We start from the raw sequence: 72089 nt of genomic DNA, 5'->3' as shown, positions 1-72089 counted from the left end.
ATGGAATTACATATCACATTTGTGTAGGCTAATCATGTATAGCATTTAGCTTTTTAGAATGAATATGAGGCATACTTTTTAGTGATAGATTCTCAGATCAGTTAAATCCTAACATGACAGATGTAGCCGCTAAGGATCACGTATGACCAGGGGCGGAAATCTCTCTCAAAAGGTAGGGGGGACACAGGGGGGATCCAGCCTTCGCCAATAGGGGGGGGGGGCAGAAATTTGTTTCAGCCATATTTTCCCCGATCGGCTCGAAGATGATTTTTGTTTGTTTTTTTGAAGGGGTAGTCCCCATTAGTCACTTCTTAGCTTTATTCTTATAAATTAATATATAATATCATAATCCTTATTTGTATGATGCGAGCGCGAAGCGCGAGCTAATTTTTTTGGAAAGTTTATGTATTTTTTCCTAAAATTTGAACTGATTCTGGTCTTGTTTTTTTATCCTGAAAAAGATGTGTATGCAAATTAATAATTACTACGAACGCAAAGCGCGAGCAAAAATGTACTGATGGAAAAGATACATGTTAAAGTAGCATTTAACAATCAAATAATGCGAGCGCGAAGCGCGAGCTGAATTTTCTTTCACATTTCACCTAAAGAATGGAAATTCTAAGCACTTTTTGTAACTCAAGCAGAATAGGTATATAAGTAAACAAATAATGCGAGCGCGAAGCGCGAGCGGAAAATTTCAAGATTTAGTCCTATAATATTTACTGAACGAGACACTCTATTCATGTTTTGTAAATCCTGAAAAGGATGAGTATTAATAATGTGAGCGCAAAGCGCGAGCAGAAATTTTTTAAATATGTTTTGAACTGGTACCTGTTGAAAAGGTACCTGTTAAGGACTGCTTGCACTTAGCCATGAAGGCGTTACATATTTCAACAATAAAAAAAATTCATTATTCGTTTTAGCGAGATACACATCCTGCGTATTCATAAGAATTGAAATTTTTAATCAGTTTTTGTAATCGTGAACAGGATAGCTATATAATTTAACGATTGATGCGAGCGCGAAGCGCGAGCAGCAAAAAATCGAGATTTATAGACCTAAAAATGGCCCACTCTGTTCATGTTTTGTAAATCATCAAAAGGATGAGTAATATGGGGTCTTCCTACATTAATAATGCGAGCACAAAGCGCGAGCAGAAAATTTTTGATATTGTGATCTGAAACTGGGTAATGATTTAAATCAGAGAACAAGTTGAGTATCTGAATAAACATGCGTGAGCGTGATGTTGTTTGAAGGTTTGAATGGTGGCATGTACAATCGCTGATGTGGTTAATTACGGTACACCATGTGGAGTGTTATAGAAACAGTGGAAAGAGGAAGAAAAGGAATTGGATAGGCGAGAAAGTGGAGATTTGAGAGTAGAGTATTCCTTTCTTGAAAGTAGTCCTGAAAAGCAACCGCGTAGCCAGGATTTCATTTTGGAGGGGGCGGTAAATGCACGCGAAGCGTGGCAACACTTACAGAGCGCGCGAAGCGCGCTCCCTAGGGGGTGGGTGCAGGGAGGGGAAGTTTCCCCCTCCCGCGCGAAGCGCGAAGCTTTCGATGTTTCATAAATTAAAATAAAAAGGAGCCGCCTCCCTTGTCTCTAGTACCTATATCAGCTCCAATTCATTTGAATATATTGTGATTTTGAACCTTGTTTTCAAAAGTGATTGTAAAACGAACAAAATAGGGATAAAATGTAGGAAATTAAAAATAATATTAACCCTGCGCGAAGCGCGGAAGCTAAAGCGTTTTATATTTTTTTTTTGCAAAGAAAATGGTCCCGAGAAAAGGTTATTTTCTAAGTTATATTGAATACTTCCCTTGGAAAGATCAGATTTGATTACAAACAATTTAGCGACAGTGCATATCTTAACTCGCAAAACAGAGGAGAAGGATATATGCCGGGAGGAAGATATTCCTCCCCGCGCAGAGCAATGAAACTCTGAAATTTCAAAGGGCGGACGTTTCATCAAATGCAGATATCTCTAATACCCCCATCAGCTCTAATTCAATTAATTTTCTAAGATTATTGAACTTCATTACAAGGAAAATAGTGCGCAAAAAGTTGAAACTTCTGTGATTATTGAAATTATATAAAACAGGATGATGTATAATTTCTTTCACTTATCCCGATGCGCTTCACTTTGAATGATAAAGAAACGTAAGTGTCATTCAAAATTTCAAACTGAGGGCGCAAAACGGGACAGGAGATGAATGTGCAGGGAAATGACATGAAGTTGAATAGAATTGGATAAAAAATATTGTACTTTTTTTTATTTAATACGACACGAATTTTATACCTTCCTCTTTTTAAATTAGGATCCTGTTTGCCCCCAAATTATGCATGGTTGTGTAGTAATGAGCTGAAAAAGCGGGAGAAGTTGCCTCTATGGAGGTGACGGCAGAAATTGAGAAAAAGATTTTACCCGCCCGGAGCCGACCCGACCAGAAGTTGCGCGATCAATTTAAAAAAAGATAAATTCATATACTTCGGCATAACATTACTCTAATTCCATGCCCTAATGTATACATTTGAACTTTAACTGGCAAGAAACACATATAGCTGAGGTGAAAAAACAGGGTTAGAGAAAGGGTGAGGGAAACAAAGGAGAACTGCAACATTGTCATTAACCGCGCGCAGCGCGGAAGCAAAATTCATATATATAAATTTAGAGCAAGAGTCACGGAGTTTCTTTTTTGAGAAAAAAATAAAGAATAAAAAGAAAAACCCACAAAGCTATACCTTTCTTCCCTTTCCTCCCTTCGCTTTTCCTTTTCTCCTCTCTTTTTTCCCTTCTTTTTTTTTCTTTTTGGGGACGTTTTGGGGGGCGACCGCCCCCACCGCCCCCCCTGGCTACGCGCCTGCTGAAAAGGACTGTAAACCAGAAGAGTTTGATGAGTTGAAGAAACAGCTTGAGTAGTAGGATGGATGAGGAGTTGCTGGCTTGAGTCGGCGAGTGGAGATGATGAGTAGAAGCAGTTGAGAGACTCGACGTTTCGGGCAGGTTGACTGTCCGTCTTCAGGAGTGAAGACGGACAGTCAACCTGCCCGAAACGTCGAGTTTTTATGGAATACACGAAAATAATAGGTACCTGATAAATCAAAATTTGCGAGCGCGCAGCGCAAGCAGCAAATGTTAACATTCAGACCATAAAACTGACATTTTTACAGAGCACTTTTTAAAAACCAATTTGTAAATAACACAAAATAATGAAAGTTCGAGTTCCGAGGTGAAATATGTTTTGTATATTGACTTCCAAACTTGATATTCGAACTCCATATTGAACAAGATATGTAAATCACCCTAGCTCCGCCTATGGGGACAAGGGGCGGGAAAATTTGACAAGCAAAAAAAATGGTTATCATCGTCTAAGTAAGTTCATCTCGTCCCAAAATACATGTGTTATTTCGATTTATAATGATGTATTTCTTACCATCATAAAAGACCAAAAATAGTAGGGGGGACATTTGATATTGTGTCCCTCCTACTATTTTGAGTAGGGGGGACACGTCCCCCCTGTCCCCCCTGGGATTTCCGCCCATGCGTATGACACATAATGTCACTCAAACCCTTTCATGGCATCGAGCATTAATAAAAGCAAAGTCAAATGTCTGGATGTCATGTAAGCCCAAACTACCGAATATTCAATGTTATACATTTATGGCTTGCACATTTTGCCTGATATCTAAGGTCGGTTGAGCTGCATTATTCACTGTGTGGGTCTTTTGTTCACATTTCTGGCATGAACTTGGCATGAATATTTATATGCATCTGTTCCTACTTGGCGCAAAGCCAACCTAGTCTACAACTGTAGACCCACATCTGCAGTGTGTGTATCACAGCTGATTCAAGGAGTCTGCACAGCAGACTAGGTCTACTGGAGGTCTACTAGGTCTACTGGAGGTCTACTGGAGGCTGGTTTGCTTCGCAAACCAGCTGCAGATCCCACTTCACGAGCCATTCAGAGTCTGCATAGCAGACTAAAGCCAACCGGGAGTAAAAGAGGGAGCAAAATGGGAATGGCGCGTAGCTAGCCTATGTGTCGAGGTCATAAAGCTACATGTATAATACACTGCATAAGAGTGTGCATCTTTGCGGGAGTGCGTGTTAGGGCTGTGGGTGTGTGCGTGTGTGTGCGGGGAGGGAGAGCGACATTTAATCTGAACGGCAAATTACTGATTAGAAGTATATAATTATGCTTTATGACCTTGTATATTCTCATCCCGGGATTCTCATGTTCGTGTTCAAGTTAAGGTTTTGATTTCTAACGACACAGACAAGACACTACCGCAGTATCGTTTAATTACACAGCTGAGGTCTACCATCACTTTTAATAACAATGCAAATTACGGAAAGCTGTTCATACTTTTCAGGATCAAGCTGAATATTAAACAAAGCTCCCAGACAATTTTAACACATAACTTCCATGGACATACAATGGAATTTCCACGGGGGAATTTCCTCCTGCATGTATATGAATTTACACAAGCTCTAAACTCTCACCACTTCCCACTTTCTATTTTGTTGGAATCATTTCGAGACCCTTGTTGGGAGTTGAAAGTAGTGGTGACACGACATTTGCTTCTGCGACCATTGCTCCGGGGAGCGTTTCATCAACATTTCTGTCCGACAAGTTGTCAGACCTGACAACTTTCCTTGATTTTGATTGGCTGAGAAGCATTGTTACTTTGGTAACTGTCGGATAAAACAGGACTTGTGGGATAAAACGTCCGACAAGTCCTTTCATGAAACGCTCCCCCGGTCTTAATATCTCAGAAGGCATAGGATATTAGAGCTAGGATTGTAATGGTTGGTTAATGTAACGATTAGGATTAATCTAGTTTTGGAGATTAGATTTTATGTTTCGCAGATGTTCAGATTGAATTCCATCGGAGCAATTGTCGCCGGAGCAAATGTCATGGAAACAAAGTAGCACATGGCCCTGGACTTAGATTACATTGGGCCACTACAAAAGGGGCCTATAGTCGCGATCGCCTGAACCTGTACTAGGCGCACATGCATATGTTTTAATACTATCATGACTATATAGACCCAGTCGTTGAGGCAAATGTATTCAATGTGACTAAATAATGTAGACTTTGCCCTGTCAATTTATTTCTTTTCATCGGAAGTTATACTTGGGTGCATACTATGAGGCGCCGAATGTACCAATATTATATAGAACAATTATTTGTTATATAATCATTATTTATTAAATAATAACTATTATTTATATATAATTTACATTTTATTTGTAAATAACTACTATTATATAAAATATCATTTCTAATTATTTATATATAATTCCAAGTAATACTTCATTATTTGTAAATAATAATAGTTCGACATTCCATTATTTATAAATAATGATTATTTGTTTTTCATTATTTATAAATAATGATTATTTGTTTTTCATTATTTATAAATAATGATTATTTGTTTTTCATTATTTACAAATAATGATTATTTGTTTTTCATTATTTATAAATAATGATTATTTGTTTTTCATTATTTATAAATAATGATTATTTGTTTTTCATTATTTACAAATAATGATTATTAGTTTTTCATTATTTATAAATAATGATTATTTGTTTTTCATTATTTATAAATAATTTGTTGAGTTTTCCATTATTTATAAATAATGAAAACGTCTATTTCATTATTTATAAATAATTTTTTCGAGTGCACCATTATTCTCATTATTTATAAATAATCATTATTTAATGTTCGAGTTTTCCATTATTTATAAATAAAGATTATTTGTTAAATAATGAAATATCTACTTCATTATTTATAAATAATAATTTTGTTTCAATATCCCATTATTTATAAATAATCATTATTTATAAACAATTTTTACAGTTTGCCATTATATACAAATAATCATTATTTATATACAAATAACCATTATTTATTAAATAATGCCATTATTTATTAAATAATGCCATTATTTATTAAATAATGGAAAACTCGCTATAACATGCAAATGTGGGACCGCCCATGATATGAATATTCATGATGCGATTTCCTTTTTCGTGATTTTTCTTCACGAATTTTTGTCCATTTCCTCTTCATAATGACATTTCTTGAAGCAATTTTCTAGGGATATGGTCTGATTGTAATATTCTTCATTTTCTATATAACTTCGTCTTCGTAGAAATATCAAAAAGTGTAATTTTATACGATTTTTCCTACAGTTCACAATCCCCATAGGCGCGCGTGTACGGTAGGGACAACCGGTGAATCGACGGAGTGCTCTTCATCGAAATACTACGTTGGTTGGTCCCCGGAAGTGGCGGGCGGAATTTAGCCCGAATCCTCGATGGAAGTCGATCAAGTGCATATAGCTGAGAGAGTGAAATATCAGTGTACTTGTACAGGCCCTTCTACTTTTTATAAATATTTCTTGTTGCTTTTTTTGTTAAGTTAATTTTTCCTGGTGTAGAGATAAGTTTCAGTTCTAATAATGCACTTCAAATACATTTTGGAGTGTCTGTTTGAGGCGTTTGGGGCGATTTCACCCTGGCCCCAAAATGCTCGCAACGACAATACGGGGGCATGATGACCCCTAAATTTTTAAAAACTTATTTTTCTATTGAAAATTATCACAAAATTCACCAAAAGTGTGCACGAAAGCCTTTATATTTCACTTTTAAAACTCAAAAAAGTGCCCAAATGACAAGCTTGGTCGCTTCGCTGTCGCTTTCAACTTGAGAACGTTTACGCGTCTGCTTCGATATATCCCCCCCCCCTCCTCCGAAAGAAATTCTGTATACGGCCATGCTCTAAAGAGCCTGGCACATTGATTTATGTATACTTTCATTTTCATTATTTTTTATCTCATTATCAACATGGCCTTACGCAGAATTTTTTCCAGGGGGGGCGGGGCCGGAGCATGACGCGCGTAAACTTTCTCAAAAAAATCTTGAAAGCGAGACAGCCACGGGACCAAGCCCAAATGACAAGCTTGGTCGCTTCGCTGTCTCGCTTTCAACTTGAGAACGTTTACGCGCGTCTGCCCCCACCCCCCGAAAGAAATTCTGTGAACGGCCATGCTCAAAAGAGCATATGGCACATTGATTTATTTGTACTTTTCATTATTTCATTATTTTTATCACCGTATCATCATGGCCTTACACAGAATTTTTACCGGGGGGGGGGGGGGGGGGGGGAGCAGCTATAGGACGCGCGTAAAGTTTCTCAAAAAAATCTTGAAAGCGAGACAGCGACGCGACCAAGCCCAAATGACAAGCTTGGTCGCTTCGCTGTCTCGCTTTCAACTTGAGAAAGTTTACGCGTGTCCTGCTCCCCCCACCCCCCCCCCCTTGGAAAAAATTATGCGTAAGGCCATGATGATAATGTGATAAAAATAATGAAAATGAAAAGTACAAATAAATCAATGTGCCATATGCTCTTTTGAGCATGGCCGTTCACAGAATTTCTTTCGGGGGGTGGGGGCAGACGCGCGTAAACGTTCACAAGTTGAAAGCGAGACAGCGAAGCGACCAAGCTTGTCATTTGGGCTTGGTCCCGTGGCTGTCTCGCTTTCAAGATTTTTTTGAGAAAGTTTACGCGCGTCATGCTCCGGCCCCGCCCCCCCTGGAAAAAATTCTGCGTAAGGCCATGTTGATAATGAGATAAAAAATAATGAAAATGAAAGTATACATAAATCAATGTGCCAGGCTCTTTAGAGCATGGCCGTATACAGAATTTCTTTCGGAGGAGGGGGGGGGGGGATATATCGAAGCAGACGCGTAAACGTTCTCAAGTTGAAAGCGACAGCGAAGCGACCAAGCTTGTCATTTGGGCACTTTTTTGAGTTTTAAAAGTGAAATATAAAGGCTTTCGTGCACACTTTTGGTGAATTTTGTGATAATTTTCAATAGAAAAATAAGTTTTTAAAAATTTAGGGGTCATCATGCCCCCGTATTGTCGTTGCGAGCATTTTGGGGCCAGGGTGAAATCGCCCCAAACGCCTCAAACAGACACTCCAAAATGTATTTGAAGTGCATTATTAGAACTGAAACTTATCTCTACACCAGGAAAAATTAACTTAACAAAAAAAGCAACAAGAAATATTTATAAAAAGTAGAAGGGCCTGTACAAGTACACTGATATTTCACTCTCTCAGCTCATATGCACTTGATCGACTTCCATCGAGGATTCGGGCTAAATTCCGCCCGCCACTTCCGGGGACCAACCAACGTAGTATTTCGATGAAGAGCACTCCGTCGATTCACCGGTTGTCCCTACCGTACACGCGCGCCTATGGGGATTGTGAACTGTAGGAAAAATCGTATAAAATTACACTTTTTGATATTTCTACGAAGACGAAGTTATATAGAAAATGAAGAATATTACAATCAGACCATATCCCTAGAAAATTGCTTCAAGAAATGTCATTATGAAGAGGAAATGGACAAAAATTCGTGAAGAAAAATCACGAAAAAGGAAATCGCATCATGAATATTCATATCATGGGCGGTCCCACATTTGCATGTTATAGCGAGTTTTCCATTATTTAATAAATAATGGCATTATTTAATAAATAATGGCATTATTTAATAAATAATGGTTATTTGTATATAAATAATGATTATTTGTATATAATGGCAAACTGTAAAAATTGTTTATAAATAATGATTATTTATAAATAATGGGATATTGAAACAAAATTATTATTTATAAATAATGAAGTAGATATTTCATTATTTAACAAATAATCTTTATTTATAAATAATGGAAAACTCGAACATTAAATAATGATTATTTATAAATAATGAGAATAATGGTGCACTCGAAAAAATTATTTATAAATAATGAAGTAGACGTTTTCATTATTTAACAAATAATCATTATTTATACATAATGGAAAACTCAACAAATTATTTATAAATAATGAAAAACAAATAATCATTATTTATAAATAATGAAAAACTAATAATCATTATTTGTAAATAATGAAAAACAAATAATCATTATTTATAAATAATGAAAAACAAATAATCATTATTTATAAATAATAAAAAACAAACAATCATTATTTATAAATAATGAAAAACAAATAATCATTATTTATAAATAATGGATTGTCGAACTATTATTATTTACAAATAATGAAGTATTACTTGGAATTATATATAAATAATTAGAAATGATATTTTATATAATAGTAGTTATTTACAAATAAAATGTAAATTATATATAAATAATAGTTATTATTTAATAAATAATGATTATATAACAAATAATTGTTCTATATAATATTGGTACATTCGGCGCCTCATAGCATACTGTGGTAGTTATTGTACTGTATGTCATGTATGAAATGATCGCACTTGCTTTACTCATAATGCTGTAATAGAACGGATACATGACAAAGACTGTCATTTATATTCATGTTGTAGTACGCGATAAGAAAACCATCTCCTTCAGTAGATTCTTTATGGAACGGACCTAAATTTGATAGCGTGTATCCTTAACTATCATAGGGTAGACTCCTCTCATCTGCTTATGCAAATATATAACACTCCCCCTTTTAAATATACCTTTTGGCTAAGTACTTAAGGACGTTCCACAGTTAAAATGAAGTCAATGTCATTTTCACCAAATTTTGCAGAGAATTACTCTGGTATCTATGCATTATGAAAATGCAAAAGATAATATAGGTTCATGTGCTTATTTTTTTTCTACGGTTCTTCAAAGCCGCCGTATTTGAATGATATGCAATCTTGCGCAATCAAGAGAAATATGCCTCTCTTAGACCTCACGAATTCACCAAATGGGTTTAAATCACCTTTACTCAGTAGATACCGCATCAAACTTCATCAAATTTTCAAGATATATAACAAAGTGTATACCTAAGTAAGAGAAAGTCTTTTAATTAGTAAAACTATATCTATTTGGCAGGGGGGTGAAACTCCGCTTCTGCATCCAGTCAGACATGGGGAAATTTTGGAAGGTCAAAAGTGCACACTGCTCCCATTTTTCGTGTACAAGCCTATGGACACCGCAACTTCTTGGCACACCAGCGAAACGGAGGCGTGGTAATAATTGGCCTGCGCGCACAGCGTAAAAATATGCAAATAAGCATATTGTCACAAATTAGCATAATACGCGACGTGACTGAATATGAAATGAATTCATAGAGCTGCGTCTTTGGTAAATTTATGTCATTGATCATTCCCCCGTTCACCCCCAGGTATTCAGTTGTTTATTCATCTTTTCTTGTTTACATATTTTTAATTGTCTGTCGCGATTATCACTATACGTACATCAATTAATTCACTAATTTATTTGCTAGCTATTTCCCTGGAAGACATTATGGAAGCTTACAAGGGATTCATTAGTAGGATTGAACTTAGGGATCTGCTTGCTCTATTCATCACTGCCTATTATTTTCATCACACATCATGAATAGCCACAATTATTATTATTATTATTATTATTTTTTTTTTTTGGGGGGTGGGGTAAATACTTAAAATGATCAGAGAAATCTGAGCAAGAGAGCAATCAGGTCATTTTGTCTTTATTTGGAAATTGAAATGAACAATCTGGTGCAAATCTTATGAAGATTAAACAAAATTCTGAGTTTGGGATGGGAGCAAAAGACAGCCCAGTACCCCCTCCCCCCACATGTATTCGCTCTATTCCCTCTCTATCTCTTCCACACACACATATTCCACATAATCATGCGAGCAAACAATTAGTCTCATATCATTTTTATATCTATCCCACTTTTAAATCAAACTCATTTATCTCTTATGGGCTCTTTATGGGCTATCTTGCCACACGTGGTATTTTGATACTTTGTGTTATACTCTTACCTGTACTATTATTATACCCATGGATACCCGACATACAAAATCAATCAATCAATCAATCAGTAGCACCATCATATTCCAGTCATATAGAAGTAATCTTCAGTGCCATTTAATCACAACACAGTTTGGTAGCAATAACATCATCATCACATATCTTTCGCGCATATAAATTGGTGGATTAAATAAATCACGAATATCAAGATTAGACTCTAGGTAATATTTCAAATTAAAATGTTTATTAATTAATCAATTTTTGAATACATGATAAAAATATTTGTTTCCTTTTTTTCTTACCAAAGCATCACATTACATCAGCACAATGTATATAATGAGTGCAACAGAAATACAATCATGACAATAAAGGGGATGTAATTTTTTTGGGTAAAATCTAGAAAAAAAAAATCGGGAAAAAAAATAAGTATGTATATTCACTTTCATAGTTATTAATAAGCCTTATATAGTCAATATAAGGGGGCATCAAGGATGCCATTAATAAAAAAGATATACGATATCCTCCTCCTAATCGATATACCTCTCTCTCAAAGTCAGTTACGCAAATATCAAATCATTTTTTTTCCAGCATTTTGCTGACAACAAATATCATGCTAATCTAATTGGGGGCACTTCACAAAAAAGGGGAGCACATTGCCACATTTCTCTAAAGTGTGCCTTCCCAAATCTGCACATGAGTAAATCAGTAACATAGTTGCTTATTGTCTATTGTTGTGAAGTGCTCATAGAGCTGTGTTCTATTTCCAACAATTTTTTTTAATTTGCAGAGCTAATCTACCGGTAGTTCATAATACGGGACATGGACAATACAGTGTTAAAAAAAACAAAGAGATTAAAAACGAAAAAAATAGTGCAACTTTTCACTTCCCCCCCCCAAAAAAAATGAATTCAACAGCTTAATGTCCAGCACTACATACAGGTCCTTGTTTCATAAAGACTTCAATTATGGTAAATTGGCCCAAAATGTAACTAGCAGCTAGCATGGGAACCCCAATGTTGATATGTTGCTTTGATGTTTCCATGGTAATTACCAGAATGGCAAAGTTAGAGTAGTGGTTAGTCTTAATGAAATGGGGTCCAGGAGTGAGAGTGATTTCTTAGTCCTTTATTCTGTCACATTGTTTTTTTAGTATGCACATTTTTCAATAGAAATCCATTATTTCTTATTGTCTTATGTATGTCTGTAGGCATGTATGTTACATAGCCCAGACCTCAGTAAAGACCCATTCTGAATTGTTTATATTACCAGAATGCAACCTATCCATTTCAAACTACTAATATTATTCAAAGTTCTTTCACTACTATAAGTACTACCAGTGGCGTACCGTGAGTTACGGCATTGGGGGGGGGGGGGCACCAGCAACAATTTTGAGTCACTTCGTGAGCGCGCGAAGCGCGCTCAGTTGCCAGGTATACTAACCTAATAGAGACATTTTAAAGACAATGCCATTAAACGGATATATATCTCACTAATCAAATAATGCGAGCGCGAAGCGCGAGCTGAAAATTTTGATATTGAGATCTAAAAAGGGACATTATAATCAAATTTTTGTAATCATGATACGTACCTGTCTCGCTAAACAATGCGAAGCGCGAGCTGAATTTTTTTTTATATATTGACCCCAAACAAGAAGATTTAAAGGACTATATTTTAGGAATCCATTAAGAGTATACATATCTAATCATAATCATCTATTGCGAGTGCCACGCGCTTGCTGATTTTGTTAGAATTATATCTAAACACATTAAGCACTTGTATTCATCATGAATATCATAGGCATCTCACTAATCAAACATTGCGAGCGCAAAGCGCGAGCTGAAAATTTAGATAATTCAGACCTTAAGAGGGGCATTTTAGGGCTTGTTTGTAGGAATTCACGAAGACCATACTTATTTCACTAATCAAGTGATGCGAGCGCGATGCGCGAGCAGAAAATTGTTGATATTCACATCAGAAAAAAGGGACATTTTAAGGACCGATCCGAATTCATGGAGAGCAGACATATCTCACCAATCCACTAATGCGAACGTAATCACGGACAGGAAATGATTTATATTAAGACCTTAACACGGGGCAATCATTTTAAGTAGTCATGAAAAAGAAGCATATATCACTACATAAAACAATAATAACTCGAAGTGCGAGGAAATATATTTGGTGTATATTGACTTGAAAACGGGAAGTTTTAGTAAAAACAACATAATTATATGTCTCATTAAACAGACAATGCAAGCACCAAGAACAGTGAAGATATAGGCCCTGAGAAAATTATGTTTCATAAAGTTATAAAAATGTTTATTGTGTAATGTAACATAACATAATTAGGATATAAAATTATAATGAATAAGAAGTTCCTCTTTCCCACTTCGTTTCTCTTTCTTTCTCCCTCTTTTTCTCTTTTTCCCCGGTTTTTTTTTTTTTTGTCAGCCGATTTAGTTACGCCACTGAGTACTACATGTAGATGATTAGGACATTGATAAAGGGTGGGTAGGTGTGCCCTTTGGAAAAATATTTTAATCTTGTGTGAAACCTATGGACCTAAATATTTATACTCCAATGTTATTTTTTCCCAACAGCTGTGTAGTTTAAAAGCAACATTCAATATGTATTGACACATTTATTCAAATTCAGTCAATTTTCAAAATCTGTAATTGCAATGAAGTAACTACTTGTTATGAACTTGGCCTCCATATTTCTTCTTAATCTGCAATGATGACACTCAAACAGCCTGTGAAACCTGCGTGGTAAACAAAAAGAGAAAGGAACAGAATGAGCTGCTGATATAAATTATTCTTAATCATCTAGTCCAGTTTATTTAGAAGTGTTAAACTTTTTATTAGCCCCCTAATCTTCCATGCAATATTATTTAGATAATGCACATGTAGTAATCTATGTTGCCAGATAAGATTCATAGATCACTATTATATATCATTATTTATAGAACTTTTTTTATTAAGTGTGAAAACTCATTCAAATATATATCATAAGATTACTCTCAATATTTTGTCCTTTTTCATTTCTGTCTACAGAGTAACTGAGTTTTAAAGTGACAATAAGTATTGATGATAATGGAAATACTGGTGAATCTGAATCCAAAAGAATATTAACTCATAATAGAGCTTTACTATATGGGATAACATGATTCAGAATAAAATAGGGGTTTTTTTTTTAACGAAAACAAGCATACCTTGCAAGTTTTTAGTTCAGATATCCTGTTACTCATGTAACTCATGTACCTCTTGGTGATGTGTAAATGGTAGTTGACTTTGTACTTCTGACAAGGCTGGGACTGCTAAGAACTTGATCCCATTGGATCTGCAATTCAATATACACACAATACTTTACAGTTTAGAATTTTAGAAGTGCTAAACAAAATTCCTCTTATAAAACAATATTTTCAGAATTTCCAGCTAGTCATATCCTAAGCCTATGAATATTCCCAACTAGAAAAAAAAGCTGGTCTTGACCAAAAACTAAATGGTTCAAGCATACGTAGCTTACTAGTATAGCGAGGTCTTTTGTCAATCTTCAATACACCAAGCCAGCTTTGACAGATGTAGGATAATTATTATTTGTGTGATAAATTTGGCTCTCGCTCATTCACCAGTGCGAGACAATTTTTTTTTGCACTCGTCTATAAACATGTCTAATATGAATCTCTACGGCTAAGTAAGTTCCTCTTTAAGTTTGATTTTGATTTAAAAAAAGGGTTAGCTTGCTCGCAGGTTTAAATGATCCTTTGCCTTTCACCACAAATAAAGTCAAGTGAGGACAATAAAGATAAATCAATTGGATCAGCCGCTCTCTCTGCTTAGCCTTATACTTATAAAATTCAAAATGGGGCACTGGAAATTTTCTCAACCCTTCCAAAAAAATAATTGAGCAGTTTGAACCCTGACAAAGAAATGTTGCCCCCCCAAAAAAAAAAAGAATCATTAAAACTCCGTTGTTAGGCTAATTATACGGTATTAGTCCAACGGTCCAGCCAGGAACTAGAATAAAGTTAACTTAAATCTTCGTAGAAAAAAAAAGACAAACCAGAAAGATCTAGAATTTCATTTTTAAAAATCTATATCTAGGGCCTTACTTTTAGTAAAAAAAGACTAAACCGTCGCAAATCATTCCGACCATGAGTGACCATGGCAAAATCTACCGATGATATCATTCCAAATAGATTTAGTTCATTTAGATTTAATTTAATTTCATTTTAAATGCAGATAATTATATTGATTCATATAAAGATGAAATAGCGGTGTCGAAAAATCAGTAGGCCCAGGCCCAACTTCAACTCAAGCTTGTTTGACAATTAATTCCCAACACCTAGTGACCTAGCCTACATCGGCGATTTTGTAGCCGGCTAGCACCGGCGGTATCAAAGTCCGTATTCCGCTCTGACTACCGGTATATTATTTGGCTTAGATTTGATGCAGCTTTGCCGTTACTGAACAAGTCCACATCTACCCCTGATATTTGACAATGAACTGACAATGAACTGAAGTACAGATTTAATAAGGACGGACATGAAGCATTCCAATTAACCAACTTAGTTCTACGAAAAACTGTTTTATTTTCTGAGAAAATATGTCAGTTAGATGTCAGACTTATTTGGGATCAGGAAAAAGAAATGGAAATATGGAAATTGTGGTTTACATTGTTAACTGCACATAAGGCCAAGCGCGTTGCCGAACAACACATTATAATTTCAACTGAGATCAAAGTAAGAAATTAAACTTTACTTACTTTTATTTGTATGGAATGCCATTACTTTGATGTAGATGTTCCCTCAAAGATTTTCTGCTCAACTGAATTTCACTCAGAAATCATGATTCCGGACATTAATTCTATAAATAGATAATTAATCTTGCTTTTGTATTTCAAAAAGTTGAATTTCGCAGAGTCAAAAAGAATGACACTTCGCACAGCTATCGTAGGGAATTGTGGGACGGAAAAAAATGTTTAATGCATGAGGATATGAATAAAACATTAGCGCTCTAGCCAATCATACAAGTGCATTGTGCGTATTTTGACGTCATTACTCATGAATTAAACATTGACCTTCCAAAATCAACCTTCAAATTGTCCACCGGCAGCCATGTTGGCTGTGTACAAAACCTATGGGAAATGAAAACGCGCGCAAAGAGTTCCCTCTCTAGCTCTTACGTATACGTAAGATCGTATCTCTGTGCTATTTGGAGTCAGCAGCGCCCTCATTTGGCAAGAATGGTGCAAAAACTCGGAAAAAACTAATCTTTAAAGACGTGAATCTACTCAAAAAATTTAAAAAGTGTTTTGTAAGCTGCACTTTTTTCAAAATCCATGTCATTTTCATCAAATTCGGCTAAATTATAGAGGAATGCATATCGAAGGTGTAGGGAAGTTAAAAATATGGGGCCCATGTGCTCGTTTTTTAACTATGAGTGTCCAAAGTGATGCAAGATGGCATGAAAATCGCCCAAAATGCGCCCAAAACGTGCCAAAATCTAAAAATAATGCCGTCTAAAATGCGAATGGTTCCGTAGTTTTGCCCCCAAACATTCAAAATCCATGTCATTTTCATCATATTCTCTAGATTTGTAGACGAATATATTTTAAAGACATTAAAATATTAAAAATATGGGGTCCATGTGCCCGTTTTTAAACTATCAGTGTCCAAAGTGTTGCGAGTTGGCTTAAAAAATATTGAAATCCACCTAAAATGCACCGAAAACGTGCAAGTCTAATAATACCGTCTAAAATGCGAATAGTTCCGTAGTCTTGTTCCCAAACATTCAAAATCCATGTCATTTTCATCATACTCTCTAGATTTACAGAGGAATATATTCTGATGACGTTAAGATATTAAAACAATGTGGTCCATGTGCTCGTTTTTAAGGTATTAGTGTCTAAACTGTTACGAGTTGGCTTGCAACAGCCCAAAATGCGCCGAAAACAAGTAAAAGTCTGATATAATACCGTCCAAAATGTCTGAAATACGAATGGTTCCGTAATTTTGCTCCCAAACATTCAAAATCCATGTCATTTTCATCATACTCTCTAGATTTGTAGAGGAATATATTCTGAAGACGTTAAAATAATACAAATATGGGGTCCATGTGCTCGTTTTAAAACTATCAGTGTAAAAAATGTTGCGAGTTGGCTTGAAACAGTCTATAATGCGCCTAAAACTGGCAAAAGTCTAATACCGTCCAAAATGCATGTCTAAAATACGAACATGACGAATGGTTCCTTAGTCCTGCTCCCAAACATTCAAAATCCATGTAATTTTCATCATACTCTCTAGATTTGTAGAGAAATATATTCTGAAGAAGTTAAGACACTTAAACTATGGGGTCCATGTGCTCATTTTCGAATTACCAGTGTCCAAAGTATTGCGAGTTGGCTTGAAACAGCCCTAAATGCGCTGAAAACAAGCAAAAGTCTGTTAATACAGTCTAAAATGCGAGTGGTTCCGCAGTCTTGCTCCCAAATATTGAAAATCCATGTCGTTTTCATCATACTTTGCACATAGATACTTCAGCACCTGAATATTCCAAATAGGCAAAAATTAACATGGGTCCATGTGCTTGATTTTTTGCTACAGAGCTTAAAAGTTAACCCAAAATGGATGATGTTCTTAAGAATTGCGCATCCAAAAGAATTTGGCATTTTTAGACCTCACGAGATCACAACATTGAGTTTAAAAGCCCTATTTCTCAGTCAAAATCCATGGAAATTTCATCAAATTTTGCAATATGATTAATAATTGTATCCGTGAGATGGATAATCTATTTATATTGCTGTCAATTGTTTGCTCATTTAAGTCTAACAACACTCTCAGTTCTTAGAAATTGCGAGAAAGATACTTAGCCTAAAGAATGTGAAATTTCAATAACAAACTTGAGAAGCGAAAGAAATGCTGCACTTTATTCAAAACCCATGTCATTTTCACCAAACTTTGCAAAGTTGTAGAGGAGTGTATACCTAAGAAGTGCAAACATTTAAAAATATGGGTTCATGTGCTTGTTTTCAAACTATCAGCACTCTTATTAGAGCAATTTCTTAAAACACCCGAAAGCGCGCCAAAAGCAGTATCTATGCATGTGAGGAAAATTTCCGAACCACTTTTTCATTTATTCATACTCGGGGTCATATTCATCATACTTTGCAGCACTACAGAGAAACTACTTTGAAATTGTAGAGGAATAAAAAATGGTCCATGGAATATTTCCAGTTTATTAGCTTCATAAAATAACACATCAGATCTGCAGTTAGTGCAGATAAGGAGAAAAATCAGCTCACATTACCTACAGCTGATTAAATAACAAGTTCATCCATTGTGACGTCGGCGCGCAGAGTGTAAAATATGCGCAGACTATGGTGCGCACAAACATAACTGTGGAACGTCCTTAAATTCTGTTTTTACTAAGTTTATTCCTACATTTCAGAAGACATATTTATACAGCCTCCAAAATTAATGGATTGCTGGTGAGCCGTGATGACATGACTTGAGTCCGAGAAGTGAACTGTAATATTTTGAACTGAAATGAAAGGACTTTGAACGTAAAAAAAATAGAACAGTAAAATTAATCTTAGTGATGCTAATTTCGGTATCTAAGTTTTACAACATTGAAATGATACATTAAGGTAAAACCTATCACAGAAACTCACACTACCACCATCCACCCACACACACCCTACCCATGCACCCACACCTGCATATACGTCATCCTCCTCGCTGTCGCACGCACACTCTCACACCCCCACGCACACACACGGCGTCCCCAGAACCTCGCACATATGCACACCTCTATCCAATCTTGCAATCTGTTTTGAAGAATGGAATTATCTTTCTATATTTACTTGTATATCATTGTGGAATGGATGAAATACATAAATATTAAAGAAAGTAAAAAGGGTACTCCGTGCACGAAACCCCCATCTTTGTCAGTAAGATACAGCACAAAAGTTCTGATTTTCGAAGATTTAGGATATTTTTTGGTCTTTTTTTTAAATAAAATAGAATCTTTTATATACATTGATATATTTTTGTTTCTTAGACATTCCTGTGGACGTGGTAGTGGTGGATGTAAGGCCTGTTTTTCTTCGAGGACATGATGGGGTGCTGCAATGTCGGTTTAAAGGCGAACCATTAGCTGTCTTCTGGCTAAAGGGTAAGAACAATAATGCCCTATTTGTATTGTCTATGAACTATGAGCAAATTCATTACAGAGAACATTTTGCATTGATGCCTTCTGTCATGGCTCTGTCATCTTTTACGGTTCAATTAAGGAGACAGTTGGTCTCTTCTATTCCCCTAAACTGGTATGGGGCCCGTTGCAGAAAGAGTTGCAATCAATCGCAACTCTAAAAATCATGCGCAACTTGATTTTCAACCAATCAACAGCGCGCATTGGGGGCTTGCGATTGATTTTTGACTTGCGTTTAACGCAACTCTTTCTGCAACGGATCCCTGATCATTTTTCACATCTATATATACCATGCATCATTTACTGCATGCGTGTGTGGGGATGTGCGTGATTGGGGTGTGTATGTGCGAGATTTGATGACTAACACCCTAACCTTTATTATTTTATGGGTGTATGTGTGGGTATGTGAGTGTTGGGGTGTATATGTGTGAGATTTGATGACTAACACCCTAACCTTTATTATTTTCTGGGTGTATGTGTGGATATGTGAGTGTTGGGGTGTATATGTGTGAGATTTGATGACTAACACCCTAACCTTTATTATTTTCTGGGTGTATGTGTGTGTATGTGAGTGTTGGGGTGTATATGTGTGAGATTTGATGACTAACACCCTAACCTTTATTATATTCTGGGTGTATGTGTGTGTATGTGAGTGTTGGGGTGTATATGTGTGAGATTTGATGACTAACACCCTAACCTTTAATATTTTCTGGGTGTATGTGTGTGTATGTGCGTGATTGGGGTATGTATGTGCGAGATTTGATGACTAATAATAATAATGATAATAATACCCAATTTTTATAAAGCGCTTTTTCCAGAATGGCCCAAAGCGCGTTACAGCATATTATTACCCCGGTCATTGGATTCATTTCAATCAAGCACGAAAAGTGCACAATTTCCACTCCCTGGGGAGCATTCCCGCCACATTATGGCGCTGGCAAAATCAAACATACAATATCTTTCGCATCCTACCGGGTACCCATTTAGCACCTGGGTCGAGAGTGGCAAAGTGTGGATTAACGCCTTGCCAAAGGACGCTAGACCGCGGTGGGATTCGAACACACGACCCTCTGTTTACAAGGCGAGAGTCAGAACCACTACACCACGGCTCTTCCACAACACCCTAACCTTTATTATTTTCTGGGTGTATGTGTGGGTATGTGAGTGTTGGGGTGTATATGTGTGAAATTTGATGACTAACTCCCTATCCTTTATTATTTTCTGGGTGTATGTGTGGGGATGTGAGTATTGGGGTGTATATGTGTGAGATTTGATGACTAACACCCTAACCTTTATTATTTTCTGGGTGTATGTGTGGGTATGTGCGTGTTGGGGTGTATATGTGTGAAATTTGATGACTAACTCCCTAACCTTTATTATTTTCTGGGTGTATGTGTGGGGATGTGAGTATTGGGGTGTATATGTGTGAAATTTGATGACTAACTCCCTAACCTTTATTATTTTCTGGGTGTATGTGTGTGTATGTGAGTGTTGGGGTGTATATGTGTGAGATTTGATGACTAACACCCTAACCTTTATTATTTTCTGGGTGTATGTGTGTGTATGTGCGTGATTGGGGTATGTATGTGCGAGATTTGATGACTAATAATAATAATAATAATAATAATAATAATAATACCCAATTTTTATAAAGCGCTTTTTCCAGAATGACCCAAAGCGCGTTACAGCATATTATTACCCCGGTCATTGGATTCATTTCAATCAAACACGAAAAGTGCACAATTTCCACTCCCTGGGGAGCATTCCTTGCATTCGTCGCAGCCACATTATGGCGCTGGCAAAATCAAACATACAATACCTTTCGCATCCTACCGGGTACCCATTTAGCACCTGGGTCGAGAGTGGCAAAGTGTGGATTAACGCCTTGCCAAAGGACGCTAGACCGCGGTGGGATTCGAACACACGACCCTCTGTTTACAAGGCGAGAGTCAGAACCACTACACCACGGCTCTTCCACAACACCCTAACCTTTATTATTTTCTGGGTGTATGTGTGGGTATGTGAGTGTTGGGGTGTATATGTGTGAAATTTGATGACTAACTCCCTATCCTTTATTATTTTCTGGGTGTATGTGTGGGGATGTGAGTATTGGGGTGTATATGTGTGAGATTTGATGACTAACACCCTAACCTTTATTATTTTCTGGGTGTATGTGTGGGTATGTGCGTGTTGGGGTGTATATGTGTGAAATTTGATGACTAACTCCCTAACCTTTATTATTTTCTGGGTGTATGTGTGGGGATGTGAGTATTGGGGTGTATATGTGTGAAATTTGATGACTAACTCCCTAACCTTTATTATTTTCTGGGTGTATGTGTGTGTATGTGAGTGTTGGGGTGTATATGTGTGAGATTTGATGACTAACACCCTAACCTTTATTATTTTCTGGGTGTATGTGTGTGTATGTGCGTGATTGGGGTATGTATGTGCGAGATTTGATGACTAATAATAATAATAATAATAATAATAATAATAATACCCAATTTTTATAAAGCGCTTTTTCCAGAATGACCCAAAGCGCGTTACAGCATATTATTACCCCGGTCATTGGATTCATTTCAATCAAACACGAAAAGTGCACAATTTCCACTCCCTGGGGAGCATTCCTTGCATTCGTCGCAGCCACATTATGGCGCTGGCAAAATCAAACATACAATACCTTTCGCATCCTACCGGGTACCCATTTAGCACCTGGGTCGAGAGTGGCAAAGTGTGGATTAACGCCTTGCCAAAGGACGCTAGACCGCGGTGGGATTCGAACACACGACCCTCTGTTTACAAGGCGAGAGTCAGAACCACTACACCACGGCTCTTCCACAACACCCTAACCTTTATTATTTTCTGGGTGTATGTGTGGGTATGTGAGTGTTGGGGTGTATATGTGTGAAATTTGATGACTGACACCCTAACCTTTATTATTTTCTGGGTGTATGTGTGTGTATGTGAGTGTTGGGGTGTATATGTGTGAAATGTGATGACTAACACCCTATCCTTTATTATTGTCTGGGTGTATGTGTGGGTATGTGAGTGTTGAGGTGTATATGTGTGAAATTTGATGACTGACACCCTAACCTTTATTATTTTCTGGGTGTATGTGTGTGTATGTGTATGTGAGTGTTGGGGTGTATATGTGTGAAATTTGATGACTAACACCCTATCCTTTATTATTGTCTGGGTGTATGTGCGGGTATGTGAGTGTTCGGGTGTGTATGCGCATGAATGGATGACTAACCCTAAACGTAACCCGTGATTTTGTAAAATGTAGTATGCATATAAGTATGTCTGCAGCATTGGAACATTTACATTACCATGTACATGTAATTATCATTTTCTCTCAATGTCTAGGGACAAGGAAGTCTCGCTACCTTTCACTCTAGTTACCAATGTCATCCATTTCCTAAGTTGAAAGACTTAGGGGGTGTTGCAAGAAAATATTTGCAATCAATTGCAAATATTCTATTGTAATTTTACAATGAATATATCAATTTTAGCTGTAGTAAATCAGATTACATTTCTTCATACAAGAAGCAGTTCAACAATCAATCACAAATCTACAATTAATTAAAAGAGATGTGATTGACTTAGGGACCAAAAATTGACTTACAATTGATCGCAAGTTTCTTGCAACACCCCATTAGATTATTATGATTGTATCATGTTATTTTTTATCGTATGATTGAAATGAAATTGACTTCAAATGTAACTAGGACTTGAACTTTAACAAATACGACATAAATCTGTGACTCAAAGGCTTGATGACGTGAAATTATTATTTTTTCTTCATATCACGCGTCCTGAATCCTAAAATGGACACAATAGGCAACCGTGCGCTAAACTTAAAACACATGCACTACCCATTCCTCAAACTCGCAGAAGTGGCGCTGCCCATTTATTAAACTGTCCAAGAAAAGCTACATTATTATGACCCGCGACTAAATAACGGTTTAACTCCATTTTCCGCAAACGGAAGATTGTAGATAGCCGTTCATAAATATTAATAAAAATGACTTGTACTTTTAACCCCATATAAGTCTGAAAAAATACAACACCCCTGGCTCAATAATGATATTAACACAAAATAAAAGGAAAAACAAGTTCGTTCAGTAAAGAACTTACATCAGTACCACCATTTTGTTGGATGCTTTCAAACCCCGTCTCAATAGTCTTTAATATTCTTTCCAAAGCTAAACTTTGATCTTGTCTTTCCAAATAATTGTCTCCACGCGGCACCATTGATCATTTTTTTATCTATTGCGCCAAGCCAAGACATATTTTCTCTATTGATATCGCTCTAGATGGTATAAATTACTACGAGATTATCATGGTTAATTGACGGTAAATTAGTTCTAGTTGGCCTTTTCACCCAGCTCGTTGACGGATCTCCATTTTGGTTACATGACATTTAATCCGTCGACAATTGCTGAGATGCAAAATCTGCAGGTTAAACAAGCATATAATATAACCCCAAAACTAAATAAACGCTAATCCTATAATCATTTACATCATTCTGAAACAAAAACTCTATCACAATCCTAACTCTAATCGTATGCCATCTGAGATATTAAGGCCAGAGGAAATGTCGCAGGAGCAAATGTCGTGTCACCCTCCATTATACCTCAATTTTTACTTGCGCCACCTCGAATCCCAGGACCCGATCTGGCGTCAGGAACAAATCTAGTCACTTGGTACCCACCTCCACGAGGGGTCACCGTCCCAGCGTATGCGACTGGAAAGTATGACCTAACAGAAGACTTTTCCTTGGTGGTCCATGACGTCGAGGATGATGACGCTGGACGGTACATATGCAGACTCACCGACTTCAGGGGTTACATTCTCAGGAACTACACGCAGGCAACGGTTAAAGGTAAGACCTATTCCTTGACATGCCGACGTCGTTAATTAGTACCTCATAATAACATAGACCAACCTCCCAAGCAAATTAAATATGTCTTACAATTTTACCTAAAAAGGTTCACAATAAATTTAGATAAACACAGTGGCTGGAGTTTTATCATTGTGCAAAGTATATGGCAAAGAAAAGCGTTTTATTGGCTACAAGAGCGGAATGTAATGGAATTAAAAAGACACGCATATTTTTAAGTGATTATTCCATCATTCCCCATGTTAAATCAATTAGATTCAGGCCTCCCCATCCCCCAAACCAATATACCACAGAAAACAATACCAGACACGCTAGGTATACAAGGACGTTGACTTTGATGGCTTTCGTCAGACAGAGAAATATGAATCTAAATCTAAATGTTCCATTGTATGCAATCTTGTCCCGTTTATCACAGTTCCACCCCTGGAACCCTTCCCAGCAATTGACCAATGCCCATCAGGATCACCCGGAAGCGGAGAAAACCCGTGTACATTGACAACCGAGATAGGCGACACGACTGATCTGACATGTCGTGCTCGCGGTGCGCCAAGAGACGTGATCTCGCTATCCTGGACCCTCAGAGGCAGAAATATCTCCAACCAAGAACCGCAAAGATCTGCCAACCCTGACGACGAGACAGAAGATCTGACGGTTACAATTGCCGCAATGCCAAGCGCTGCTCCGTACGTCTGTACTGCCATTCTGCCGATGACTACCCGGGGAAATGCGACTATCAGCGTCATAGTGAAATCAGCACCAATCATAACAACCACCGAATTTGTAGTAACTACAAATGCAACAGATTTGTTCACTGGAGATCCCGGTAGTAGATCTTTAGGGAAAGGTATGGTATGAATGGCCCTTCGTTTCTCTTTATGCTAAAAATTGGTATATATGCATGAAACTTTTGATGCGAAATATTAATATGACTATTGATTTTGTTGTAGGTCAGTTTAAGGAAACTGAATATGCAGCCTAATTTTTTTTATCAAGTGACACGATTATGTCATGTTCTCCATGATGTTGACTTCTATCGGAAAAATGATTAACAAACGATTGGTATTTTGTCAATTCGTCAACGAATTTTGGAAACCAATTGTCATTCTTATAAAGAAAGAAGAAATAAATATTACAAGAGGGCACAATAACCATATACATTTCCGTAGCACCGGTCTTTCTTATTCCGTTATTATGATATGTTTCTGACGTAAATAAAAATGCCTGGACGAATCCCTTGACTTAAAACGTCGGGGATAAAGGAACACGGTCATGATATCTAGTGATCATACAGTTTTATTTGTTTCAGTTGATTTCCTTCAGTTTCTAACATGCCAAGTAATCATTAAAATTATTATTTTTTAATTGCAGGTGTCATCGCTATTATCGTCATCACCTTACTCATCACCATACTCACCATCTCCAGTAAGTTAAAATAACTTGCCTAATGGGCATTCCAGATCCAAAAGTTTTTCAGAATAGTGTCACAACGAGTATATAATTCATGGAGATTCCTTTTTCTAAAGAAGTAAAAGAAAACATGATGTACGTCGACGCGCACACTTTAACATTTGATGGCGATCTGTGATGTCGCCACTTTCATGTGGGGTAAAACGGAAAGTGGATTGTTTTAAAACACATCAACTTGTGTTATATCATTTAGCACATGACAAAGCTTACTATTGTATAATAATAGCAGTTTAAATAAATGAAAACTTTAAAAGCATTAACTTTCGGATTTGCTTTGTTATTACTGTATGTGAAACTGAGACGTTTAAAACTTTAAAAATATTCATTTATCCTTTTACAATGTCGTGTCCATATCATACGAAATAATAGCATAAGTACTCATTTGTGTTTTTATCTCGAAGTAATCATCTTCTTCATTTGGAGGAGAAGAATAAAGAAGAGTTATGAACTGTTGATTGGAGATGAGAAATTCATTAAAGGTAATTTATTATATCCGTTTTACTTTCTAGCTTTTCTCATGATTTATGTCAATTATAATAAATCATGGACGTCCAGTTTACCACCATGGATATACTCTTAATATATACGGAATGAAATTATTGAATTATATATTTTACCCGGGAATTTTACTACCCAGTACCCATCATATTTCTTATTTGTGACCTACTATAGTTAATGAATCTTGCACATGTTTTAGCAGACAACCATTTCAGTGAAATAATAATTTCATGATTTTGATTGAGCATGCTGTTGCATTTTATAATTCCCATACAAATACCATGAATCCATGGTAGCATTAGTGGTGACATTAATTTTTCATAGGCGAGATTATTTTTGGTTTTTGAGTCAAAGATTAAAACGAAACGGTTTTACTAGATAAGGGACAATACGGGGGGGGGGGCACTTCCATTGACGAGTGGATACCACGCGCGACCATGGGGTCTCGAAAAGCACCCTAAACACGTATTTTCCATATTCTGAAAATGCACCCCTTAACAAGTATTGGCGTGTGAAACCCTACCCTTAACAAGTATTGGAAACACAACGATACTTTCGGCAAGTATTCCCTGAATTGAACCCCTAAACAAGTACAGCTATGTTTATGTCACGAACGTCGGTCGTCGGTTCCCTTTACCTACATCATAGGCTTAAGTACAGCCCAACCTCCCACACCTCGCGTAAATCGTAGGCCTACTCTAAACACGTAGTGTTGACTCTTGTGGCAAAAAGTACATCCTTTATAAAACATTTTAGTCTTCATTTCTTTTTTATACCCTCGCAAATTTGACCCTAAACACGTACCTTTTCTAGCGAAAAAAGATACCCTTTTTTCATTATTTTAGCGTTTTTGACACCCTTATTACGTTACGTACGTAACGTGCCCTATCTTGAAAAAGACATCCTTTTTACGTGTTTTTTGGTCGCGCATGGCATCCAATCGTCAATGTAAGTGCCCCCCCCCCGGGTTTTTTAGTCAAAGATTAAAATGAAACGGTTTTACTAGAGTAGGGACAATGAAAAAGGATCTTGCAATTTCATTTCAGGCCCTGTTTCGTATTTGGAGCTTTGGGAGCTTGTCGGAAAATGTGACCTCCTCGTCACGGAGAAGATTGTAAACAGTTTGATGGGTAAACCTGACACAGACTCGGGATTCGATGTCGTACGCTCCCAAGTTGATTTATACCATGAACTCTGCAGATGGAAAGAGACAACAACAGGAGATTACAGTATTCTCTTCAGAGCCATAGAAGAAGTTGGGCCGAACGTTGAATTAATCATACAGGGTAGATATAGTCATGATAATGTTGTAATCAATTTGATAATGTGCTCTGCGGAATTTCATTTGTTTGTAAATATGTCAAGTGTTATTTTCCTAAGCTATAGGCCTGTTCCTTTTAATTGATCAAAGACCTAAACAAAGTTCAAAATCTTGGGCTATGGGGGAGGGGGAGCTATTTAGGCAAAATGGTTAAAGGTTCAAGGTTGGTTTAATCAAAGGTCAAGTCCACCCCAGCAAAATGTTGATTTTAATAAATAGAGAAAAATCAAACTAGCACAAATCTGAAAATTTCATCAAAATCAGATGTAAAATAAGAAAGTTATGGCATTTGAAAGTTTTTCTTATTTTTTAACATATCAGTGATATGCACAACTCAGTGACATGCAAGTGAGTCAGTCGACGATGTCCATCACTCACTATTTCCTTTGTTTTTTATTGTTTGAATTATACAATATTTCATTTTTACAGATTCGACCATAGGGACCAACTTGACTGAACCATATAGTATTAAACAATGCTAATTCCACATGTATAGGGAAGAATTTATCACTGTTTCACTTGACAATGAGGAGAGAAATTGAATATAAAAATAAAAGAAAATCATATTTCATATAATAAAATACAAAAAAAAATAGTGAGTGGATGATGTCATCAGTCTCCTCATTTGCATACCGACCACGATGTGCATATAACTGTTTTGTGAAATTAAGTGAAACTTCAAAATGTCATAACTTTCTTATTTTAAATCCGATTTTGATGAAATTTTCAGTGTTATGTTTGTTGGATTTTTCTGTTTCTATTCAAATCAAGTTTGTTGGTGTGGACTTGTCCTTTAGCCTTGTAAAATATTTGGTACTAATAATCTGAATTGATCATCGTCCCTTTTCATTAGAATAAGGACCCTGGGGACGATTTCTTAAGAGGGGGTGCTGGTTTAAATTTGACAAGCACAAACGAAAGAGGCTTCGTTACAAAATGAAGATAATGTTTGTCAAGGAAACATTTCATGAGAAAAACATGAAAAAACCCCCAACAAATAAACAAGAACACAAATGAAGGTGATTTCAATTAAATTTCTGCGATTTCTGCGACCATACATACCTGATTTCCAGGGGGTACTGTCTATGGTGAATATCACAAGTACTTATAAGGATGCTAATCAGCACGCTAGCTTCCCAGGACCATGATTTTTACCCCGCTGAATGGCAATCCGGCGCACTGCACACTACCATTAACGATCTGAAATTATATTACATTTGGGTCAGACCGTATTTAGCAGCCAAAAAACTATTTTCCCCATCTTCATTGCTTAAATTTGCTTGTGTTTGTCAACTTGTATATATGCAGTGGCGTAACTACATGTGGGGGGGGGGGGGAGCACGTGATCCCTCAATGACTACAAAAAGTGCTACATGTGTTTCTGTGTAATAAAAAAAATATAAAAAATAGCACACACTTGGCCCTCACATTATAGATGACTATGGTGAGATGTGCTGCATATTTCTACAAAATAGTCCTTAATGGACAAACTACCCCAACATTAAGTTAAGTTGAATGAAAAGAGAAAAATCCAAGAAGCAAAACACTGAAAATTTCATCGAAATAGAATGTAAAGTAAGAAAGTGATTGCATTTTAAAGTTTCACTTAATTTCACAAAACAGTGATATGCACATCCTGATTAGTATGTAAATGAGCAGACTAATGACGTCATCCACTCACTATTTATTTTGTATTTTGATAAACTATGAAATATTCAAATTTTCCCCTCGTTGTCCTGTGAAACAAAGTTTTATTCCTTCCTGAACATGTAGAATTACCATTGTTTAACATTTGATGGTGCTGTCAATCTGTAAAAATTGAAATAGGCCTAGTTTATTATTTTTTAAGCAATAAAAAACAAAAGAAATAATGAGTGAGGAAAACATCATCGTCTGTCTCATTTGCATGTCACTGAGTTGTGAATATCACTGTTTTGTGAAAAACTAAGCGAAATTGTAAAATGTCTTAACCTTCTTAGTTTACATCCAATTTTGATGATTTTTTTCAGCGTTATGCTAGTTTTATTTTTCTCCATTTATTTAAATCAACCTTTTTTTCGGGCTGGCCTTGTTGGGGCCAATGTATACAAAAACTTCAGCTCGCCCTTCCCACTCGCATTGTTTAGTTTGACAGATAAATATCACAATTACAAAAGTATGCTTGTAATATCCCTTTTAGGTCTGAATATAAAAATGTTCAGCTCACGTCATTTGATCAGTGATATACATATCATTTTAGTGGCAGTCCTTTAAATGTCTCTAGTATTAGGTCGGTATACAAGGCTATTGAGCGCACTTCGCGCGCCCACTAAGTGACTACAATTTTTTGGTGGTGCCCCCAATGCCGCGAACCACGGTACGCCAATTATACAGTGCGTATCAAAAAAAAAGTTTACACTTAGAAAAAGTCCTGTAAAATTATACATTTGTAATATCCTGAAGATATTTTTTGACATTTTAACGTTGGTACAGATCCATTTAAAGGAGAATGGAACCCTTGAAACCAGCTGAATCCATATCAAAGAGAAAAATCAAAGAAACATATTGTTGAAAGTTTGAGGAAGATTGAATGAATAATAAGAAAGTTATGAGCATTTGAATATTGAGATCACTAATGCCATGTAGATCCTCCCATTGGCAATGCGACCAAGATCTGTGATGTCACACACGTACAACTCCCTCATTACTTTAGTACTTATTTCACTTATATTCTCACTTTTATAGAGTCTATCACAAGATGAGGTGTTCTCTTTATGAGAGGACAAGTACAGAGGTTTCACAACATTATATCATTGATGAATTGTTTGTCATATGATTAGAATGAGCAAAAAGAGATGTTTTGGGGTATATTTTCAGTGTCCAAAAGGGGAGAGTTGTTCATCTGTGACATCATAGATCTTGGTCGCATTGCCAATGGGAGGATCTCCATAGCATTAGTGATCTCGACATTCAAATGCTCACAACTCTTCTATTGCTAGGTCTATTTTACTCAAACTTTTGTTGATCTTATTCTGTGATTTTTCTGCTCTCACAAAAGCTAACTTGCTCCAAGAGTTTCATTCTCCTTTAAGCAAATGACGATATAACTGTCGAAAAATATTTCCGCTTGAGTGAGCACCAATTACTTTTGAAACGTTAGTGAAAAATGATTTGCGCAGAACTTTGAAATAGTTATGCGAATAAAAGTAGACCTTAATCATGAAAAACACATGGAATTTAGCTAGTAAAGTTTATTTGAATATATCTTTTACCTTTTTTAACTTGTTTCCTTGCCCAAAACACTTTGAAGAGTACATTGCGCCCCACCCCTATCCCCCACACACCGAGGCCATCGTGACGATATTTGCTTTACACTGAGCTGTGATTTTCATGAAATGGCTTAGGCTTGATTTTCATTTTGTTAATCATTGTCAAGCTTGGAAAAGTGTGTAGAAACAAGTATTAAATAAAAAATGAAATGCAAACCTACTTTAAATGATAAAAACAAAGTGAAAAATGTTGGAGATGTCTGATATAAGCTTTTGTTTAGATTTAGTTATGTCCTCAGATCCAGCTGGCACAAAAAGGGTAAAGGTTGTGCTTACTAATTGTTAAAATTTTAATTTAGATGGAAAAATTGCTACAAAATGCTTGCATGTATCCGTTTTTACTTCAGTTGACTCAAAGTGCAAGGAAAATGTCTGATAAATGTTTCGCAGGGTAAGTTTGATTTCGCCTTTCCCCTTGACACAGCGTGAAAACGAACATTTCTGTGCAAACAGATTTCTGCGAGCTTTACAAAACTGGACAGTGCTCATTCAAGTGTAACTTTCTGTCAAAATTTTTTACTTTCATTGGAATATATGTGAAAAAATACCAACATAATATATATTTTTTTAATTCCCAGGGCTTTTTCAAAGTGTAAATTTTTTTTTGATACGCACTGTAGTATGTATATAAAAGCCAGCAGAAAGATGATTTCATTATAAAGTCGAACATATGCACTGCTTTTTAAGGTGGTGTTGTGGCACCGAAACATTCTGGTCAGATATAACTAAGGAAGGCAGAACCATCGTACGTTACACAATGGTTCGGCCTCTCAAACTCCTTGATCATAATTTCTGGTGCTACAATTGCTGCGCTTTCATTTCAGATGTCCATGATCGTACGTCCAATGAAATCTCTCTTGTTGATCTCGAACACATTTGCTGGCACGTCCGCGGTTGCAGGGAGACAGTCAAGCCCATACTGCGAGCATTGTACCCTCGCCATGAAGGAATCCCAAACTGCGAAGAGGATTCCTGTGATCCTGGTAAACCAAGAAACGCCGAAATCAAGAAGGACCTGCAGTTAATGAAGGCATGGAAGGAATATTCAATGACAACGAAACCTGGATACCAGGAACCCAAGGAGGATCACAAAAAAGGTGAAAGTGTACAGATGAGGTAAGAACTGTAATTGCATGGTTAAAGTTTGTACGTGTGTCATATATTATCTCTCGCACGATAGTGTTCAAAGCAAAATTTCCAACAAAATATACACTTGTATACATATAAATTGCGAAACCATGCAGCCATTATGACTTTTGATTAGAGATGTCTTTACTATTCATTTAATAATTTTGATTATACTTACCAGACAACCAACTTCCAGATGGATTTTCTGCTGTCATAAACAACCTAAATATCGGCATGGTGATGAAAAGAATGAGCAACATCCAATGTTCCCTGCACAACCTGAGGTGGTAGAACTGGGAGTAGAAAGATCATCACCAAACCAAATGATTCAACTTTGCCTAGCGTTAGAAAGAACAGGAAAGGACGCACATGGACCTGATAAGGAAGTCTATATTCTTCTGGCCAAAACTTTCTTCCAAAGTATGTTTAATTTTACACCAGCCGCTGTTGTAAGGGGGGGGGGGGGTTGTTGTTAAATGGGTATCGGCATTGGCGCTATAAAATGGATTCATTGTTGGAATCTTAAAAGAATAGCAAAACCAAAATTACACTGCAGTGATTTTGGATGCATTTGAATTACTTGGAAACTATAATTTTCAAACATTCAACCATTTAGAAATCCCTTGAAAGGTAGTATTTAAAACTGTCTTTATCACCGAAGTGAAAAGATAGGAATGTATTCGGGCAAATGATCAACTTAATTATTATGTACTGTTATATAATGGCCAGTTCTTGTAATATTAAACTATAACAGATTCATGTGCATTTTTCTATTCAAATGCACAGTTAAAGATGAGTACAAGAGGGAATTGGACAATGAGGTCATCAAGGAGCTTGCTCTGAGTATCACCAAACAACACTACCAGAATTTGGCAAAAGCCACGAGAATTTCAGCAGACTCCATTGCCAAAAGAAATGCTGAAGACCTCAAAGCGGTGTTCGAAACAGGCGTTATGCTTGAAGGATGGGTACAGGAGCAAAAAGGTAGTAATTACGAAGTCAGGTGTAGACTGAGGCAAGCAGCAGGACGATGTAGTCGTCAAGACATTGCAGGTACAGTTGACCCGCCATCCACAAACCGACCATAAGTTGCCAGGGAAAGGTTCTTTTTAAATAACCTAAGAAGCAATTCGGCCTTGAAAAGAAAAAAAAAAACCCGAGAAGATTAGATAATCTGAAAGAGTTTGTTCTTCATTCGGTAAAAAGGGAAGTTGTTAAGTTCAATAAAATTGAGATGGAAGGGTTTCCCAAGACACCATTTTCCCCTGACTGTTTGGACGTTTCGCTGAGATTGTAAAGATTGTACAGTGTGCTCATCTCACGCATGAATGAACCCGCGAACCGCGAACCGCGAACCTTGTTTTCTCTTTATTCCTAGGAGCTCTCAGTGCATTCGTCGACATTCAATCAAATATAGTTTGGTTTTATATATCATTTGATAAAATGACAACTGCTATATCATTTTAAAGCTTAGGATGTTTTTTTTCAAGCTCGGATCATGTATGGCCTCACTTTCATTGCTCTCAAGGGCAGCGCTATGTCAGGGCTACCTACTACCCCTGTGATTCTCAAATAGTTAAAGAAATAAAGAAGCAAAAAAAATGGAAGAAATAATAAAACAGAGATTCAGACATTCTTGTGTAACAATGTACTCCCCTTTGGCCTTTTCTTCAAGTAAGAAAATGACTTCACCTTAGGGTGGCTTGCCTTTTCCCCTCTGCATTGATATTCTTACGCCGTCCCTCCTTTTGCGGTATCACGTGTTGAAGGTGTAAATAGAGCTTATGCATTGACGTCAACTCGCCGCCATCTGAGCTATTCTGAAGCCATTGTCTTGCATATGCGTTGGTGATCTGCCGCTGGCGCATCTATGATCTCTGACAACTCTGTTTATCTTGTTTATGCGTATTCCTCCTCTGGGGGAGGCCGCTTTGAGAATTATGACCTTATATGTATAAGGTCTTATGACCACGATTGAGGGTAATAGTTTGAACATTCTTTTTATACAGGACGCCTCCTATCTCCTACTAGCCAGAGCAGTGTCTTCGCCCACTTGCAAGGTTACAGTTGTTTTGATAGAGGGTTATGATGTTTGAAATCTCCATTATCTCTTTTCCTTGACGGTGTGAAAGAAATTATTTCCGGAACATTCCCTATGTAAGACAATGACCTGGGTGATTGACGTTAAATGAATTGTTATTTTTCCCCCAAGAAGAATCACTACACATGCGCGCACACCCTCACCCAACCACGTGCACGCGTTCCCCTGACTCAAACGACTCAAACAATGATCATTAAGAAACGTTAAAATAATTTATTGGTTCTTTGGGTTTCAAAGGCACTGGCAGTGCTTCCCTTGAAATAGATGAGGTATTTGAATAAGTTTATCGTGTTTTCACAGATATTTTCATAACCAAAGAACAGAGCGAATTAATGGCACCAATTACAACACACCAAGCTTCCGTGACAATTACAAATGAGCAACGCAAGGGTGATAGTGAAACAAAACGTGGTAAGTAGTACATACACTTATTTTTGTACTTCCCTTTGGGGTGCGTATACTTACGCTCTTTTTGTTTGGTCTCTCATTGACTATGTGTTATACATAACTAGTCTTGGAAATATATAATCATTTTTAGATTAACAAATAATACAGAGAATCAATTCGCATACAATTTTAGAGAAACTATAATGTTTTTTAAATGAAAGTAATTGTTTTGCTACTCGGTAATACGATTAGTGTGGTGTGAATGTTTTGAGTAGTATGTTATCATTTAGGTGAATACTGCATTACGCGATTACACCGCTCAGAATGCTTCATTATCATGATTATGCTAGCCAGGTAAAAGTAGTTGAAGACTTGACGTGGCGATAGTAAGGATGCTGGTTCGTTGCTGTTTTAAACTTTCGCACATATCACAATCCTACCATCGATCTTGTTTGTCCCTCATTGTTTTCGTACTAAAGATAATTCGTTTCAAACACTGCACCGAGTCGTGGACTGTATATTTTTGTCAAGGTTTCGCATCAGTTTCCCCCAAAAGAGAGTAAATGGTAAACTATACACAACAAAAAAGTAAGTCACCCCTAAATCAAATTCCTGTAACTTTCGAACGGAATTATTTTGAGAAATTATATTTCGTAGGTGGTTTTCTACACTCATTAAGCAATTCCTGGGGAAAAAATCAGATTGATCGGTTGAGTCATGCATGAGTAATTTTACTATCCATCATTAAGCCACTCCACACACAATTTTGATATCGTATATTCATGGTTGAGTGAGCACAATGTATTGCAGGGGCCGCGGAAGCGGGAGGGGGGGGGGGGCTTCAGTCCCCCCAACTTTTTTTCAAAAAGCATGTACAAAAATGTAAAAATGACCATACGATTGATTTGTTGCATGGTCAACCCCCTCCACTTTGAAAACCCTTCCCCAATCCATGTATTGCGATGCATCATCATAGGGGTTTATGGTATAATCCTCTACAACTTGTTAGATCAATGTTAAAATTTGAAAATGTTGGTGGCTCCTCCGATTATAGGCCCTTCCCCCATTTTAAATTTCTGGATCCACCACTGATTTGTCCATAAATCAAACTGATCATAGAAAATTGTTAGGAAAACAATACATCTATGCAGTATAAAGAGTATTCATTCCTAAGTTTTCGAATGTGCTCGCTCAACCATGAAAATGTTTAAAGTTTGGAAAGTGTGTGGTGATAGAAATGATGGATGATAAAAACAACAGCAATTCAGTCACATTTGAAACCGAATTTGCCCCCAAAATTCACTTTATTACCATTTTAAATGAGTCTGCGACATTGAAATACCAATTTTCCCACTTTGATGCGTGCTCACTCATCCATAAATATAAAACAAATCGATTTTATTTTTGCACGTAATTCTGCCCATATGTTGATAAACATGACTGCCAAATGACATTGCTAAAGACAGACTTGAAAAAAAGTTCCACCATATTGAATAAGGGGTTACTTATTCTTAAACATATGCACCTATAATGCACACAAGTCTATGAAAGACAAAGTCAAAATTTTAACAAATATGAAATGAGGGTTTATTTCATGGAGGTTTTTGTTACTTCTGCCAACAGTTATTTCATGAAACTTCGCACATGGCTTCACAGTAATACTATCCAAAAGGCGCGCGCACCAAAATAACCATTCGATACGGCACAGAGTGGGGCCAAGGCCTTGAACTTTCTTCTCGTTTGCATAATTTTCGAATATTGTGTGCTCACTGATGCATTAAACATCGGGATTTTCATAAAAATCAAATCAAATGAACTATGCAAGGAGGTTTGTGACAGATATCCATAGTTTCAAATTGCACTATTTCCAGTAACGTAAAAAAGAACTAATCACATTCCACATGTTTATTCAAGCGTGGATATTTGATTAAACGCCTTTGAATCATTGAAGCATGTTAATTGGTCATGAACATAACGAAAAAGTTGTGAAAAGATCATTTTCAGTTACCAAAATGAAACAATGCTTGCCTATGATATTTGAAAATCGTATTTTTGTTTTCAATAAATGTTCATTGAACCATGAAACGATGAATATTGTTGAAGAAACTCTTCCCAAAAATAACTGTCATCATATTTTATCATTTTTATTAATAGAAATGTGTAAAAAATCCAATTATAGCAAATTTGGACCTGTGTTTATTCAACCGTAAAATTTAGCCAAAAAAGTTGTATCGTCTTTTAGAAAGTACCTTTTACGAGCCTTCTGACTATTTTTCATGATGAGAATGTGGAATTAGTTCCAATAAAATGGAATCAAAGTCATGATATTTGGCTTGTGACTTTTGAAAAGTTACATTTTTGCCTTCTGTCGGTGTTCACTGAAGGATGACGTAAAAAACGTCCATACATTTACTCACAAGGTAGCTTATAAAATTACCTACACGCTCATGTAAAAATATATTAAAAACTCCCATTGGTTCGGTAATTATTTTTTGTTGTGTATATATTCCTGCCCGTATAGGCTCCAACCAAGATTTTTTTTTTTTTTGTTTTTTTTTTGGGGGGGGGGAGTTGAGGGACATGACCCCCAATCCCCCCCCCCACCTGTACGTCAGTAGATCAATGACGTAATTTTGGTCAACCTCCAGTTGACATATGTTGTGCTTCCTGGTAAAACGTTTTAAGTTTGTGGTAGGTAGCGGGTTTTCGCACAGCCCGCAGAACGTATTCTAGAACACAGAAAATGTATTGAAAATGCCGATCAAATGACAATGAACAGCTAGGTGGTCCATTTGTCGAGAATAGTTGAACCGGGAAAGCACTTCGTCTTAAAAAGAAATGCCAGTAGTTGCAGTAAACACTGATTTCATGAGAAAGTCTGTAAAACCAGGCTTAATTGTCAGTATATCATCGAGGATCTAGATCTGGTACAGTTACATAAACTGAACTTTGTGAAATCTTGAAATCTACGCTGAAAAATGTTCACACTGAAGATCACCAACACAGAAAGGCACACGTGGGATAGTGTATTATTATTGCTGGAATAAAGACCCGACGGAAGTGACCGAATCCGCGCTTATTTTGCTTATTTCTCAGCAATTACATAATTTCTTTCAGAATCCTTTGGCACAATTTTTTTATTCATACAAACAGACACTTGGGTGGTCATTATATTAGATTCTGTAAAAAGTCATTTTGAGATCGTTACCAAAACTGGAATTTATCTTTAAGCTTTTGAGCTGACGGAAAATTGCAAAATTTTGTCCTTTGTTTCATTCACCATGTTCCGCCTCAATATAGAATTCTTGGTTGCTCATTTTCATGAAGGACATTTGACAAGGGCCATATGTTCTCAAAAGCGTTCTGCGTATCCTTGTGAAAACTCGCTTTTGGGCGTTTTTAGAACCTAATAGGAGTTACAAACCTTAATTTGCTTTATTTAATGAATGTGTGTAATTTACTCTTCTAATTAACTTTAACTATACTAAAGAGAAATCTGGAAATGACACTCCTCAGGCTCAGCAATCTGCAAACTACGAAAACCTAGCAAGAGGGACGAAGGGGATGCCACGACAAGAACCAAGTATGCCTGAAACAACATCAGCAGAGAAATCTGGTAGGTGAAAATTCATCAAAACCTATACAACTAAGAGCAATGGCGTAACTAGGGGAGCGGACCCCAATGTGCTTAAAAAAGCGGGATGTGAGAAAGATGGGTATAAAGAAAGGTTTCCATGACATTTGCTCCTATGGAAAATCTGCACGTTAAGCAAGACATGAAGCCGTACTCTTCATATTATTCTGAATACCCCCCCCCCTCAATCCTCCTCTAACCCTCTGCCCTCTGAGACAGGAGTAAATACCGCAGAAGCACCTGGTAATAATAATATTACACGACTTGTATAGCGCACTTTCCATCTTGAGTAGTTGCTCAAAGCGCCTCAGAGCAGAACACCAAAGACAAATTACATATAATTCAATAATAGGTCGATGTTCGTCAAATAGCACTCTTACACGGGCATATTTTCAGGTAGCTCCTGAAGGTGGTCACTGAAGTCTGGGTTTTCAAACTCTGTGGAAGATATTTCCACAGGTAAGGCCCTGCTTTAGCGAAGATTCGTTCCCCCTGATTTCCTAAAAATTGTTCGGGGGGGGGGGGGAGTGAAATATATTGCTGTACACATGTGTGACCAAAAAAAAAACGCGTTTAAAGGGGTGTTCTTGTCAGTTTTGGACGCGTGTATTCGTTAAAAACACCGATTTTCAAATCAAGGGGTCAAACGTATTTAGAGTGTTTTTTCCAAAGCTTTTTTTTAAGACTAGCCAAACGTGTTTAGGGTATGTTTTTCCCCCAAGCTTTTTCCTCGTGGTCATATTCTGGCGACAACTTGTTTAGGGCCCCAAAATGTGTAAATAAAGCCCGCAAAAAACCTGTTTAGGGGGTTATTTTGCACATAAACAGAAACTCGTTTTTATCGGTGTTTGGAAATAATTTTGTTACGCATGTGTACAGCAATACATTTGAGTGCCCCCCAATCTCGGGAAAAAACTGGAATTTGTAAGAGGTAAGATGATTGGGATCGTACAGTTCTTGAGGGTTTGTAATTATGTACCATAGACTTATTTTAACTGGGGGACACTAGCGTACCTACGGGGGGGGGGGCAGAGGGGGCACTCTGCCCCCCCTGACGAGTCACAACCCATATAAAAGACATATACCTGCCCCCCCTGACGAGCTTAAAAGACCTTTTTTGCCCCCCCTGACGAGCTTGAATACCTGTATTGCCCCCCCTGTTGAGCTTAAAGACCTTTTTTTTTTTGCTTGTCAATTTTTTTCTGGTACAAAAACCTTAATTTTTTTTTATTGGAGACCTTTTTTTTTTTTTTTTTGCTTGTCAAATTTTTGGGCGCCCGATTTTGCCCCCCCTGTGGAAAATCCTAGGTACGCCACTGCTGGGGGAAGTTTCATTGACTATGTGAAAGATCAAAAGAAGGATTTTAAAGCGGTCCTTCAGGGGCAACCAGTGAAGAGTTTTGAATATCGGGGTGAATGTGGCTGCGCTTACTAGACGGAGTTACAATACGCACAGCCGCAATTTGCAACCTCTCCAATTTCCTTAGGTGAGATTCAAGTAAGTTAAAAGAAGGCTATTACCAAAATTGAAAAAGAAATGAGTGAATGTACCAGTTTCCCTGTTGCTGAGCGAATGAGATATTTTCTTTTAAAGCCAATATTGCGCAATTGATAACAAACTGATATGCAAATTCATAAAATCTTATTGGACATGTGGGAATAAAAGTAACTCCAAGATTGCCACAAGATTTTGACAAAGGGTGATTGACTGAGATAGAAATGGAATCAATGTCGAATTTCTTGACACTGAGCCAAAAACTAAAAAAAAATCACATTTACTATGGTTCAGTAGTAACGAGTTTGACTTAAACTAAGTAACAATGTCCATTATTCACCTTTCAAGATTTAGAGCTCGTGTGGTAGTTGTTTGCTTGGGTAAAAATGAAACAAAATCTGAATATCATCTGCATATAAATGATATATCGTTTATATGCAGATGATATTCAGATTTCACTATAGTGAACAGAGTGACGTTAGCAAATATCTTGAAGCCCTGTTTAAAAATGGAAAACAAATTGGTCCTCCAGCAGAGACCTGGAGGACACAACAGACCAATTGCCTGGATGAAGAGGTAACACCATTTAGAAGGACTGACTTTGAATTGAATGAAAGATAAGATTTCAGCCATTGTAGGGCCTTGAACACGTAAACTACCAAGAGTGTTGATTAGTAAGGTGTGGTCTACGGTGTCAAATGCAGCCGACAGATCTAGGGGTACCACCAAATAAAAGAGACACGTGATAGCCATTGATAAGAAGTAGCTATGAGTGTTATCACAAAAGCACGGGGGAAAACGATGAGCAATGAAACTTATCCAGAATTTTCGTCTATGTATTTCATTTTTGTACAGTTACAGATATTTCCATAGATGAACTCAAGCGTATCTGTCGTTATGGGGGACGAGAAGTTCTTTTAGCATATTTGCCTGAGAAATTCAGTGATGAAAGATGTGAAGAACTAAAAGGAGTGAAATTTTCCGACCACGAAATCAGCTGTATACTGAAACCATTTATAATAAAGATAGATGGAACCCCCTTACGGTTTATAAAGCAGCTTGTACAGGATAAACAAACCCCAAGAAATATTCTACGACAGTATCTGCAAGAGGAAGCACCAGACTATGGTAAGGAACATTATTTGAAAACCTCAGTTGCAAAACGGGTCAGGTCCATTTTTCATCAAATTTGTTTTTTTTTTGTCTCAATGTTTAGGCTTTTAGTAGCTCTACAGTATAAGATGATACCAAAGAAAAGTTCAATTTCCCATTAAAAAGTGAACAAAATGGCAAAGAAAAATCCCTTTTTTAAGGGGTTAGGTCCATTTCAGTTTGGTTGCAAAAGGGGTTAGGTCCACAAATAATTTTTTTGGGAAAAGAATATAACAAAAATATGATGACAGGTAGATATATTTTATACATACATTGTATATATGTAAGAATATTACAATATGGGGGAATAACAAATTATTTTCTTGGAGTGGACCAAACCCGTTTTGCAATCAAACTCTTCTGAAGAGTTCATTTATCAAAAGGGGTTAGATCCATTTTTCATAAATTTCATTGTTCCCTGTCTCAAAACATATAGATTTTTAGTCACTCTGATGATATCAAAGAAAATTTGAAATTCACATTATAACTTAAATAAAAGTGGAAAAGAAAATTCACTCAAAAGAAATTGGATTCATTTCAGTTTGCTTGCCAAAGGGGTTAGGTCCAAAAATACAATTTTTGAAAAAATATATAGAAGAAAATTCAATACCGGTAGATTTTTTTTAAAACCCGATTTCATGTTCACATGATAGGGTAGTACATCATGACAATTTAATTTCTCATACGAATATTGCAATTAGTGAGAAAAAACACGATTTTTCTCGGAATGGTCCAAAGTCATGAAAGTGGACATAACCCGGCCCTTTGTAACCGAACTCTTCATTTGCCTTTTTGTTATATTTTCAGTGTCCGAAAGGGGAGCGTTGTACATGCGTTACATGACATATCCTGTTCGCATTGGCAATGGGAGGATGTCAATAAAATTACTGATGTTGGACTTAAAATAACATTCTTCTTTCCTTGTTCAATTTTACTCAAACTTTTCTAGCCTGTCTTCTTGCAAAAGGGAGAGAAGACAAAATTTTCGATGTAGAACTCGTTGAATTAGCTCATCGCCTCGTCCTATCAGACGTTTATCCCTTTGCCAAAGCACTCGACATCAGTGACGAAGAGCTAACTGGCTACAAACGTGAACTTGGACCTAAAATTGTACAACAAGGTACAGGAAAGTTGCTACTCGAGATGAAACATGCAGACGGACCCGTAACTGGCATTGAAGAGAGACTGAAAGTGGTGAATGATTTGAAAGTAGCGGGATATCGAGAAGAGGCAAAGGCGATAGTGTTTGGTGAGTCACTAATTCTGTTAAGAACCCCTCTCTCTAACTCTGTTCTTTATCTTCCATGCGCGCACACACACCCGCATAGTCAAAACACACACATACACATGAACACCTGCAAAGACAGACTCTTTTTTGTATTTATGTATTTATTAAATAATGTACTTACAGCACAGTTACGACGATCTTCATGAAAAGGTATAAAACTTACATAAAATGACACAACACAGCCTCCCCTTTTCCTCGGCCCATGTTTCCTACCATTTAATTTTCAATATATTTATTTCCTGTACGTTCTCCTATTTCTATGATCGATTAAATTTTCAGTTTTACGATCGTTCGATTCTCCCAGCTTATCGGTAGGTTGGACTTAATTAGCTAATCTTTATTATATACCTCCACCCCTCAAATGAAACTTTGGGGAAAACAATTGAATTGTCGCTCTTCTCGATAGATCGCAAATAGTCTTTTGAAAAATCTACATCTTTAATGATTTCCCCCCATAAGATAACCTGCAATTTCTGCACCTGACATTAAATATGGCGTTTGCATCTGACAGGATTTCAAATCAGCCTAGCAGATGAAGCAGAGATAGAGAAGACGCGAGTGGATCCAGCGAAATTAGCAAAGGAACTCGGTGTTTCTGATGATGCCAAGCCAATGGGTCCTGATGAAAGAGAAGAGAGCTGTCAATGTGTACTTCAAAGATGGGCAAACATTGTCCGTCCTTCATCATTCAACCATCGTATGGTTTTGGCTGATGCTCTGCACAATCTCGGCGAGAAGGAGCTTGCACTCGGTATTATCTCAGGTAACAGAGAATCATGATTATGAGTTTTTACTCAAAGTAGTTATTTGCTTTATTCTCAGTAGAGATGTTAACGGTTTAACTCCCTGCAGTTTATTGCTAAATAATCTCCTTTAAATGAAAGAATTTAGTTATACATTGATGTAAAAGTTTGTTTATTATTATTATTATTACTTAATTATCATTTCTATGATTGGATATAGGCCTATATTTAATAATTACGTTAAAGATAAATGTTAGTTGCAACGCCCTTAAGGTGAGTTTGTACAGATTCCAATCAAGGGACCACCCACACGTATTATGTATGAATACACAAAATATGTGCCAAATGATTCTGCGATAAATTGTGTGATTGTTGAGAGGTTAGCGTAAGATTCGAGCCATTTCGGATCTTTTCTAAGCAAATGCACTGTCCGACATGGACTTGTACCTGTTTTGGCAATGTACAGTGTGATTGTTTTTTTTAGCTCTTCCGGTCCAAAATTCACAAAAATGCTTCTTCTTTATTTATTGACCGATATATATTATTTTGCTTTCTTCTGGTAGACCTTCATGAGGTTCATCAAATTTCTATAAAAAAAATCTACTAATTTATGCAAACTTAATTTATGTGTATTTTTGAAAATTGACATAACATGCTTTTTTTTTATTTGTAGACCGATTTTAATTTTTTTTCTTCCATCTGGTAGAGCTTTATGAGGTTCACCAAACTTCTACACAGAAGGTTGAAATTTTGAGTAGAAGATTATTTATGCTTATTTATGCGCAATATATTCATAAATCACAGAAAATGCCTCTTCTCATTTGTTTGACCGATTTTGATTTTTTTTCTTCCATCTGGTAGAGCTGCATGAGGTTCACCAAACTTGTTGACAGAATTTTAAAATTTTGACTAAAAATTCATATGTCTATTCATGCGAAATTTTTTCATAAATCACAATTTTGCCTTTTTGTAAGTGTTCTTTCTCGATCGAATCAGTGCCACTTTTTACCAAAGAAAAGTGCCCCTTACGAACGTTTTCTGTTGCAAATTCACCTGAGAAGGACCCGTTTTATAATGTTAACGAGTGCACCTTTGAAGAAAGAAACAAGAAACAATATTCTCATTTTTGTATGTAACTGTAGTTATGAAGGAAAAAAAAAACTTGTAAGAATAATCCTGCGTGCCTTAAGTTTATTGAGTCATGTGAGTGGGGTAGGTAAGCAGTAGCGTACAGATGGGTGGGGGGGGGGGGGGGGGGCTTGGGGTCTCTTGCCCCCCCCCCCAAAACTTAGGACCAAGAAAAAGAGAAAAGGAAAGAGATAAGGGTGAAATATTATATTATTTTCTGAATAACTTATGCCAAAATCTATCACAAACTTGGATTTTCGTTAAAAAAAAAAAATTTTTTTGCTCGCTCGCAACTTCATATACATTTTATGTGATACAACACAACTAGCCCCTCGAAACTTTTAGCTCATTACGCCACTGTAGATAAATATGTGCCCTTTTCTCCCTGTGCCCCTCATTTTCTACTTCACTCCGCCTCCCCTGTAATATTCTGTTGTATTGTAATTTTGAACATCGTTAATATTGTCTGTTTTTTAAAGGTTGAAACAAAAATTGAAATGAAAAGAAGTGAAAAAAGAATGTATAGAACTTGCATTGGACATGTTGACATTAGCCAAATGTTTTATTCCATTGTCTTAGTAAATGAAATCAATGTATTTGTCAGTAAATGAGTTAAACGGTCCGTCAATGCATTAATCACTCAAATTTTGCATGAATAAATGCATCAATAACTAATTCAATCACTCGTTATAATAAATACATTTTTTGTAACCACTATTTTCATTCTCCTTTGTCAGGAAAGTTTCGGAACAACGTCATAAACAGTAGAGTATCAAAAATGCTAGCTCAAACCATTCCAGAGGGAATAGTGGATAAACTGACTAGAGTCCTTGGCAAAACGTTGAAAAAAGATCTAACCCCTTATGATGTTATAAACGCCTGGGTGACTGAAAATAAGTTTTTCGGGTTTCTTCGAAGTCCAAGTCCAATAACATTGAGCAACGAACTTCTCAAAGCAGGATTCTATCCATTTGCTCATGAGATAATGACAGGTAAGTTGAAAATCATATTATGGAATCTTAATTGAATGCCAGGGACCATGGAATGGTTTTAAAATATATAAGGGGGATGCGAGGTGAACATTCATAAATCACTACTTGGTGGTAATTTCTTACGTTTTTTTTAAATGATGACTAATTACGTGGAAGGTTAGGGTGCTGAAGCTCTCTGCAGCTCAACTCCCGTTCCAGACTTGCAGTTGTCCATGAACGTTACCCCATTGCATCTGAAAGGGGGTACTCCAAGCTAAAATTAACACCCCCGAATTTATTGAAGTTTAGCAATGTTTTGTGAAAAGCAGTTGTATGCACGTCGTCATGAATATTCATAGGTGGGCTGATGATGTCATGTTCCCACTTTACCTTTCTTATGTATCATAATTATTTGATATTTCCATATTTGTTTGAATATATCTGCCTTCTAATAGGGAAAGTTGAAATAATGAATAATTTGTTATCCAATGCATTAAATGCCCATCTAATTTCTATAATTCTTGGAGGATAAAAATTTAATAAATATAATCTCATAAAATGAAATAAAAAAGAACAAAATGGGGTATCAGCAAATCGCTCATTGAGTATTCATTATTTCACCGAAATAATACGAATCTTTAGTGTCATACGTTCGTTATTCCTTGTCTGATGAACAATTGTTTTGTCTGATTTTATGTTACCAGATAAAATCATATACTTTTCACACCTGGAGTACATTAATTATTATGTTACCAGTAGACACCCTGGTAATGCTAACTCTACAAATGCATTGATAAATTATAATATTTTTCGTTGACTGTTATTGGTTTATTGACATTATATATATTATTATTGGAAAATACTTTAGTAGCACACACACACAAAAGAAACCGCGAAAAGGAAAAAAAATGGAAAATTAAGATCGAAACAGTCATCTCTTAATCGTACGACGAAGATCATCCGGCTGCAAAGGTCATATTTTTATGTTGAAATCTAATATTCACATTCTTATAGGTGGATGGAAAGGAAAGGAAGCGAACACAGAAGAACAAATTCCAGAGGAGGCCGGAGATAAGAATAATGACGATATTTTGAGTAGCGATGTTAACCCTAAGCAGGAAGATCAAGGTATACATACGAATTTATTTCATTTTCTCTTTATATTCAGGGATAATAAATGAATATTCTTGTGCTGTCCTACTTAAACGGAAAATGGTGTAAAGTTTACTTAGGAATTAAACTGACTATATGTTCGAGATGGCAGAGTATTTAAAAATGCAGTATTGATAATGGATGTCATTGCTGGCTTTGTCTTACAAATAGTTGTGATTAGCTGTCAAGTCACACCTATGGCAAGCCAGTATGGCCCACATTTACAATGCATATGTCTCTTGAAATATCTTATAACTGGGAAGTATAGTTGTGCATGCACACTTTTCTTAACAACGTTGTTCTTGTGTTTGTAAATTAACAAAAAAAAAAAAAATCAAATTTCAATTAGATGAAGTATGGCATTGTTGGATTTCCATAGTCAAAATTGAGTGGATTAATTACAATTCTTTGTCAGACGGGGTCCAAATGTTTAACGTTATCTTTGCCATTATAAAAGAATGCCTCGCATGCATTGCAGACGGCAGCCGCGTCGTCAACATCGAATCTTAACCCAAGTTTAAGTTTTTGAAATGTCATCATATTTTAGAAAGTATAGGGACTTAGTTCATAAAACCTGGACATTAGGGCAATGAAGTATCACTGAGCACCTTATGCAGGTTTCAAGTGACATGACCAAGGTCAAAGGTCATTTATGGTCAATGAACTTTGGTCATTTTGGGGGTATTTGTTGAATTGACATCATAACTTTGAATGTTTATAGAGCTAGTTCATAAAACTTGGATCAAGTATTACTCAACATCCTGCTTTGGTTTCAGGTAACATGACCAAGGTCAAAGGTCATTTAGGCTCAATAAGCTTAGACAATGTGGGGAAATCAATATTGAAATCTTAACACAAGATTAAGTTTTTGAAATGTCATCATAATGTAAAAAGTACATGGACCTAGTTCATGAAATGTACACATAAGGGTAATGAAGTGTCATTGCACATCCTGTCTGGATTTCAGGTCACATGACCAAGGTCACAGGTCATTTAGGGTCAATAAACTTGGGAATGTACGGGGTATAGTTGAATTTCCATCATAAATTTTAATGTTTTTTGGAGCTAGTTAATAGAACTTCGACATAAAAGTAATCAAGTATCACTAAGCATCCTTTGCAGGTTTCAGATCACATGATCAAGGTTAAAGGTCATTTTGGATCAATGAACTTTGGCCATGTTCGGGGTATTTGGTGAATTACCATTGTAACTTTAAAAGTTTGTGAATCTAGTTCATAAAAATTGAACAAAATAATAATCAAGTATCGCTAAATATCCTGTGCGAGTTTCAGGTTACATGACCAAGGTTTTGGTCATTTAAGGTCGATGAACTTTGGCAATGTTGTAGGTAATTGTTGAATTGCCATCATAACTTTGAAAGTTTATGGATATAGTTAATGAAATGTGGACATAGGGGTAATCCATTGTCATTGCTTATCTTGCAGAAGTCGTACGTCACTTGATCAAGGTCAAATTTCATTTAGGGTCAATGAACGTAGTAGCATATTATCATATGAATTGTGTTTTTTGTGAATATTTTAGTCACTTTCAAAGTCAGCACTGCTGCTATATTGAGACGCGAGACTGCCAGAGGCGCTCCACTTGTTTAACAAATGAAAATATAACTTGAGATTTTGTTATGATTTACAGCATGAAACGAAGGAGAGAATGAAAAAAGTGAAAGCCAATTTGGACCGAACATAATTTTCCTCCAAACACTCCTGTATAGATTCTACAGTTATTTAACTACAGTAGACTATTGAGGCCGGATTTTTTTTGGTATACCTATCAGCATCATTTTATTTGTATTTTCTCATTCAGTGTTGTCAATATCTTTTTGCGCCATGCCTCATAAATGTTTTTTCTTCTGTAAAGGCCCACATCCATCTTACACAATTTTGAATATTTTGTGTGACTTTGCAAATATACATCGACATTACGGTTGAAATTCAATTTACCTGAATAATCCTTATAGATGGATTGAAAGAAGAGGAGACTGCCAAAGTAGGAAGTCAAGGAGAGGATGTTGTAAGCAAGAAGAATGATGATAACATGACTCATGATCTTAAATCTACGAAGGAAGGCCCAGGTACAGATGAATGAATTGATTAATTTTATCTTTATATTTACGTATGATGAATTGATTCATAAAATGCTTTACCTATGTAAATTTTATCTTAAGATATACTGACTCTTAACTCTTAACATGCCATACACACTACTAACCCAACGCCACAGTGCTAATCCGATGCTAATCCCCTGTGCCAGCCACAAAACCCCCCTGTGCCACATTGATTTTGGGATCGCGAGTCGTATTCACTCCTTTCAATAGTCATGATTACAATTGCTTGTAACTCTCTAACGATTAGTTTATCCACAAAATATTGTGTAGTAAAGTTGTAGGAAATTTCATACCCCTTATAATGGTGTCCTTATTATATGGATGGGTTATTATCTTTACCGCTGAATTATGAGTTGTATCAAGTAGTTCCATTTTGTGGAGTGTTTTGTATGGATCAAAAAACCTAGGTGTCTTCCCTCTCGGAGGCGGAGCCATATCTTGTAAAAAATGTAGAAATACTCGTAAAAGTCTAATGTAAACTGAGTGAGTAAGTTGATCTGTCAGAAAGCAAAGTTCGCACTGTACACAATAGTGCTAATTACGGCGTGCATGCGATGCGCAATACAATGCAAAACGGCGTAACAATGATTGTAATTCCGAATGTGCGCAGTCATGCACGAAGCAGGCGAGGGTAGGAAACAATGCAAGCACAAAGCAATCAATAGTAGGCGTGCGAGCACGAGTGTGGCATGTTATAGTAGGATACGTAGCGTGCACGAAGCACTCAATGAGTTAAGTCTCAATAATCACAAGCAAAAGAGATATTATTTGAGATAGAGCATGTCGAAATGCATTGGTAAAAGATTACAGTCACATATATTATGTTAATACAGATACTTACAATATAGTCACGATATGAATGCATATCATGCATTTGAACAGTCCACAATAGTTTCCAAATGAAGGATTTTAAAACAACTTTATTGTCTTATGATCAGGAGAAAGTAAGACGAACGAGGGTGCAAATAATTCAGAGGAGGTAGGAACCACATCACCAAACGCCGAGGGTGCCAACGTGACTGATGAAAAAGGTATAAAGCACTTATTATATAAAAAAAATATACCGTTTTATCACATTCATTTTAAATACAATTCCCTGTAACAACAACGACCAATTTAGTCCACTAACATTACTCGGTGTCATTCAAAAAAGAAAGTATGATTATGTTTCATGTAAAATATATGCTAATAGAATTAACCAAATACAGTGCGTGAACCTCCCAAATAATAATAATAATAATAATAAAATAAATGGAATTGTCAAGCGGGAAGGGTACAACTGTTCAAATTGCATAATCACACTCTTAAAATGTTGGGCAACATACTGTCCAAATGTTGGGCAACATACTGTCCACACAATTGGTTACGAAATGTATCCAACTCTGGGCAGTTTTCACCCAAAACACACATTGGTTTAAAGCTACCCAGAATCGGATAAAGCTTTAACCAATTGTTGTGAGGATAGTATGTTGCCCAACATTTTTAAGAGTGCAAATGATAATTAACGCCCCACAAAACAATTCAATGAAACGGGGTAGAACAATGCAATTGCACAAGAGTCTTTCTTCACCCTTTGGCGAATGTTTCTGTGAAAATATTAGTGATATTAAATGTTCTACATGAATGAGCATCACAATTTTGAAACAAATTTAAACAATTTTCTATGCCGAAATAATGGTATGATACAAGCACTTTGTATTCCGTAGTACGAATTTGTTGATGAACATGGTCAATCGCTGTTCTAAATCTGCATATGACTATTCAGATCTCCGAGAACTATCCGATTGACAAAAGAAAAACATATTTAAGGAATTTAGAAGAAACATATATCATAAGAGAGATGATTAATGATTATTTTTTTTGGGGTGGGGGGTGGGGGATGGGGTGTGAGGAGGAGACACTTGATTAAAGGGATGGTCCGGGCTGAAAATATTTATATCCTAATACATAGAGTAGAATTCACTGAACAAAATGCTGAAAATTCCACCAAATTCGGAAAACAAATAATAAAGTTATTGAGGTTTAAAGTTTAGGAATATTTTGTGAAAACAGTCGTTATTAATATTCATTAGATGGGCTGATGATGTCACATCTCAACTTTTCGTTTTCTTATGTTATTACATAAAATCATATTTTTTCATTATTTATATATAAATCATCTTTATTTCATAATCAAATAGAGAAGTTACAATAAACCCAGGTCCTCTGCCAGTGATGATGGGACAAACTCCCCTTCACTGGCAATAGGCAGGGTGATAAATACATGATATTGATTGAACAGGTACTTGTGTGAATAATATGTCTTCCTTATAATTAAAAAAAAGTTGCAGCAATAAATATCTAATGCACTTTCAGCCCGGACCATCCCTTTAATACTGAAACCAACTCATCCGAATTTACCTTTTCTGACTTACACATTTTCAAGAGTCAGTCACCCAAGTTGGGAACGCGTAATCATTCTTGTATTTTTGAATTGAAAAAACCAATCGATTTCAATTAAAATACTATGTCACATATCCCTATCCCCCAAAATACCTAATACCACCAGTTCCCTTCTAAACTTCCATGCCATTTTTAAGCAAGTAATTTTTGCTTTTGATAATGTGCTCAGTAGCAACGCATTTACGGATCAATTACATTTTCACACTGAAGAACCTACGAACGAGAGTATGTATGTTTTTTAAATGTTGTGGTAAGTTGAATAAAAGACGATACTTTTCCGTGTAAATGAAAATAAAATAAATATATTCACAATAATAATCTTAACCGTACCATTACTATCTACTTAAAATACCTACTATCAATTTTTGTATCCATATTTTAAGATACAAACAGCAGGAAAGAAGATCAGGAAACAAGCTCCAAAGATGATAAACCAAATGGACAGGATGAAGAAAGCATTGTCGACGGTAAGGCTAAGATAATATCTTCTCTTTGTAAAGAATCTGCACTATATTCACTGCGAAGGACGACATCGGTATTTTAACATGAATTATTTCAAATCCATTAGTGATTTTATTAAAATATAACATTACATAGCAACCAAAAAGGTTGAATTGTGCCCGTTTTACAGTTTTACATTGCCATTATTGTAGTACATTGTACCTAAGTACATTACTCCATGCAATTTCTGATAATGAAAAGTATAAAACCATTATGTTTTTAGTATACAGTACCTAAGGATAAAAGGATTTTGATTCAACTCAATAATGGTGTTATCGAATTTTTTTTTGTTCGATATTTTATAGATCAAGTGACCAGGGCTTCTTCTTGGTCAAATTTGTTTAAAGCATATACATCATGGCAAGACAACATACGATTGCATTGACCTCAGCATGGTTAGTGTATGCACAAATAACAATAATGCTAGTTTCATGGAAATGTCACTTTGGAAGATTTGCCTCTTTTTGTAATGTAACGCAGAATCATGTACTGTTATTTCGACAATATGTGAAGGAAATAACTAAGCAGTCTGTGGGCATATTCTCAGCCTGTGCACCAAAATATGGGTAGAAAAAATACAAGTCCAGGGCCCCGTCTTACAAGGAGTTACGATTGATCCGCTCAACCACCACTATGGCAAGCCAGCAATGTCAACATCTAAAATACACGCTTGTTCAAAAGATTTTCTAGATATGTATTCATACATTCACGGTTTTCTGGACATTTCAGTGTGCTTCTTTTTGTTTTCAAAGGACAATGTGCAAATTTACTGAATAGAAATGATGACATTGAAGGATTTCCATATACCTGAGGTTGATTGGAACAATCGTAACTCTTTGTAAGATGGGGTCCTGGTTCCCGTCTTACAAAGAGTTGCGATTGATTCAATCAATCATAACTCTATGGAAATCCATCAGTGTCATAATTATTTCTCCAAGAATTTGCAAAATGTCCTTCGTGAACAAAGGCGAACAAATCAGAATTACAAAGAAACGATGATTTTGTGTAATATACATCATATCTAGAAAACATTTTGAAGAAACATGCATTTTAGATGTGGGTTTTGCTGGCTTTCCAGAGTTGAGGTTGATCAGATCAATCGCAACTCTTTGTAAGACGGGGTCCAGGAGTAATCAATCTCAATGATGTAACCTACCGTACCAGTAGACCTTAAGCATTGACTTAATTTCGCCGCCATCTTAGAGGTCAGTGCTCCTTTTACACATATTCCTATAGCCTCTGAGGGGGGGGGGGGGGGCTATGAGATCATGACGTCACATGAATGAGGTCCATGTTACATCCGAGCATGTTGGCTCAGTGGGAGAGCCGCCATCCCTAGTTCCATCTCATGCGACCGGTTTCATAAAACCTGTTGTAACATTGTATAGTAACAAATTTTCTAAAAGAGTTGAACGCTACTGGAATCCTTCAATCTGATTGGCTGATATTAGTTTGTTTTAGAAGATTTGTTAGTGCATTTGTTATTACAGCAAGTCTTTACGAAATGGGATTCTGGATCGGAGGTACGGGTAGGTTGACATCCCGGCTTGATCATAACAAATATTTATTTTACAATCTATGATCTGCCTTTAGGCACGACGTCTAGCATAATTTGCAGGAAAGTGTGATAAAATTAGTTCTTGCTTTTGTTTAAGAGGTGTGTAATGAAGAGCAGATAATTTGTGCTAATGTTTGACATTTGAAATATTCAACCATTGTACGAAAACAAACATTTAATAGCTTATATATTGTTTGTATCATTCTTTCCATCTTGAACAAAAATGAAAACAGATTGGTATCTCGTTTCCATTGAAGGTAATGCAGCTCATATTTGAATAAAATATTTTACGTTTTTTAACAATATAATTTATCACGATCATTTTTATTCAAAAGTTGCAGCAGTAATCCATCCTGAATGCATGGCTAAATTCTTCATATGTGATTAACCTTAACAATATTATTTTCTGCATTGATTATGCTTTACATTTATGAATTTGTAAATGGAAAATTTGAGAGGGATTTTATTTTAGGAGAGTTAAAATTGTTTATCTTGCAGAGGAAGCAAATGAAGAATTGCTCCATCAAACTTGAATGCAATTAGCTGTTCCAGCGTGTCCGCGCGAAATGCACAAACCCGGTAAGAAAAAAAATGAAACAAGCCTAACGCTGAAAAGTTCATCAAAATCGGATATAAAATAAAAAAGTAATTTGAAACATTGACATTTAAATTTTGCTTGTTTTTCACAAAAGAGTTAATGCACAAATCAGTCATATGCAAATGAGAATTTCGATGATGCTCCCCATTCACTATTTCTTTTATTTGAATACAATATTTTAATTTTTACAGATTTGACAATAATGACCAACTCGACTGAACCATGAAATGTTAAAACAATAGTAATTTGACATGTTCAGGGAGGGATAACTTTTCTTTCACCTGAAAATTACAATATTTCTAATAATAAAATGCATAAGAAATAGAGAGTGGGTGATGTTAGTTCCCTCATTTCCATACAGACCAGGTCGTGCAGGAAACTGTTATGTGAAAGTAATTAAAAACTTTAAAATGTCATAACGCTTTTGTTTTATATCCGATTTTCATCAAATTGTCAGTGGTATAGCTTGTTCGATTTTCCTTTTTTTTGTTTGAATAAACCTTATTGTTGGAGGGGATTGGTCTTTTAAATGCATGTTGATATTCGTACAAGAAGCCATTGGGAAATATTGGAGATATTTAGTACAGGTTCATCACCTTTTCTCTTTTTTTCCATGTGCACTTTTTGTTTGAACTAATCTCCTGCTTAACTTAAGCCGTTGTTTATGGGAAGCCTCAAAATTAAACAATATCTTTACATCGAATGCTTGTTATGTTTATTGTACTCCTTCCTCATGCTTGAATGGGAAATAAATCTATCTCAGTAATTATTTCCAAACATTTATGCATTATTTGAATTTTCTCACTACCTCATAAATCAAGCATGTATCACAATTAGGTGTCAATAGTTAAACAATAAATTGGGATCAGAGCTTGGGTGAAACCAGAGCTCAGAATACGGGTAAATGGCAAAGGGCCTGTATTCTGAAGTTTGATTTAAAACCTGGGGGTGTTTCACAAAGACTTAAAGGTCAAGTCCACCCAAGGAAAATGCTAATATGAATAAATAAAGAAAAATCAAACTAGCCTAGTGCTGAAAATTTCATCAAAATCGGATGTAAAATAAGAAAGTTATGACATTTTAAAGTTTCGCTTATTTTTCACAAAACGATGATATGCACAACTAGGTGAGTCAGTCGATGATGTTCATCACTCACTATTTCTTTTGTTTTTTTATTGTTTGAATTATACTATATTTAATTTTTTATAAATTTGACAATAAGGACCAACTTGACTGAACCATATAGTATTAAACAATGCTAATACCACATGTTCAGAGAGGAATTAATCATTGTATCACTTGACAATGAGGAGAAAATTAGAATATTTCATATTTCATATATTAAAATACAAAAGAAATAGTGAGTGGATGACGTCATAGTCTCCTCATTTGCATATAAGACAGGATGTGCATATAACTGTTTTGTGAATTTAAGCGAAACTTTAAAATGTCATAACTTTCTTATTTTACATCCGATTTTGATGAAATTTTCAGTGTTATGCTTGTTGGATTTTTCTCTTTTTATTCAAATCAACTTTTTGTTGGGGTGGAATTGTCCTTTAAGTACGACTGAAGGTCACCGCACACCTTATGACTGGTCCGCGATCCAATTTTGGAACAAATCCCACTTTGCTGTTTTTCTGAAAATGTGAATGTAAAGTATATCTTTATCCGAGGTTAAAATTAGCTGTAAGAATACTAATATAACAAGTTTGGATGATTGCAAGCATTTATTTTGGAGTAAAGGCCAATTTGTTTCATATCGTAGGTTGCGCGCGGTATAATAGGCATGTCCACATTGGTCAGATAATGCCAAGAAGGACGCGCACTACTGCGTATTGATCAATAAGATTGAGCGTTGCATTTCATAGCAAACACGTTTATAGAAAAACCATTGTTGTACAGATGGGGATGGGGGTTCTTTGCCCCCCTCCCATCTTTTTCACAACCAAGAAAAAAAAAGATTGAAAAGGAAAGAGAGAGAGAGGTGTTAGATATGATATTATTAACTAAATATCATATCTAAATCTATCAAGAGATTTGACATAATAAATTGTGCTTGACGCAACTTTTTATAAATTTTAACCGATAAGCCATATCTGGCCCCTCAATTTTTTCGATCATTACGCCACTGATAACAACTCAAGGCACATCACGATGTAGTAATAAACTGTAATAAGGGTTTCTTTTTTTTGGGTGGGGGGGGGGGGCGCTATGATTTCAACTGGATTTAGGATGTTTGTATATTTTGTCATTATTTGCCTAATGTGATAATAATGACAAAAATATGTCCAGACTCGCATCAAAATATATTGCACCTATTTAAACTTTATGGTTTTCATTGAACAGGTGACGAACAAAAAGATACAAAGGATAAAGGGATAAAGGAGAATTCGCAACCATCTGTCTCGTATTCGGAAACGCTAGACCCATTCGGAAACCCAGATGATGATTTGATTGCCTCTAAGGCCAGAGCTATGGTTCACTTTTAACTAATAAAGTTGACCGAAGATGTTGGACATGTTGGATGACCAGGTTAATGTTCCGAAACTGGAAGGGCATTGCCCTTTTAGCACTGCGACCACGTGGTGTACGTAGCTTAGTGTGGCCCTCGGTTTGCGCACCGGGAAGCAGAACAGATTCAAGAACACAGTAAATGTATTGAAAACGCTCGTCAAATGATAATGAACATTTGGGATGTCTTTGTCGAAATTGGTGAACCAGAACGGCAGTTCTGTCCTAAGTTTCGGAGCTGACTAAAATTAGCAAATTCGTCGTTTGTATGGAGTCAAGGACGAAACTATTGTTTTAATTCACCAATTTTCGACAAAGACTTCTTGGTTGCTCTTTGTCATGAAGGGCTTATGACAATACATTTTTTTTAAAATCTTTTAGAAGGCGTTCTGTTTCGTGTTGTGAAAACTCTTTAGTGTTATATTTAGCAGCACGTCGAGAAAGTGAGGTCTATGACAGTCTCCTCCCGAATTACTGACAAATTCATCCTGGCGTGACTGGGGAGCCAGTGCATGAACACTTACGACCCCTGCATTACGCTTAGATTTTCTGCTGCAGAATGCCCTGATGTCGTTCTTGTTGGATTCCATGGGAGACCAGTATAGCTATGTCAGTGAAGCTGAATGTGGGCAATCCATCGTACTTCATCGACCTACAGGCTTTCCTACATACGGAATAAATACTACTACTGTGACCCTGCCTGGCTGAGATCCCAACCTAAAAAATAGAAAGGTTTGCTGAGATCAACAAATAATCTGTCCTATATCAGGCTTTTGGACTTTTCGCATTTACTACGTTGAAACTCTCTGTACGACGCACCATTTCCTTTGAAAATGCAAGTCAAATCACAATGAAGAGCTGAGGGGCTTTTGTCGAAAGTTGGTAGAGCGGGACAGCATCGGAATCCTTTTACTCTTCACAACGACATATTTGAAATTGTTGTCCGATGCAAATCTTCGGATGATCTGCTGCCCCAGTCCACCAACTTTCGACAAAAGCCTCTTAGCTCTCCACAGTGATTTTAATTGCATTTTCAAAGGAATCGATGCGTTGTAGAGAGAGTCTCCGTCGTAAATGCGAAAAGTTCCTTTTGCTTTTGCCCTTCCTTATATACGCAGATCAGTAGTGCTAGCCTGTTGCGATGTGCAAGCAAGTGAAAAATATAAATCTTTTTTTTTTTTATCATCTTCAAACCCTTGACAGAACTACCTTATGTGACTTTGGTTACTATGTGTAAGTTTAGCAGAGTGCAGTGTCAACCTTATCTTTGGCTCTTCTAATGAAGTCTGATTTGCTTTTGTATAAGTCCGATCTCCTTGAATGCTAATTTCATTATCCTTTTTGAGGAACCTTCAGAATTTACAAGTTCTGCTTTTTTGCAGGTTTCTTCATTTTTCACTTTTAATTATTTGCCATTGTCATAATCTTCTATATTCTATATAATAATCTAATATATTTATTATGTTGATATTTTGTTATATATTTGGCGAAGTGCATGAGAATGATTTCAAATCGAAATCAAGTCGAAAACTTCGTCATGACAAGCTGCCTAAATAACAGCTGCAGAACATAGGAAACATGTACAAAGCAAACATGGAACTCTCTCAACCAGTTTCGCATAGAAAAGGGAATATACAAATTCCCAATGAAAAGAATGATGACAGCATTACTGGTGACTGTTGAATTCTACAAACCATGTCACCCCCATGCCCTAACCTCAATGAGCATTAATTGTAGCCCCCAATACCCGATTGGGGGAAACAGAAGGTTGTGCAATCTGCGACGTTCTGGACACATGTGATATTTCCATGGCGAAGAAGAAAGAATGTGGTGGTTTCCCATTACTTTATGACTTTGGCATAATCATGTCGTGAAAATGATAAACTCGACGTTTCGACAAGAATGTAGGGGAAGACTCTTGAAGACAACAAGAACACACTTGTCGAAACGTCAAGTTTTCCTTGACAGAATACAGGGTGTAGCGTGGAACCACTACGCTCTTTTTCGCCATGAAAACCTTCAGAAGTTGTATATGGCATTCATGAAAATCCATCCATATTTTTTTGTTCGAAATAGACATGAAATGAAATACGAAAATTTGTTTTTGCCCAATTGATCGTGGGCCCGGCAGCCGCTGTGCAGCGCCAGATCGACGAGGCCCTATCCCTTTAATCGTTGAACGCCAAACAGGGTATAGCAGCAACTCCCATCTTTTAACGTCTTTTGGTTCATCTGTACTAGATTGTAGATAACAGACACGGCGATGGAAGTGATAAATCCCTCATTTGTAATGTATACGTGGATAAATACACATTTTGCCATGTCATATCTAACTCTCCATCAATGTTCTATTTTTGTCACTTGTACTTGTATGTTTGTATTTCAGTGATGGTATACTCTTTCAATCTCTTCTGATCCCACATTCTAATCGTTGCCCCATGTCATTCCTTCCATCTTTCAATTGTGTATGACCTAAATATACCATTTACCCATCTATCTGTGAATATATTGACATATATATTTCATGATAATATATAATAATAATAAAAGGCATTTTTAATATTTTCCGAGGCGCATTGGTAATATCATTATAACCTCAGCTTTAGCTCAAGCAGCCTCCCAGCGCTCATGCATTTCAAGGAATTAATCCTGCTGGGTACCCACTTACCTCACCGGGGTTGAATGCGGCACAATGTGGGTATTTTCCTTGCCGAAGAAAAACACGCCATGGCTGGGATTCGAACCCACGTCCCTCTGATTGTGAAACGAGAGTCGTAACCACTAGACCACGAAACCCCACATACCGTAATCATACCGTATTTTGTTTTTTTGTCAGATTTCTTGATACCACTATTTATAAATATATGTATATTTACATACATTTTTATTTCATTATTGTAAGACCCTGCACATTACTAGCAACGGACCCCGGTAAATTTTTGTTATGAAATAAAGAAGACTTGTATCTATATTTCTTAAATTTAGAATACATTTTTAAAACTCATATTGGTTTGAACACGCAGATCTTCTTGAAGTCAACCAAATAATGAAAACAACAGGTATTGTACCACCTGCGTAAACTACACCACGCACGTTAATCTTGTTATGATTACAATACAATAAACAGGATTATAAAAAATTGGCAATTCGTGTCATTACATTACCATAAAGCAAGTACGTACAATTTTCAAAAATAAATTAAATGATTATTTATCACTTGAATGCAATACGACAGAAGAGATTTATACGTTGAAATAGCCGTGATTACTGACCACATTAATGTCTCTGCCAACTTGCTATGTTGTATATATAAATGATACTGTTTAGTACATTGAAACGGTTTTTTACATCTGCCGTTTTTGATAATTTCTTCTTATTCTCTGCCTTATTCCACCTCATTCTCACTCTCCATTTGTACAGTTTATTACCATGTTAATTGGAATTGTTTAATTTATTCTGTAGTAAAACTGTTTTTATTTGTTTACTAAAATTGTACATAAAACACAATGCTTTGTATGCGTAAATATATGCATTTTTGTTTAACTCCTCACTGGAAATAACGTTCTCGAGCATTAATTTTGTAAGTTATCCTGTCAAAGTTGTACTCATTTTTAGTTCGATATTCAATGCTTCGGAAACAGTGGCGTACCTAGGATTTTCCCACAGGGGGGGGGGCAAATCGGCCGCCAAAAAATTTGACAAGCCAAAAAAAAAGAAAAAGGTCTTCAATAAAAAAATTAAGGTTTTCGTACCAAAAAAAATTGACAAGCAAAAAAAAAAGGGTCTTCAAGCTCATCAGGGGAGGGGGTTATAAAGGTCTTCAAGCTCGTCAGGGGGGGGGGGGGGCAGGTAAATGTCTTTTGTATGGGTTGTGGCTCGTCAAGGGGGGGGGGGGCAGGTATATGTCTTTTGTATGGGTTGTGGCTCGTTAGGGGGGGGGGCAGAGTGCCCCCCTGCCCCCCCCGTAGGTACGCTAGTGTTCGGAAACCAAACATGTAGAATGAAGGAATCTTTCGAAGTGTCGAGGCCAAAAAAAGAAGAGAAAAAGCCATGATGAGTCAAGATCGCGTGTGCGGCAGCACGTAACGAGCTCTATCCAGTATTTTCATATCGATAATAATTTGCTACACTTTTGCTCAATAAAAGAGCTAATATAACCAGAGTCCAAAAGAAATGAGACTAGGGACTAGATTAGGTTCTTTGCATTTAGAGAAATGGTTGGGACAACTTGGCCCGCGGTCCGAGATGTCCCGAGGTCCGAGTTGTCCCGACCCCTTAAGTAAATATCATGAAGAAGAGGATTGTTTCTTTTTCTATGTAATTTGCCAATGATTTAACCAGATTGGTATCCAGTTTAATGGCAGCTTGCAGTGGATATGTGCGCAAGGAACTCAAGTCTAGTTGTATTTGTATGCTCATAATTGGTTGTACGCGGGGAAATCAATGGTAACATGGCTCAACAAGCAATCATAATTAAGGTTTTCACCATTATACTCTTAAAGTCCATGATGATTTAAAGTAATTGTTTTAATGATTATATTAAGTTTCAAATTCAGCGATTTTTTTTTTATTAGAAGAGTTGATTAAACATACTGTTACCATATTTCGAAGATATAAGGGGCTTCTATTTTGTGACATTGAATGCAACTTTAGATGGAAAACAATGTGTGCTTCGGTAATCCAGTGTCATTTAAGTCTTTATTGTGAATTTTAAGTACACAGCATTGTATGTTTTCCTTTCTTGAAGTAATAAAGTTGTTGTAATTTACTCACTTTAGTATGAACATTAATTTCACAGATATCGTGCTTATGTTTCGATGAACATGCCAATATTACTATGTAAAATGCTGCAAAATTAGAAGGTGGGTTGTTTTTACTGCGCTGTGAATGGACACACTTTGAATGTGGGCCTATAATGAAGAGAGCTTCTGGAAAACGCTATGGAATTTTAAGTTATCCAATGTCATGTTTAAAAAACAGAAAATTATATCATGCATTTTTTAATGATAATACAAATTTCCTGACCTTTTTCATTCATTTACGTACTTCTTTATTGTGCCGAATGGCACGTATTCTGAACACTTGTTTCATTTAAATTCTGGATCCCGTAACACAAAGGTTAGCGATTAATCGTACGCTTTATTGTCACGATTGATTGTACATTGTAGTCAATGCAATCAATCGTAGAAAAGTATTCTACGCATGGGCGGAAATCCCAGGGGGACAGGGGGGCGCGTCCCCCTACCAAAAATAGTAGGGGGACACAATATCAAATGCCCCCTACTATTGTTTATCTTTTATGGAGAAAATACATAATTCACAACCAAAATATACATGTATTTTGGACTAAATGACCTTAAATTTCTGGGTGAAAACCTTTTTTTTTTGCTCGTCAAATTTTCCAGTCCCTGGTCCCCCTACCTTTGAAGACAGATTTCCGCCCATGGTTCTACGATCATTACTAAGCTTTGTGTTACGAGATCCTGGTCTGACGTTGCGCTTTAATTATGGAGAGCCACTTGTGTCACAAATCTCTACCACGTCAGGTTCAATTTACCATATCATATCTCACTAGAATAATTAATGTCTTAAAATGATAACTAAAATAGTTTTATTTATCATTAAATCATGGAGAGGAAGCACAGTAAACACAACGAAACATACGATATGCAAACAAAGTTCAGGTATTTTGGGCTTCCCATAATTTTGGCACAAAGACAGCCAGCCCGTGACATTTAAGTTGAACTGGACTTCAGAAAACGGGTCAATGTGTTTAGAATGCAAGTGAGCTGCATACTTTCAGAGCTGTTATTTTGAATGGTTATGCATGATCCAAGGAGTTTTTTGATGAACTGGTTTTCAAATGGTACATTGTGATATGATCGCAGTTGATACTCAATTTTTGAAATTATTTTTTTACCATGAAAACACCAGTTATATTTGAATTTATTGAACACCTCTACAGGGACGTGATGATAACGTTTGTTTAATCGTCTATGTATGAGGGCGTAAAATGGTGTGTATACGAGGGTGTGTTTGTATGTGTAGGCCATATGCGTGGGCGCTCAAGGAGTAAGTCTGAAGGCATTATATAGTAAATACATGTGAAAATAACTGTTTTCTCTGTTTGTATTATGGGTTGTGATAATCTTTGTTAAAATAATGTTTATCATAATGTACAATATTTCATTTGTTATATTACTGTATACATGTACTTCACTTTATTTTGTATATTTTATTTATTACCCTTGTATGCATGAAAAATGTGATATTATCTGAATAAAGGCTAAAAAGCATTAAAAAATAGGTATCGATCACGGAAGGGGGGGGGGGGAATATATCCTCCAGCATTTCAGGTGGGGAAGGGAAGGCCTGTACTATCATCCACCGATAATTTACGGTTGAACCTATTATTTTATGCGGAATCATATGTTAATTATAATGATGAAGAGGGAGTACATGATGATTATGATTGTTTAATTTATTCTGTAGTAGAACTGTTTTTATTTGTTTACTACAATTGTACATAGAACACAATGCTTTGTATGCGTAAATATATACATTTTTATTTAACTCCTCACTGGAAATAACTTTCTCGAGCATTAATTTTGTACGTTATCCTGTCACAGTTGTACTCATTTTTAGTTCGATATTCAATGCTTCGGAAACCAAACATGTAGAATGAAGGAATCTTTCGAAGTGTCGAGGCCAAAAAAAGAAGAGAAAAAGCCATGATGAGTCAAGATCGCGTGTGTGGCAGCACGTAACGAGCTCTATCCAGTATTTTCATATCGATAATAATTTGCTACACTTTTGCTCAATAAAAGAGCTAATATAACCAGAGTCCAAAAGAAATGAGACTAGGGACTAGATTAGGTTCTTTGCATTTAGAGAAATGGTTGGGACAACTTGGCCCGCGGTCCGAGATGTCCAGAGGTCCGAGTTGTCCCGACCCCTTAAGTAAATATCATGAAGAAGAGGATTGTTTCTTTTTCTATGTAATTTGCCAATGATTTAACCAGATTGGTATCCAGTTTAATGGCAGCTTGCAGTGGATATGTGCGCAAAGAACTCAAGTCTAGTTGTATTTGTATGCTCATAATTGGTTGTACGCGGGGAAATCAATGGTAACATGGCTCAACAAGCAATCATAATTAGGGTTTTCATGGTTATCATAATCATGATAGAGCGTATAAGCAATTTCTTTTCACCATTATACTAAGTATAATGATGATTTAAAGTAATTGTTTTAATGATTATATTAAGTTTCAAATTGATTAAACATACTGTAACCATATTTCGAAGATATTAGGGGCTTCTATTTTGTGACATTGAATGCAACTTTAGATGGAAGACAATGTGTGCTTCGGTAATCCAGTGTCATTTAAGTCTCTATTGTGAATTTTTAGTACACAGCATTGTATGTTTTCCTTTCTTGAAGTAATTAAGTTGTTGTAATTTACTCACTTTAGTATGAACATTAATTTCACAGATATCGTGCTTATGTTTCGATGAACATGCCAATATTACTATGTAAAATACTGCAAAATTAGAAGGTGGGTTGTTTTTCCTGCGCTTTGAATGGACACACTTTGAATGTGGGCCTATAATGAAGAGAGCTTCTGGAAAACGCTATGGAATTGTAAGTTATTCAATGTCATGTTGAAAAAAAATTATATTATGCATTTTTTAATGATAATAAAAATGCAGATATATTTCCTGACCTTTTTCATTCATTTACGTACTTCTTTATTGTGCCGAATGGCCCGTATTCTGAACACTTGGTTCATTCAAATTCTGGATCCCGTAACACAAAGGTTAGCGATTAATCGTACGCTTTATTTTTTTACGATCGATTGTACGTTGTAGTCAATGCAATCAATCGTAGAAAAGTATTCGACGCATGGGCGGAAATCCCAGGGGGGCCAGGGGGACGCGTCCCCCTACCAAAATAGTAGGGGGGGGGGGACACAATATCAAATGCCCCCTACTATTTTTGATCTTTTATGGAGAAAACGACATAATTCACAACCAAAATATACATGTATTTTGGACTAAATGACCTTAAATTTCTGAGTGAAAACCTTTTTTTTTGCTCGTCAAATTTTCCAGCCCCTGGTCCCCCTACCTTTGAGGACAGATTTCCGCCCATGGTTCTACGATCATTACTAAGCTTTGTGTTACGAGATCCTGGTCTGAGGTTGCGCTTTAATTATGGAAAGCCACTTGTGTCACAAATCTCTACCACGTCAGGTTCAATTTACCATATCATATCTTACTAGAATAATCAATGTCTTAAAACGATAACTAAAATAGTTTTATTTATCATTAAATCATGGAGAGGAAGCACTGTAAACACAATGAAACATACGATATGCAAACAAAGTTCAGGTATTTTGGGCTTCCCATAATTTTTTGCACAAAGACAGCCAGCCCGTGACATTTAAGTTGAACTGGACTTCAGAAAACGGTCAATGTGTTTAGAATGCAAGTGAGCTGCATACTTTCAGAGCTGTTATTTTGAATGGTTATGCATGATCCAAGGAGTTTTTTGATGAACTGGTTTTCAAATGGTACATTGTGATATGATCGCAGTTGATACTCAATTTTAGAAATTATTTTTTTACCATGAAAACACCAGTTATATTTTCCTTTATTGAACAACTCTACAGGGACGTGATGAAACGTTTGTTTAATCGTCTATTAGTCGATTTGACATTTTCCGAACCTAGAAATGTTCTCTCCGATGAAGTTTTTTTCTTGATTCGTGTTCCTATGGGGTCCTATAACAAATTCAGCTTGGTTGCCCAAAGTTGCCGTTTGGGCAATTTTGCTAATTTGCATAAATCCAAAATGGCCGCCACATGCCATCTTAAAAAACTAACTTTTGAACCCCTTGCCCTAAAATGATGAGGAAGAACTCCTTCTATGGGTTTAGGTGTGTGTAGAATCAATTTATATTATTATTTTTGCAATATGAGGTCATCTTCAGGTCAAATCGAATATGGCCGCCAGATGTTATTTGGAAAAATTGAATTTGAACCCCTTGCCCCTGAATGATGAGCAATACCTTTGTTTAGGGGTTTTGGTGTGTGTAGAATCTCTTTCTGCTTATCTATTTTGCAATATAAGGTCATCTTCAGGTCAAATCCAAAATGGCCGCCAGATGACGCCATCTTGAATATTAACTTTTGAATCCTTTGCCCCAGAATCATGAATAATAACTTTATTCGTGAGTCATTTGGTATGTTGATTCAATTTTTGATGTAATTTTGCAATAAAGGATAATCTTCAAATCAAATCCAAGATGGCCGCCAAATGCCATCTTGAAAAAGTTACTTACCGAGGCTTATAGTGTAAGAGCTTATGTAAGGGGATTTCAGTAAGAATACTAATTTCTTTTTATTAATTCTCAATTTTTAGTTCAAGGGGAAGCCAGATCTGAGATGTTGTCAGACGTTCGAAATTAAATGCTCATCTTAGAATGAATCCTCGTTAGGTTTGGGCTATGATCAATTTCGAGTGTACTTTTATTTCTTTTAATGTCCATCCATACTTTTTGTACTGAAGAGGCTTTAAAGTCTTTTTTTAATTTGAAAGTATTTTCTCCATATTTTCCCTAAATCAAAGTGTCCAATGATAGGTAGGCATCAGTTCGTCTAGGGTCGCTGGGGTTTACATTTCGAGAGTGGCTGTAGAGCTCCGCTCTATAGAGTGGCAGTCTCTAAAGCAAATTTGTACAGATGAAGGAGGATGGCGCTGAGACAGGTTCAAATAGTAATGCTGCCCTAGCCTTCCTCCTTGGTCTTTGGCCTGCCAATGTAGCATTATGATTATTTTCTGACGTCTTGACCCCTGTACTTAGTAGCTCTCCATAGATGACGACTATCATCTACATCTTCAAAAGTGTTAGTGTTTATGCCGGCCAAGTTTTATGTCACGTTTGCAGGTGTGTTTATAACGGTGTGATCTATCTGGGAACCAATCACATAGCTCACCTTACATTGGTGAATCCCTTCTAGAATTTGCCAAAGTTTCATGCGGCGAACATGCCCCCAACTACTTGAGGCACCTTTCACTAAGGAGCGAGAATAAGCTGGTGATGCCAGCATGCACGTACGCTGAAGGGCCTTATATTTTTTTCACTCTGTCCTGCCATTTCATGTGCAGGATACGTCCGAGGCAGCTGACATGGAAGGTGTTTAGCCGCTTTCCTTGATCGGCGTACGTTTTTGAGGACTTATTTCCATTCAGGAGCTTGGCCATGGCTGTGACAGATATTCCCATCCTGGTGCTTGTCTCCTTGTCCAGTGAAAGAGAACTAGAGACAGATAGTCAATCCAAGGTAGGTGAGGAGTCCACCACAACCAGACAAGTGCGTGCTGTTGATAGAGATATCTGGAGGACAGTCAGTGTCTTGAGTCTATCAGGATTTCTGTCTTACAGGCTGATGGGTGATCCAAACTCCTTACATGCACAGGACAGGTGGCTGTATTACTAGGTCTTGTAGGCCTACTCCCGGTTCTTTATGAAAGGTTGAAGAGTTTCTCATCTACTCTGGTACGGATATACATGTAGATGTCTTCTGTGCATCCGCCAACTGCATACTGAGGAAGCATGAATAAGGTCCCAAATGAGTGTCAGGGCCAGGCGCAGCATAATTGCTTCACGCCACTGCTCACAGGAACTGAGGGAAGCTACCAGATGTTTCAGCATTGTAGCAAACTGTGCTCATGGAATGATGTGACCATGGATCAGTCTTGGGGGCCTATCTTCTACAGGAGGCTAAAAAGTGCACTCATGCTGACCAAGTCAAAGGCTTTTGTCAGGACGAAAAGTCCAATGATTATTATAAAGGAAGGTAATAAGTTAACCAATTTTCTGAAAAATACGGAGAATCACTTTTTAATTATAAAATAATACTTTGAAGTCCTTTCAATAGAAAAATATGGCTGGACATAAAAAAAATGATGAGAATTCCCGAAATGGGTCATAGCCCAAACCTTGAATGGTTTCATTCTAAGGTGAGCGATTAATGCCGAAATATATCAACCATCTGACCATCTGAGACCTGACTTGACCACTAAAAATGGATAAATAAAAAGAAATGACTCATTCTTACTGAAATACCCTTACATGAGCTCCCACACATAATAGTAACCCTCTTTAGGGCAGCGTGTACTTTTTGGGGAGAGTTCTTCTTCAAGGTTCAAAGTTCGATAGTCTCGGGAAGAAGTTTTTTTAAATATGGCGTTTAGCGGCGATCTTTTTTAAAAATCTGAATGATTCTATATTTATCACCAGAAATGGAATCAAAATATCAAATAACTCACGAAAAGAGGTATTATTCATGATTCGTGGACAAAAGGGTTCAGAAGTTATTTTTTTTCAAAATGGCGTCATCTGGCGGCCATCTTGGATATGACCTGAAGATGACATTATATTGCAAAGTAGATAGCAGAAAGATATTCTACACACCCAAAACCCCTAAACCGAGGTATTACTCGTCATTCTGGGTCAAGGGGATCAAAAGTCAATTTTTCAAGATGGCATCTGGCGGCCATCTTGGATTTGACCTGAAGATGACCTTATATTGCAAAAATGATAAAAGAAATCGATTCTACACCCCCCCCAAAACCCCTTATAAGAGTCTTTACTCATCACTTTGGGGCAAGGCGTTCAAAAGTTAAGTCTTTAAGATGGCATCTGGCGGCCATTTTGGATTTATGCAAATTAGCAAAATTGCCCAAACGGCAACTTTGATTATCATGATTATGATCATCATGATAATACTGATTGTATATACACTAAGGTAACCATATTTCCCCCTGGATTTTCTTATTTTCAAGTTTATTGAATGAAGATATTTTGTTCAGGAATTGCTAGAAACAGAAGGGTGGAGAAAAAAAAGTTCTGGGATAAAATTGTTCATGTTTATGTTTCTATATACACAACATATTTTTTTTTAATATTAATTTTACCCATCCCCGCAAACAGGCGCATGGGGTGTGCCACGTTTCTTGACCATCCTTTTTAATGTTATTTAATTGTTATGAATATTTTTGATCCAGGTTTACCCTTTTTACACACGCTAAAATTTCCTTAACCCCGTACTATAGGTGGGGCTAAATTGCCATTTAGCCCCACCTATAGTACGGGGTTAAGCTTAGCCCACTTTCTTTTTACACAGCATTTTGCAAAGTGGGCTAACCCCACCTTTAATACGGGATTATTTGGCCCTGCAAAAAAGCAGGGTTATCCCAGCAATTGCGGTGCTAAGATCGATAGTACGGGGTTAAGATCGCTAGTGTAAAACGAAAGTGGGCTAAGCGCTCCCATTTATGCCCCGCAACAGAGCCGGCCTTGTTGTATTCAGAGGTAAGTATAATGAATATTAATGAACAGCGATGAGAGGTCTATCGTGTAGCCGGCTAACAATTCCGAGTGAAGTACTTTTCGCTAACAGACCAGACTATTTACTACGAATGATCGACAAATGTATTTAAAGCGCGCGCGATTTTGGATATGACCCGAATGACCCCTCAGTGCGCTCGTGAATATTCATGAGCTACCACTAGTCCGGGGTTAGCGAGTTTCGTGTGTGAAAAGCAAGCATTCCTTATCCGGGGTTAGCAATAACAATTTGGCATGTGTGAAAAGGAAAAAAATAGTACGGGGTTAAGGATAGTACGGGGTTAGCGATAGTCCGGGGCTAAGAAAATCTTGTGTAAAAAGGGTATAAGTGGAGAACAAAGGGACGAAACCAAAATTGAAATTCAAAAGAGTTTAGGAAGGAAAATAACCATGCAAACCGACAAGTGTCCTCCAAATTACTCATTTTCAGGTCAATTTTTCATAAAATTCAGCTTGCGCTTCGTGCTTTCATTATTGATCTAATCAGTACATGTAAGAAGTTCCTAAATCTGTTGTAAAAAAATCAAGCTAACATACACTAAAATAATTAAGTCTTAAAGTTGAATTAAGAAGACGATTCCAAATATTGAGATATTTACATTAATAGCAACCTTACAACCCCCCAAACACTAATAGGTGATTCGACCCCCCATTTTCTTTTTTCAAAATAGTGAATTTGAACGATTTATCCGTACCCATTTTCCCTGAGTTCGCTCCTGCAATGCCTACCGAGACGGGTGTTCTTTGAGTGTGACGTCACCGGGGGGTATTCGGTCCCGGTTTAGTAAACAAGGCAGTGCCGTTTTGTGTACTATGCACGTACTCCTTCATATGGAATAACTGCAGTTGAAGTTGTATCTGCGAGCCATAGAACTTGCAAAGAGGAAATGATTAAAATATTTGTGGCCGTACTATTATTCCAAATATGTGAATTCCCTCAGAATGATACCATAGACCCTAAAGAAATAATTTCAAGGTGAATAATATGAAATTTGATCGAGATCTTCTCACCAGTCGATAACGTAGCAGACGTGTTATTATGACATATTTATCCGCGTGTGACGCGGCTCTTGCAAAAAAACACAGTTGGTTGCGGAATTGCTTTGTGCCGACCGGCCGCCCGCTCCGGCGCAGCTAGCTGTCGAGCCACCGTACCGTTCTTGTTGTCTTCAACCATAGAGATGTATACTAATTACTATATATCTTTCTGTCTTCAACTCACTTCCGAATTGCGTTTGTATGTGTGACGGTGACCCCTAGCGTAATTAAATATAGAAAACAACTCAGAAGGCCGAGAAAGAATACTATACGTTTGGTTCAAGATTGTTCTGTGGAATGAGCTATGAGTGGAAATGATCCAGAGGATATAAAAGTGGAGTCAAAGACAAAAGAAAAGAAGAAAAAAACGCCAGGGGATCGCTGCACGGCCATGAACTAAGTCGACATACCAGACCATAACAGTACACTCAATGCCTGGGTGTTGTGTGTACTAGTATTATGCGTTCAGCGCGCGCTGAGCTAGCCGCCGGAATTACTTTCCAGCTACTCACTTGATTGAACATCGTGATAAAATAAATGAGAAATAGTGAAAATATCATTCAATAACTCACTGTTTGCTATCTTACATCATGATTGAAGAGTTCATGGTGGTTATTCATACTGTTTTTTATACAGGGAAAGTAAAGATTTGTACATATCAGTCCTATTTGTTTGATTTGAGTTGCTTTGAAAAAAAATTGTAAAATATCTTTCTCTCTCTGCATAGCATTTCTGTATGACATTCAGGCACCTCTTATACTAAATTCCCCCCGGTGACGTCACACTCCGAGTGACTTTTCTGTACACTCGTCTCTCGGGCTCTGACAGGTGGCTAATTTCATAGACTTTCAAAGCAAAATATCGAGAAGGCAGAGGATTATTGTGACATGCTATGTGTTTGAACAACTTATATATACTATATATTGTATGTAGAACCTATATTTATGGAAACTCACCCCCTTCTTAATTCAACTTTAAGGACTACCCTCATCCTCAGCTGGGGTACAGAGGTACACTCTAAGTTCCAAGGATTTCAAATAAATCCAGATCGGCTGTGAATAGTGACCGGCCGAATTTTGAATTCATTTTAAATCTAAAGGATTTACTTTTAAATCTCAAAACATTTAAATTCAAATCTTTTAGATTTATATTTAAATCAACAATGTTTAAATCTAAATCTAATATAGAGTGTCGGGTTTGGATGCCATGGACCCCAAAAGTGTCACGACCAACAAAGCAGTAGAAATGAAAGCAAATGGAAAGACAAAGGGTGGTAGATGTTATAACTTTGAATATCATGACAAAATTTTATCATAAAAGTAGAAGGAGTAAGGAGGTAAAAAATGTTGCTCTCACGTCGCTCGGTCATAGCTTCACAAAGAAAGATTTTTTATACAAAAAAAGTTATAAGTTTGGCTCGCTCACTTCACTCCCTCATAGGTTTGCATTAATTTTGCTGTTAACACCATGTGTGGCATACTAAAGCAAATACAATCGTTACGCCATTGACCCTTACCCCATTAAACTAAAAAAATCCTCACAGATAATAATATTTCTGTCAGTCACCCCTCAACCAAACACACCCGATTGACACCCATGCATGTCTGAAGGCTGTGTGTCGGGATGCCGTTATTACCTACAGCGCACGCGCATTTCAAGGAATGAATTCGTACCAGGTACCCTCCTGCCTCACCTGGGAAGATTTCCTGAAAAAATACAAAATCATACAAGATGTACAAAACATTATAATATACAGTGCGTATCAAAAAAAAGTTTACACTTATAAAAAATCCTGACAAAATTATAAATTGGTAATATCCTGGTGAATTTTCCAAAATTTTAACATTGGTAGAGATCCATTTAAGCAAATGACGATATAACTGTCGAAAAATATTTCCGCTTGAGTGAGCACCACTTACTTTTGAAAAGTTAGTGAAAAATGATTTGCGCAGAACTTTGAAATAGTTATGCGAATAAAAGTAGACCTTAATCACGAAGAACACGTGGGATTTAGCTAGTAAAATTGATTCGAAGATATCTTTTACCTTTTTAACTTGTTTCCTTGCTCAAAACATTTTGAAGAGTGCATTGCGCCCCACCCCGCTTCCCCACACACCGAGGCCATCGTGACGATATTTGCTTTACATTGAGCTGTGATTTACATGAAATGGCTTAGGCTTGATTTTCATTTTGTTAATCATTGTCAAGCTTGGGAAAAGTGTGGAGAAACGAGTATTAAATGTAAAATGAAATGTAAACCTACTTTAAATGATAAAAACTTAGTGAAACTATGCTGGAGATGTCTGATATAAACTTTTCTTCAGATTCAGTTATGTTCTCAGATCCAGCTGGTACAAACAGGGTAAAGGTTGTACTTAATACTAAGTGTTGAAATTTCAATTTGGGTGGCAAAATTGTTACAAAATGCTTGAATGTATGCGTTTTATTTCAATTGACTAAAAGGGCAAGGGAAATGTATAGCAGGGTAAGTTTGATTTCGCCCTTTCCCCTTGCCACAGCGTGAAAATAAGCATTTCTGCGCAAACAGATTTCTGCGAGCTTTACAAAAATGGACAGTGCTCACTCAAGTATAACATTCTGTCAAAACTTTTACTTCCATTGGATAGATGAGACCCAAACCCAAGAATGAATGTGAAAAAAATTACCCACATGTTGTATATTTTTCAATTCCCAGGTCTTTTTCAAAGTGTAAACTTTTTTTTATACGCACTGTATATACAATTTAAGGAATATTTGAGGAAAACAAATCGAAGAAAGGTAAAACCAAGTATCACAAATACAATTAGTTGAATGGAGTGTAACAGTAGAAAAAGAAATGTAATAATAGTAGTATTAAGATAGATAGAGAGAAGAAAAAACCCAAGTCCACTGAAAGTTAAGACTAGTTGGAATCAGCACACCGATGAAGATCAAAGATTGACTCTTATTTGACATTTACTTAATTGCCTGATGCCTTTTGGAACGTTGGAAATCTTATGGAAATGCCCGTCAAATCACAATGGACAGACGAGAGGTCTTTGTCGAAAGTTATTGGACCGGAAGAGCACATCGTATTAAGATTCGCACCGGATGAAAAATTGCAATTTGTCGTTTGTCCAAAGTCCAGGACGACACTGCTGTTTCTATTAACCAATTTTTGCCAGAGACTTGTTTGTTTTTGTAGAATTTAATG

The 72089-nt window shown here is 36.6% G+C and overlaps 1 protein-coding gene across 1 annotated transcript; it reads left to right on the top strand.

The window, feature by feature from the left end:
- Positions 1 to 18888: 18888 nt before the first annotated feature.
- On the top strand, positions 18889 to 55512 carry LOC129267038 (uncharacterized). The gene is made up of 21 exons (XM_064103755.1): positions 18889 to 18997; positions 23703 to 23918; positions 24352 to 24780; positions 25305 to 25358; positions 25805 to 25882; positions 26948 to 27187; positions 31355 to 31646; positions 31840 to 32078; positions 32445 to 32711; positions 34060 to 34170; positions 37637 to 37762; positions 40131 to 40403; positions 41377 to 41676; positions 42227 to 42478; positions 44324 to 44578; positions 45572 to 45685; positions 47685 to 47798; positions 48770 to 48862; positions 50657 to 50740; positions 52566 to 52589; positions 55280 to 55512. The coding sequence occupies exons 3-21, from the start codon at positions 24603 to 24605 to the stop codon at positions 55420 to 55422; spliced, it is 3237 nt and encodes a 1078-aa protein (XP_063959825.1). The 5' UTR covers positions 18889 to 18997; positions 23703 to 23918; positions 24352 to 24602; the 3' UTR covers positions 55423 to 55512.
- Positions 55513 to 72089: the final 16577 nt, after the last annotated feature.

Source organism: Lytechinus pictus, chromosome 8 (assembly GCF_037042905.1).
Source record: "Lytechinus pictus isolate F3 Inbred chromosome 8, Lp3.0, whole genome shotgun sequence".
Lineage (NCBI taxonomy): Eukaryota > Metazoa > Echinodermata > Echinoidea > Temnopleuroida > Toxopneustidae > Lytechinus > Lytechinus pictus.
The sequence above is the reverse complement of the archived record's forward strand: the minus strand, read 5'-3'. Positions and strand labels throughout refer to the sequence as shown.

Coding starts and splice junctions, on each gene's coding strand:
- LOC129267038 (XM_064103755.1), top strand. CDS start 24,603: ATGCCAAGCGCTGCTCCGTACGTCTGTACTGCCATTCTGCCGATGACT. Junction 44,579..45,571: donor TGCTCATGAGATAATGACAG/GTAAGTTGAAAA, acceptor ACATTCTTATAG/GTGGATGGAAAGGAAAGGAA. Junction 48,863..50,656: donor CAACGTGACTGATGAAAAAG/GTATAAAGCACT, acceptor CCATATTTTAAG/ATACAAACAGCAGGAAAGAA.